Below are 72,089 nucleotides of genomic sequence, written 5' to 3' on the forward strand. Positions count from 1 at the left end.
TCTATACGCATGGGAAATCTGCTTCTAGGTAGGTCTTCTTTTCAAAGTCCCACTGCCCCATCTTATTTACCATTTGATGCTGCCAATGTAACATGCTTTTGTGAGATGGAGGCAGTGCTTTATTGTCTCCAATCAGAACATTAAAAATATATTACATGTAGGAGTATCAGAGGTCATTATCAAGACCTGTGGGTCACACCTGTAGTTTTCTTTGGATAGACTTTCATCATCAAGAAAGAGCCTTCTGGCCTGGTTTCTACTCAGTGTAAAACTACGTAGACTTTGGTGTGTATTTGTAAATGAAATGTTCAACTCCTGTTATAGAAGACTGGAAGCGGGAGTCAGTTGCTTCTTCATAGGTTTCTAAGCATACCTAAGATGTCCAGGTTACCCTTGCTGTATGGCTGGTGCTCTGGATAGACACATACTTGTTTATCAGCCCTGTCTGGATGTCTCAGATGCCGTGGAACAATTCCAATGGCACCACACACTTCTGCTTGGGCAAATGAACCACCAACTGACCCAATTCTGTCATTAAACTTCAGGCATTATTCAGACACATAGCCAGTAGCTGTCTCTTACGTGGTAGGATATACTGTTCTCTACATTGACCAGAGGCATCACTCAGCTGTTTTGAGCATTCAGTACTGAGATGCTCTCAGGCATCCTGACTTTGTCTGGCCTCCATCTGTTGCTCCAAGCAAGGTATGGTCTCCCGAAAACTTTTTCTTGAGTCTCCAGGTCCACACTGGCCCAGATATAGGCACTTTTGGTGGCAGCAAACCCCAGTGTTTGGGCAACTGAACTAATAACTGTATCTTCAGTGACTATAATGCAATTACTGGCTCACAAGTACTTATCTGTATTCGGATGTCTTACTCATGAACTGCAACTTTCCCTCATTCTCACAAGATACAAAATTTTTCAAACTGAGGCACATAGTCACCTGTAGATTGGTCCTGAAAGGTCTGCAAAAGATGTCTTAGCAAAATAGGTATATGTATGCCAGAAAGTTCAGCAGGTATATGAAATTTTGGAAGGGTTTGCATCAACACTATAGATTCAGCAGGACTCCGTGTGTTGAAGTGTTTACAAAACTTGAATTGAAATTTTAGACACTACAGTGTGTGGGTGTATATGCTGCTGCCTTTCCTTACCAGAGGATAGACAAACTTTTGTAAATAGAGGTTTTTTCAGAATGGAATTGTTTTGCAAGGCTTAATTAGTTATGAATGGTTATAAATGATAATGTAAGAAACGCCATACTGTTTAGACCAGTGGTCATTCTAGTCTAGTACTTCCTCTCTACCAGCAGCAGAGAAGATGGTTTACTGGGGAAGCATGTAAGCCTAGTCCTTTTAATATTCTGGGTAGTCCCTCTAGTATCTCTTTATGGACAAGTTTTCTACATGTTTGTCTATTCCTTTTGTGAACTTGTGTTAACTTATTTCAGTCTATACCAAAGTGGCTGAAAGCCATTTATCAACACACTATAGTCAGTAGTCAGCTGACACCTTAACAATCATGTGTGTTGATGTTATTTATACTAGTATTTAAAATTTATATTTCAGGTGTATCTTCTGACATCTAGAAGGTCATGAACTGAAGGTGTTAGGCACTATAAAAAGCTGGACTGTCCATAACCTATCTGCTGGGCAGGGGTTTGCTGTTTTTCATGTTCCAGGAAAAAACCCAACCATTTAAATGGAATTTTATCTTCATGATTTGGCCTAGTTTTTTTCCCACTGATAAAAGGAAAAAACATGAATGCTTTTACTTTAAAAATATTTGAGTGGAACCTTTGTTAATGTTGTGAAACAGCAGTAACTCTGAGTCACAAAGTACTTAGCTGAGATATTATACAATCACAATTTGTATCAAGTCCCTCCTGCTGTTTTAATTTTTGTCTGCACCCATTTTTCATGTTGACTTGACAGGGTCAGGATGTAGTCTTAGAAATGGAGCATTTATCTTGCAGTGATAAAGTTTATGCCTTTAATGTTACCTTTCAAATATAAGAGAAGTCTGACAAATTGTCTGGGTTGTTTCAGGGTTTATTTGCTGTAGTGCTTTCTGGTTATGAGCATTCCTCATTTATTTCATGCAGCTACTGACTTCGATTCATTAAAGCAATCTAGTTGTATACTTTTCAACAGGACCAGACACCTGCTAAGAGTTATGCACGTGCTCAGATGCCCTTCTGAATCAGTCTTTGCCTGGAGAGCTGTCAGGGGAAGATACAGGAGCTTCTAAAAATGACTTACGATATGATCATATCTAAGTCAGATCCCTATTTGTACTGAACTATTTTGATACATATGTACTACACTATACAAGGCAATTTGTCCTCCCTCTGGCTGTCTGCATCCTTGGTATTCGTTCATAAAGGCATATTCAAAGGAAAGTCCTCTCTACCCTTGTGGTTTTGAAGTTACTTCTACCTGCTATGTCTTTTGAGTTTTCCTTTCTTGTTCTATGAAGTCAAGGCTGGCAGAATTTCACAATATCCAGCCAATACCCATGTTAAGTTTTGGGAACAAAGTGGTGTGTTCTTCCTTTTTCTCATTTCAGCTTAACAAAATCTTCCCTTCTGCAAATTCTCAGCAAACGACAATTTGACATTTTCCAGATGATGCAGGGATAAGAACTGCGGATCCGTTCCTTCTTTTTAAGACAAAAAAACTCAAGTAAAGCCAGATGGGAATTTTGCCAACAGGAGCTGATCTCACACAGAGATGTCCAAGTGAAGTGGGCAGTGGGAAGAGGAATGCAACCATGCTGCCAGAGAGGCGACGGAAGGGGCTTGAAGAAGAGCCCATCCCCCTAGTCAAAGCTCAGAGGTGGTGAGCATGGTTTCACAAAGTCTGCATGGAGCAGAGTATCTGAAGGGCTTGCTCAGGTATCTTGCTGAACTGGTTTTTTTGTCAATGTCTTCAAAGGAAAAGCTGATGTTCAACAAAATGGTGCGGTGTTGAAACATAAATCTTCTAGTGAATTTTCCTCCTGCCTTCACATGTCCATGTGGATCCAGACACAACACTCATGGAGTGATAGATAACTCACAGATGAAGCTGATGTATCATTGTTAACTTGAACAAGGCCTTTTGTCTTCTTTTTATTGCAGAGGGTAAAGGATGTGGCCTTATCTTGGGCACACCATGACTCCTGTCAGTTGGTGTCACAGTTGGAATGTTATTTAAATCCAATTTCTTTTATCTGAAAGTATTTATGTGAGCAGATAAAGCATTATGCCTCTGTCCTAAAGTGCCCTGCTCCACTTCAGTGCTGCAGATAACACTGACTTGAGCTGGAGCTGCCACTCTGTGGACAGGAAATCAATTCTCTCCCCCATTCTCTGCTTGATCTTTCACAGTGGATAATGGGGATGTGTGTGTGATGCTACTGACAGACCTCAGGATGTAGTCCATTAGGAGGTTAAAGGGAATCTCATCTTCAAACTGTAGGACTCGGCCTTTTTTTTTTCCTGCTGTAGTTGTATTTATTTGAGGTGGGGAGGAAAGTGGGACAATTCAAATCTGTATTTACTGCTTTTCTCTGACTTGAAGCCTCAGTTTAGAAGCCAGTAGGTCTCCTCTCACTCTTCTCACCACTCATAAAGAGCTTACTCAAGCAGGGCTGTAAATGTAGCTGAGAGAATGTACTATTCAGCATGAGTGAAACTGTCAAGAACTGTCTTGAAGTGGAATATATGAGATTTATGGATTTGAATGCAAAAAACATTAACTGAAATGTAGTCAAGTGCTTTCTAGGACTGCTGATAGAGCCCTTTTTAGGACGAAGCAGAAGGAATGAAGGAGTGAAGCTGAACCTGGAAGAAGGGAAACGAGGGGAAAAGTGTTTTTAGCTTTGCTTTTGCTTCTCACTAACCTACTTTATTTTTTAACTGGCAATGAATTAAACTATTTTTCTCCAAACTGAGTCTATTTTTATATATGACAGTAGTTGGTAAATGATCTCCCTGTCCTTATCTGAAACCATGAGATTTTTAATCTTTAAATCTTCCCCTGCCCTACTGAGGAGGTGGAGTGAGAGAGCAGGTGGGTGGCACCTGGAAGTCAGCCTGCGTTAAACCACCACAGTCACCCATGCACTCCCTGAGGTTAGTGTTAGTAATCTCCATTAGCAGTTCTGAAAACTTAATTGAGATTTGTGGACTGGGAGATGGGAAGTTGAACGAAAAAGTCATATGCAAAAAAACTGGACACAGAAATTCTTATGGCTGCACCTAGTTTTTATGAATGTCCCTGATGTAGGAGGAAGAACATGTCTTGTGTAAGCTCTGGTAGAAACATAAAGAGGAAAAACGTGCATCCCTACATAGCTCTATTTCCTACACATGTAGGAAATTTTGGGGTTTTATTATAACTAATAATCAAAGAGAAACAATTAAAAATATTGCTGTATGTAATCACAGGCTTAAGAAATCTCTTTAAGAAATGGACACTGACTCACCTTTAATCATCAGACGATGTATGTAAGTGCCCTTTCAAGTCAGTGGAGAGAAAGAAATATTTTTGATGTTTGATAAATCTGATCTACAATTTGGAACAAATACAAGGAGGCAAATTTTACAGACTGTGTAATGAACCTGTGGAATATGCTGCCAGTGGAGCACATACAGTGTCTGCAAGCACAATAAAGGCTTAGATGGGTTCGTGGACAAAATGGATGTTAAGGGGAATGGTCAGGGTTGTATCTTCCATTGTTCCTAATCCATTGACCTTGCACACTGGTAGGGTACAAGGGTAGTGGCCTGCAGAAAGTATCCAGAGCTTTTCCTAGCAGCATCCTCTAGTGCTGCTAACAAAGCACTGGACTCAAAAGGCCACTTCTTGTGCTCCGATATTCCCTATGGCCCCAGGCATTACTCCTCGATCTCCACCTGGCTCTGGATACTGCTTCCTCTCCTTCTCACCCTGACAGGTCCAACTGCCCTGTACATGTCACACAGAAAATGTAGAGACAGAGACATGAGGACAGAAAGTTGAGAGTTGATGGACAGACCCTACTAAATTGTAGATACTGTGTAGTTTTTTGTCTTTTACTCCTAGGATACTCTTTGAGGTTACTCTGCTTGGGAAAACATGTAGATGTTGTTTATATGACAGTAATTGGTAAATTTCAGTTACAAAAGAATGATATTTTGTTGTACCGGTAACTGGGAAAGTGTTCCGTATCTAACAGCTTTGGGTATTGTACTCAGCTTTGAATATATTGTACTCAGCCTTGAATATTTCTTCCAAATAGATGATAAGCATAGCTCTTATTAGTAATATCGTGTAAAGAGCAAAGAGCATCCCCACTTAAGGGGGATGTGCACTGTTTCGTGTACAAAACTGGAATAACTAGAGCTGAACTAAAGAGGTCAGTTTGGCTGGAGTGGAAATAAATGTGAAATAACCCAGACCACAAAGACACTCACCATTCAAAGGTGCTGCAGTGCAGCTGAGTAACCCCTCTTGGTGCTGAAACACAAATTCTGTAGGAAGGACAGGCTAAAGGGATGGTATTTAATCCACCTACCTTGAAATATTGGCATTTTGGAGAGAGCCACCCAAGCTAGTTGCTTAGAGGCCCTTTTCTGTCAGTGGGAGAAAAAGGTGCTTCTGGGGTGTGATTTGTATAAGGTACTTCACGCTTTTCTGCTGGGTTCAGACTTATGGAGTTGCAGATGTCTGCATGTAGGCTGCCTACAGTGTGACCAGAAAAATGTCTACCCTGAGGACTGAAGCCAACAATGTGGGCTGGATATGGCAAAGAATTTCTGTCAAAAGTGGGGAGAGGCAAGAAGAAATGATCATGGAAAATGGCACCAAGGTTCCTTTCCATGTGTGGAAAATTTAATTTTTGAACTTGCCATTTGCATTTGCATTTCAAAATAAACATATATAGAAAAGGGTTAGTAAAAGGAGTGAAATAGCCTTAGGGGAAAACAATGCTCTGAGCAATTTGGACTGAGCAATACTTTTCATTTTGATCCAAAGCTCACTTTTCTAATTCCATTTCTCCTAGTAACGATAAAATAGTATTTGGGCTGAGCCACACTGAAGTGTGGATTGTGTGGGCTTAATAACCCCACTAAATGGAAACAAAAAGATCCCAATCTATTACTTGCCTTTAGACACTCATTTTCCTACTGCTGTGGGAAACAGTTATGATTACAATGGTAACATCTTTTCTGCTTTTGCCTCTCCTGTTATGCAGATTGCCGTGCTAGGGACCAGAGATCACCTACAAAACCCATCTACGTGCAATGTTCTTTATTCCTCCCTTTTGCCCTACTTGGTGTGTAGATGTTGTACTTGTCACTCAGGAGCCTGTGCAAGTGCATGACTCTGAAGGATAAAGGTGAAGCTCTGGAAGCATTTTTAAGAGAGCTGAGATCAGCTGGTGACAGCAATTTTTCCTTGGGTTTTCTGACTCTGCCCATGGCATTGAAATGGAGGTGTAGTGTAACAGCAGTCCTCAACATACTTTGAATCCTGCTGACTTTCAACACAAAAAGCAATATTTTTGTGGTATAAATAAAATTTTAAAAAGATCCATTTGTTGGAAATTAGTTTTGCCCTTGTCTTATGAGACTAAGCAGAAGAATCCTTCCTCTAGAATTTTTAGAGTAAACACAAACCCTAATAAGATGGGGTTTATCTGTGGAATGGAAATATTTTCCTACACAATTTTTTGAAGTTGTGTTTTCTAGAAAACAATGTTTTCATAAATTCCCCTTCCTGGGTTAAAAAAAAGTATTTTGGGTTATTTCCAAACCCAGAAATACATTGATTTAGGAATTCTGTTTTGTTGTCCTGTCAGATTTTGTAGCTGAAATGTGTAGGTTTTCATTTCTTTGTGAGCTGAGTGTCCCTACTGGGCTCTCTCTTTCCTCACCACTGCCTGCAAGGTTCATGGCATTGCCTCCCTGAATTGGAAGAGGGGATGAAGAGGGTCATTGTGAGTGATGGAGGCTGTTGGGCATGTAGGAAAATGTAGTATGAAAAGAAATTCGTAGGATGAGGATCAAGCTGCATCAAGGCTGCTCTTGTAAATAAAATATTCCATTCTTCACCAAAGTATTTGATTTTTTAATCACTACTTCAGAAGTACGCATTTTCCCCTTTTTTCCCTAGCTCCATTTCCAGGTTATTATTCCTGACAGGAGTTTCTGTTACATTTTAATAATGGAGAAAGCAGCATGGGTCTTCTGGGGCAGAGCAGGAGTCTGTGTAAAAGATTATCCATGTCATACCTCAACAGTGATTCTTTCTGCAATAATGAAGTGGTGAAATACCTTAATATTTCTGTGAAGTAATGCAAAATAACAACAGTTCTTAAAACCCCACAGGCCTTTTAAGGTTTATGCTGAACTCTGGTGAGTCAGTCATGGCAGCTTTATCTGCATCAGTCACTGATACCACTCGGAAACAATAAATACTTTGTAGGAAACAGGCCAGGTTTGTGATGGCCAGCTAGGATTCAACTTAACACAAAAATGTCCAAAGAGAATTTTGGTGCCTGATCTTAATTCCTTAGAAACATCAGATGTTTTGCATTGACATGGAATAAATTTTATGATTCAGATAATTCACTTTTTAAATCCAAGTCTCTTCATAAATAAGTTAAAAATATGAATTACCTGTTTTTAATTTATGTCCCATGCTGCAGAATTTTGTTAATTTAGGAATTCTTTGGGAGAGAGGGATAGTTTCCTTCAAGTTAATATTGTCTCTTTGCTTCAGGTTGAGGCATCAAGGATCAGCTCCCTAATTGTCAGTCCCAATTGTTCTAAATTTAATAAATGCCCTTAGCAAACACTATCATTCCTTCGCTGGAAAACCAGTGGTATTTGTGGATAACCCAGAGAGGTTTGCCAAGAACCTCTACATTTTACACTTTTCTAATTAAGAAAATTAAGGTGTGCTGTTTCTACATGACTGAAGTCAAGAGACCATTCAATACCTTATATACATAGTTTCCTGTTTCTCACTAGTCTGATGATTCTTATAGATGCTTTTGACTGTATTATTCCTTATCTACAGTTGTATTTTCAACACTTTATTACAATTTGACAGACCAAACAGCTGTTTAAGCATAGTATATATTTTTCTTGGTCTTTGTTCAGAGTTGCTTTAGCTCTTGTGAAACACTGATTTCCAGCTGGGAGCCAAAGCAGTTTGAAAAGTCTGCAGTAGACAGCTGAGGATACAGTTTAATTAGCCTACTTTGATCTTTTCTATGGTGGCTGATGATTTACTACAGCTTGCAGCGTGGTGAGGCAATTATATTCATGGTCATTGCAACAGCATCCTTTGAGCCAGAGTTATCGTAGAAGTAAGATTAATTATAGCGGGATTTTGTGGGGCCCAGAAGCCAAGATAAAGTAACGTTATATTCAGAAGACTGCAATAAAGAAGGACTTCATAATCAAAATATTGGGTGAAAGTTTGGCCTAGCTGAGGTTAATAGCAAATCTCTTTGTAACTCTAGAGAAGAATTCACTTGTAGGCTGTGCCAGACATAGAGTAACTTGGGCAATGTTATGGAAGATCTTAACTATGTCCTCTTGATTGGGCTGATGTCACTGTCAGTCCAGGATATGGTAGCAGCACTGTTCTTCATTGCCTTCAGAATTATATTCTTTCTCACAGAAACACAGAAGAAAATTTTGCAGAATATAGTTAAGTACATTGATAACTGGAGCATTTTTCTTTCTCTGACCCATGTTTTTTATTAATAACCTTCTAGGTTATTGTCACTGCTCAGACCAACTGCTGAACTGGGCATTAGAGGAGGACCTTCCCTGACAGCTGTTGTACTACCCCACCTGCCAGGGACCACCTCTCCGTGGTCTGGAGCAGCCTTACTGTCTCACAGGCATTTTGGTTCCATGAATCACAGCAACATTCAGATCACAGATGGCAGCAAGTTCAGGGGAAAACAACGTCAAACTGCAAGACATCACGCAAATTTCAGATGTGGAAGTGCTGAAAAAGTGTAAACTTACCCTCTAAAACCCAGCTTTAAGGAAACTACTGAAATTAATGGGCTAGATAAGACCATAAAGAGAACCACTACAGTGATTTTTCTCTGGATTTTTATATCTTTTTATATGTGTACATACATATATAAAACTAATATTATTTTTGAAAATAATCAAACACTATAGCTGCTGTGGGAAAGGAGAAATGAACAAGGGATGTTGGAAGTAAGAGCTGGCCAGCTGGCTGCTCTGCAGCTTACAGGAAGGTAAGAACTCACCTTTACCACCCAAGGGAAACCTGAGTATATGATTTAGTGCAACTCCTGGCTTTGGTTAATTTTTTGTTTCATCCAGCCTTTCTACAGGTTTCTCTACTAAAGCAAGTTGCTGGTGATTGCTGAGGTCGCTTTGGCGGCAGTGGCCTGGCCTGCTGTGCTGGTGTGGTCTCTGCCTCAGCATCGACAAACCTCAGTGTCCTGCAGCTTTTGCTGCAGTTGGACCTGGCTATTTCTGTCCCTGGCTCCCTAAGCTCTGCCAACAGTTCTCAGCAGAAGTGTTGGGCATGGGAGGGAGTTGCTCTCCCCCCTCCATGCCTGCTGCTTATCAGCTGTCAGCTGCCCAAGGTGAACCATTGCCTCTGACTTCTGAAAGGAGCTGGCCTCACTAAACACAGTTTTCCCAGGAGCTGCTGTGTTTTGTGCTTTCTCATCAGCATGCTACTCTGTCCTGTCTTAGTCACTGATAAGGGGTGGCTTAGGGAGGTTTAAGGCCAAAGATGCCGAAGATGAAAGGGCCATAAGGAATGAAATGCAGGAGTCTCACTGCCTCACTGCTCAGGGAGTGGGGTAGCAAGTTTTGCCCTCCCACCATCTGTGCTGGAACAGCTATATTGCAAATTTTTTTTTTTCACCCATGCATACTACTTCATTCAGAAAAAGTGAAAATCCTATAGCCTCTGCCTTTGACTGTTTTCAATTAAATGCCTGAGAGGAATCCTTTGTCTTCAACATTTCAGACCACATGAGCAGTCATGGGTTAAAACCTCCCCAGGTAGACAGGAGCTGCTAGAGCCTCCTCAGTCAGTGACCCTTGGATAATGAGGTCACTGGAAGATTTCAGAGCCATATGTTTGTCTCTGCCCAGGTGCTTCAAGGATGTGTAGATATGTGTCAAGGATATGTCAAAGCTCATGGATGCTTCTACAAAGCTCGAGACTTCCCAAAGCAACTCACTAACTGGACATCACCCTTCCATGAGTCTGAGCTGGGCTCAACCTGGCAGTTCAGACCAGGCTTCTGAAATTTTTTTATTTAAAATTCGTATCTTTCCTGATTAGTGTTAAATGTAAATATTACTGTACTCCTGCTATGGTTCTTGTCAGCTAAATGATATAATTTTTTAAATTACTGTTATTTTTATTTTCTTGAGGCTTTTGCTAACTTCTAATGTCTGTGGCCAACAGTTATCTTTTCTCCTATCAGCTGTTGATACAAATGAGTTGCTGTCTCAGTACAAGTTATACTTCGTTACTTTGTGCGTTTGCCTTCTTGTTCTCTTTGGCTGTTACTTTCGTCAAACTGTAAAACAACAGGAGCCTTCTGTGCATAAGGATTGGCATTTCTCTTTTAAGGGTATTAAATACAATTCAAATGAATCCTGTGATGGGGGCTCAGTGCACTCTGCAAATGCTGCATCAGACTCACCTAAATGTCTCTTTCACTTAGGGCTATGTTTTTTACCCAAAACCTGACACCTACTGCTTATAACACAGCTCTGGAAATCAGGCCCATAGTGGTTCAGGTCTTAGAGAGGACTCAAGCCCTTAACTGCTCCCCAAAGAGTGGATGGGGCAGGGGGAGGAATTCACGCCTTACCCTAAACTTAATGCCTCCTATCAGTTAACTTCAGGCAGCTCTCTACAGTGCTAAGTGTTCAGGCTTTCAAAGGCGCCCTCTTACATGCCTGGATATCCCTCAGCCATAGAGGGGGCTGTCTAACTGCTCAGCATTGGGTTTGGGTGTCACTCTGGGGTTGTCCTCTGGCAGCGTGGAGTTGCCCAGGATGGAGGGTGGTGGCACAAGAAAACTTGCCCATCCTGGACACAGGACCCCTTGCAGAAGTGGCACATAACTGAATTTGAAGTCCTCCCCCTTTACAAACAGAAAAGCTGAGAGAGGTTTAGCAGGATGGAACTGCAGTTTTGCAATGATGTTAGAGAGAATTTTGCTAGGCTTGCCTGGAGGTGGGATATGGACTATCATCATCTCTGTAAACACCCTCTGCTCCTGCCCTGCTCCAGTGACAGCTCTCATTTTTCATGCTCCTTGGAGACAGGGTGGCTCTCAGTGTCCTCCACATACTGCTTGAAAGCCAGAGATCTCCCTCCTTCTGCTCTATCACTTTTGCAACCGGTAACTTTTAACAAGAGCCTTACAGATCCCTATCTTCTGAACCTACTGCCAAATATTAGTTGGAGACTGAAACTTCTCATGCAGGTCCCAGTGAGCAAACATGGTCTTGCAACATAATGATAATAATTATTCTTTGAATTAGACTTTGGACTCTGCAGCTTTGCTCATTGCTTTGCCTCTTTGCTGTCTGAGTGCCTGAAATAACCAAACCAGAGACTGTCTGCAAGGGAGTACTACACCTTATTTTAATAACCACAACTTTTTTTTCCCAGATAAAACCTCTGAAGAGCCTCCTGGTTTTGACTATTTTATAGATCTATTGAATTGTAAAAGAACAAATAAAAAACATTCATAGGAAGCTGTCGTGAGAATGGGTAACTATTACGTGCCTGTAAGGTGAAAAATTCTGGCTACTGTGTGCACATGGAAGGTGTAGGAAAAGAGAGCCTGGAGTTTTGTCCAAGAGAAGGAACTGCAACAGGGCCAGGTGGTTTTACTTGCTGCTTGGGTAACTCTGCAAAGGGAAGAAAATTGTTCTTTCTGGCCCCTGCTTGATGATTTGAATTAGTCTGAGTTTTTCATGCACCAAACCCTATTGGAGTGGGCACAGCTGTAAACACAGGAGGGATGGGGAGAGAGGTACTTCATAAGATGTTTTCAATCAGGTATATCTGGCTTTATGGGGTGAATGTGCCATCCATCAGGATAGTGCTGCCAGTAGTTTATTTTATGGGGTTCAGTGCTGAAGCAGAACTACCTCTAACCAGTATTTTGTCGGTACCTGAAAGCCATAGGCTCTACATTTCTCTTCACAGAGAATTACTGTTATAACTGAAGCATAAGCAACCTTTTGGGTACAGCATCCTGAAATCTCCCCGAGCAGGTATATCTTACAGAAAATTTGCTAAATCACCTACATCTTTGTAGATCCAGCATGCAGTCACCGTTATGCCAGATCTTTGCATCTTCTTCTTCCACATATGATTTGAGAGTTAGCTACAGGCTCTCTGTTTATCCCAGAGGATTTTTTTAGATCTTAGGTTATTTATTTTTTTTTTAAAGTCTTCAGTGTAAGTTATTGTAGTTTCCAAAGAGGAAAAGGCTATGTAATTACACTGTCTGCCTCTGTAATTCCTGAAGCTACGAGTTGATTTGATCCAGATAAAGTCTGGAGAGGTCAGTCATGGCCTTTTCAGCTTGGCAGCACTCGGGTAGCAAACTGTCAGGTATGAAGTGGGGGGTGTCAGAGCACTGGCAGCAGATGCTGCTTCTACCTGAAGAGTTGTTGCAGAAGAAAAGGACATGGAGCTGAGATTTAGGGTGGAAGTACAGTCAGTAAGCCCTTTAGAACATCAGTGAATACGAGTAGGTGAAATTAAGTACTTTAAGGCCATTTTTACTCCAAATAGGTGCAGAAATATCAGAAGGATGTGATGATGGAAAGATAGGGAGAGCAACTAATTCTTCTCTCTTTACTTTCTCTTTTCCTTGTATTATGTGCTACCTTCTCTTCTATAATAGGATAAATATTTTCCTGCATCTAGTACAGAAATTCTCATTTTTCCAAGAAGATATTATAAAACCAACATCATCTAATGACTTGTGCAGCCTGGGCCACTTCAAACAACAAACACTTGTCGGTTTAGTGGAGGTGCTGAGGCTGCAACAATCAGTGAATGAATTCCAGCAATGTTTTGGATGGATTCCTACTTCCAGTTGGCATTCACTCTCCTGTCTAATTCTCTGCTTGAACTCTGTTGTATAGGAATAAGGCATCAAGCTGTTACTGATTTTTAAAGCTGGTTCCCTTTGGCACCAGTTGCGCTTCAGCTGACTCCTGCAAACAAACAAAACGTTTTTCAAAGTTTTGTGGAAGTTTGGAGGGAGTCTCCCATTCTTCACTGCCTGCAGTTTGAAAATAAAAACACTGCTGTATTTTCCTCTACCTGAACACGCATAGACTTTGCCACTTCTGAGCTGACAGTGGTTTCCTACACACGATCCTATGTGCGAGTTGCCTTTGAAACTGTTTTTCCCTGTTATTGGATAGTATCCCAGTTCTGAAACAATCAGAAAGATTTGAATTGTCAGATTGATTTATTTCTTTGTTGAGATACAAATGAAATGCAACAGGCACAAACCAAGAGTTTCCACAATCAGGAGATTTATATTAGGCTCTGACATTTTTATTTAGGCTAATAAATAAATTGATATGAAAAAATGCTGAATGGCTCCCAGCAGCTGTGTTTAGGGTTGGTGGTTTTGAGTGCTCAGTTCCTAAGAAAAAGAGATAGTTTTGCCTACTGCACAGATCTGAAAGAAGATATGTGTGTGCTAAGTGTCTATATTTAAAATCCTGGCCAGAATATTGTTTTATTTCACACAGTCTAATAGGTAGAACCTCCATCTGGGAGATTCTATGCCAGTGTCATCAGTCTGATACTAGGCTCATGCTAAAATCATGGCATAGAATTGATTAATTCCAGCTCTGTTCCAACAAGAAAACTGGGAGATTGCTGTGACTTTCAGAGCTCCAGGTTTCTGCTCGGTTTTCCATATCTTCTTCTTTCAACTGCCCAAGTGTTGTATATTTTGCTGTAACTATCATCATAGCAACTTTTTATCAGGATGAAACCCCCACAATCTGTCTACAGTACAAACTAGAAACCTGTTTTACCCCACTCAGCAGACAATCCTAATCTACCCAAAATTTTATGAGCTGCCACAATTGCTTCACGGACAGAGCTAATGGAGGGTTTGGTGTAGCCAGAAAGTGTTGTGCCACAGTGCAAATGGGATGCATGTGGTAAAGTTTTTAAAATCATATAAAATTTTTTAATAAGATTTTTTTAGAAAATGTTTGATAGAAGAAAGCTAGAGCATTGATTCAGAAAAGCTGAGATTGTAAGATGCCAAAACAATTTGCTGTGCCATGATATTTCCATAGAAGACTTCCAAAACCTATGATCCAACCAGTAACATGTGATTTTCTCCTGCCTGAAGGCAGAAACTACTGATTCTGGGTCCAGCTTTTCTTCCTGATTTCCGATAACTCCTGCAGTGGTGCTGGCCGAACGGTCAAGGGCTGAGGAGCTGTTTTAATGGGGATCACAGGCATGATGCTGAGCCAATACAGGGATTCTCAAGAAGTGGTATGTCAGATGGAAATATTCACATCCTGAAGGAGAAGCTACTGCAAATATGTGGTGGTTCTGGAAGAGGAGGACTGTCTAGAGAGACTGTGGATTTTCCATCTTCTGGAGACATTCAGAACTTGACCGGAAGGTCTCTGAATCCAAATTTGGTGGGTAACCCTGCTTTTGAGTCAGGTCTTGAACTAAATGGTCTCCAGATGTCCCTTCCAACACAATTTATTATATTAATCTCCTTTTATTTTGTGTGTGTGTGTGTGTATGTGTGTAATTTCCTGGATTGTCTAAGTTGCAGCCCTGTCACTTTGGTCATTAGTAAACTGCCACCACAAAACCACCTATAGAAAGTCTCAAAAAGTATTTCTCCATATGGGTTTTGGATAAAAAGATCTTAAAATGGGAAGGGGAAGATTGTAAAAGGTTTTGTAAGTAGTCAGTTTGACAGTTAGGAGGAGGAGAAAAGGTGACTGAAGGGGATAGACTTTGAGAGTTATGTCACCATGGTTATTCTCTCAACTTTTCCCTATCACATCTCTTCTGTAGTCACATTTATACACAGCACACATGATGTAATCCAACCATGACCTTGGGAGAATGTATGAGCTCAGTGCTTTGCTAATCATATTTTCTCTGGCATTGGTAAGAGTGTGGCATTCCTACAGCTGATGTCTCCACTGCACCTCCAGGCACCAAAACGAAAGATCTCAGTGCTTCAGGTCACTAGGGCTCTTTGTTGCACAAACAAATAAGAGTTTAATGAGCTTTTCCTGGGCAGAAAAGAGTAGCTGGCTCTATTTGTCTGGAAATGTTGACAGCTAAGTTTGTTGGAAAGTCAGAGTGACTGTTGAGAGTGTCTTTTCCTGTTTACTGTTTTCCTTGAGATTCATAGGTTATAAGGTTGGAAAGGACAATAGTGTTAATCCAGACCAATGTCCAATGTAACACACATTGCAGGACTTCCATGAATTCATTCGCATTTGAAACTACCTTTTGGGAAAGATAAATCCTGATGGAAATGTTCCCAGAAAAAAAAGTAGTAAAATCTGTATTTAGTTTTTCAATAGCTATTTGTCTTTCTGGTGAAAAATCTGTGTCTTTATTTTCTAACTTGTCTAGTAAACTTTAAGCTATCAGAACATTGTTAAACATATGAGGAGGTTTCCACTATCTGCTGCTGTTCCCCATGGAGGTTGTTACTAACAAAATTAAATTGTCACTTTGATGAACTGACCAGCTGAAGATCTATCCTGCATGATCCCAGGACCCCTTCAAAATTGCACCTTGCAGGGCTAGAAGTCAGTCTATGTTACATTTTCTGTCTTTGGGTATATTATACGGTGCAAGTCTCCTGCATTAGTCAGAGGATATTCACTCTGCACCGAAGTATTGTCCTACCCATCTTTTTTTTTCAAACTTACATGCTCAGTACACGTTTTTTTAAGAGGTTTTCCTTGATTTCTTAAGATGCTTGTAACCAGCAGAGCTTACAGAAATGGGAACATGCTGTGGCTGCTCTTATCCCTGCTGGATTTGGCAGTGAGAGCAGCTGTGGCCTGTATGGAAGGACGAGTGGGCTAACAGGAGTGAACCCAGTCACTAATGTCATAGCTGCTTTCGAAAGTGAAAGTAAGTCCTGCCAAACTGCTTAAACATCCAGGCCTCGATGTAGCTCTACTCAGACATCATGATCGTCCTGAAAAATATCCATTGTTCTGAGGCATCTGGAAGTCCAAAGTCTTTGGGAATCACTGTTGGAGCTCATGGTACTCATATAAAGTTGGCTGGGAACAAGGAGCTGTGTGAGCTTTCTGACTTATTCTGTTCTGTGTTAGGACATGAAAATTGTCTGAAGGTTATTTTCTTCAATGCTTCATCCAATTTTCCAGATTTATTCTTTGAGCTGTTATCCCAGTAGTAAGAATAATACATTTACAACTATTTTAATTTTTTTCCCAGAGGAATCAGAGTAGCTGTACTTTATTCTTTCTATGGAGTTCCTTTAGCTTTGCCTTTAGGTCTTGCTTAAATTTTCTTCTAGGCTTGGAGAAGATGAAGGCTGCTTATCTGTGCTCTACAGAGAAACACAAGGAATGAGGAAAAATCAGGTAGGCTGAGGAGTTGTTACTTCTTGGCCAGAGAAACATCTGCTTTGGGGTGCAAACAGCAGGCCTTGTGGGTTGTTGGGGTTCACTCCTGCCTGAGCTGTCTGAGCATATCTGTGTGAGAGGTAGGAGGGGGCTGAGCAGCAAAGATCTTGGAGGCACAGGCAGCTTCTGGAGAAATGGGCACACTTCAAAATGGTGCTTATAATTTCTGGATTATCTGTAGGGGCATGGAAATAGTGACATTTAAATAAGAAAAGAAATCTTTCCTACAGAGGAAGATATAGGACCTAATGAAAAAGTAAAGTGTAGTTGCTTGGGAGATCTCTCAGAGTTCTTTATAGTGGTGTCTCCCACTCCCTGTTCATTTTTAATTTGTGTTTTTCAGTAAACATAAGACATGATTAAAAAACCACAGCCAGATGGTGAAATCAGCATTGCGAAGAGGTGTCAAGTGAAGAGAAATGAAAGAAGGAGGGAAGATTCTGTGTTCATTTATCCAGGGAATATAACTGAGATTATTGCTGTATCTTTAAAAATATGATGTAATTCTCGAAAGTTTTCCTAATTTTTTTTTTAATTTCTCATTTGCTCAGCTGCAGCTATAGGGGAATTGAAAGATGAAACCATTGTTCTGATCAGAAGTGCTCTGGTAACTTTGTAATCGGGCTGCTTTGTTGAGAGTTTTGTAAAAATACAGTGGCAGGTCATGTATTAGAGAAGGGTTTCTTGTTTTGAGAAGTTGGCATGTTATAGAAATTGCATTTCTCTATGAGTTTTGGCTTGTGTTCCATAGTGACAATATTTTTTCTGATTGTCTCAGTAAAAAACCAGTGTTTTATATTTGCTTTGTTACAGAATTAAAATACTGTCTTAGTATTTCCTTAGATGATGTCATGGAATGGAAAAATTATGAGAAAGGCTGGCATAGGGTCATTTCAAATCAAATCCGTGTTTCCTGATCTGATTCTGTTCATGTACCTGTGAGTGTTGTGTGTGTGTTGAACATTATAGAACTATTTAATGTTATTAAGTTTCATAGGCACAGGAAAGGCTACAGGGAGAGGAAGTGAAACAACTGCAGAGACAATACAAAAGATATATAGACAACATAGGAAAAAAAGAAGGGTTAAGGGAAGCATATACCAGAGGAAATACTAAGTTGGAGCGAAAAACAAATGAAGAAGAAACCCTGCCCTTGGAAGGAGCTTGACTTTAGGGCTCCTGAATATCAATTATGATTAAGAGGGATCTTTAGTTACCCTTACCCCAAAACAGTAACTGGTAATTTTTCAGTGGGAATCTAATAGGTAAAATGGATGTTGCTATTAAATCTGATCTTCTGGATATTGGATGACCGGAAGCCAAGACCCTTTTATAGGATATCCTTCATTTGGCTCTTCATGATCACAAAGTAGATTTCCAGGTTCAGTTAAAGTGTTTTATCCAATCTAGTCCTCCTCTTCCTTGGCTCAAAGGGAGTGTGTTGTCACAGAGGAGAGAAAAAATAGTCCTGCAAAGGAAGAAGGAAAGTCCACAAGGAAAGGGAAAGTTATGGGGATGGGAAAGTCTCACTGCAAAAAATGAGTGACTTTGTTTGGAGATTCAGAGGTGTGTACGTGCCTGCAGTTAACCTATGTCATATAGATGGAAGTTCATGTGGAGCTCATCCTGTGGAGACAAGAAAAAACCCCAACCAACCAACCAACCTACTGAGAAGAAGGGGAACAAATAACACAACCAGGCTGTGCTGGAGAGGAGCAAAGGTGGCATACTCAGCTGGCTGAGGAGCTTTAAGCAATGGTACCTCTTCACCAAAATTTTGTCAAGTCCCAGGGAAGGAAAGAAAACGCATAGCAATGTAATGAGACCTTTAGAGGTCTCAGTTATAGGGCTTTTCTGATACTGAGATAGATTTTTCCGAAGGTGGGAGTCTATCTGGTTATCAGAGACATGACCTCCCTTTACTAATGAGTGTGGAATCATTATAAAAATCTATTTAGATTAGGAAACACTTATGTAGTTTCAGTATCTCTTCCTGAGAAGAATACAGAAACAGAAGGCAGGTCTTCAGGTGGAGAACATTATGCCATTGATAAAGAAATTGACTGCAAATAGATGACATTAACATTGAAAACACAATATATCGAGCATTTGATGAAGTTTTTGCTAATAAGATATTTACAGTAGAATAGTATTCTTTGCTGGGTATTAAGGGGAAAAAAAAAGTGCTCAGCAGAAATAGAAATAAAGGTAAGGATAGAATAATATACGATTAGTTCAGATCACAGTCATTTGGTCAAATAACTTCTTGGGATAGGGATGCTGTATTGGATCTTAAGGATGAGAGAAGAGCATCAGGGATACCAATGGGTATGGGTAGATACTGCAACAGTGTTAAGGAGACACAGATTACTGGGGATTGTGTTAAGCTTTATGAAATACCCTGAATTGTCTGGAGTAGGCTGAAGGACAAGTGGTACTGATGACAGCAGCACCCAGTTATTCCAGGGTTTGAGTGGCCACAAATTTCTCTGTTGAAGTGACAGAATTCTGTATTCCAGACATGAGGAAAATCTTACAGAGAAACTCTCCAGGTTCAGTAAGATAACTTACAGCCTTAAGAAGGGGATTAGAGGAAAGAGAGATTTCAAAGAGTGGAAAAAGGGTCATCAGCAGTCATAGAGGTCAAAATGGGGGGAAATGAAGTGCAAATTGCTAAATGCCTGATTGAGACACACCAGCAAAGGACATTAAAACAATTGACAGAAAGTTCTTGAGTCACCCAGGAAGAGAAACGAGTCTGCTATCCAGTAAGAATTTTACAAGGGTTAAGGATAACAAAATGTGACACAAAAATTAAATGATTACTTGGATTTAATTATCTGTAGCAACTTTGGCACTGATGGTGAAGTAAAGTCATAACGGTCAATGGGAAAGAAAAGAGAAATTTTACTACTAATAAGCTACAGCTCTCATAATACTGAGGATGGGAGAAAATGAAGCATGAATTTGGCAAAGGTGTATAGCAGCTCTGTAAATGGATAGGCTCCTATCTAAAATCGAAGAAATGCAGTCCTGAACAGAAACCTGTCCTGAACTCCAGGTTTCTTAGTGAGCTGAGAGGCATGTCCAATGTTGCGGGGTGTGATGTTATCTTTGAGAAGAGCTGGGTGCTCTGGCAGACTAGTTACAGAAGAGGTGACATTCATCTACTTAACTAGACAAAATTGAAACCTCTGTCTTTGCAAACTAATTGAAACTTCTGCTAATAAGCTGGGAATTTGTTATGTGTGTGGGTTCATATATCAATCACGGGATGCTCATGTACAGCTAATCTGCTAAATAAAAAAAAAAATAAAGGAAACTTGTTCTAAAAGGCATCTAAAGGCAGTAGAGGATATATTTTCAACCGATTTTATACACACAGAATTGGAACAGAAGATTCTGGAGAGATCTTTAGGTGGGATGCTACTCTCACTTCTGGCCATAGACAACCAGAGCTGAGTTGTAGAGGAGGACTGGTAAAGGTAATTGAGAAAACTAAAAGAAATTGTCCTACTTAGTCTAAAACACTGAAATCTTAGGAGAGGACAATAGCTAAGAGAAAGGGAAAATACACTTAAACAGCTCTGTTAAAGGCATGCAAATAGGGGTTGTGAATATGATGAACAGCTTTTTCCTAGAAAATAGGAATGTATTCCTAATGCAAAGAGGTGCTGAACTTTTAAAAATCATTAAAAACCTGAATGACTTTTAAGATGGAGCTGGCAGTTTCTGAAATGGTTTATACAATGCTGTTACCTGCACCACCAAAGGATTGGATAAAGATCTGTTTGTCAGTTGAAAATACCAACATAATAAAATATGGGAACATCTTTTAAACATTTGTTATTTTTTTATATCTCTGAAATCTGCCAAATCAGTCAGACTAAAAATGAATACAATTAATTCCTGTTTTTTTTTTCCTTAAGTTTTAGGCATTTCTGAAGGCAAAGTCAACAGTTATGGCTAATTTAGTTGAAAAGTGTGTATTTCATAACTGAAACTGTGATGCAAGGAAAAAATAATGGACAACATTTCCTTTATCCAAAAATGAAAAACAAAATAATCTGCAATGCTGCTGGCCATCATTACCAGTGATAAGTCTCTACTCATGCCTAATTATGCATTGGCGTTAAATGTCATCTTGTACACACCCTGCCAATATAAGATTACTCTTCAGTCGACAGAGTGCCCTCACCACAAGGGTACATGAGTGCTACATACCCATTGCAGCATTGTTTACTAGCTTCTCCTCCTTGCAGAAAAAAGCCTGGTGGGATAAATTTGGGTACTGAATCTGAACCTTGTCTGATGTAAAAAAGACACATCTACTCACGATTTTAGGTGAAAAGCAAAATTTATGAAGGAAGTATCAATGTGTCTCCAGAAGCAGAATTCTTTAGGCAACTGAAATGTTGCTCTTCAGATTTGCTATCTACTTAAACCATAACATATTACATCTTCTAAACACTTTGTTTAGCCTTAACAAGTGGGACATGCCCTATTTGTATTTTTCCCTTTCTGACTATGCTTAGTGCACATTTTGTGTTCATAATGTCTACATTTCTCTAAAACCAGGAAAAAAAAAAAGAAAGAATTTTCCCTTCTTTGACTCCTGGAATGTGATTTGCTCATAGCTTTTTTTTCTCTCCAAAAGGTTTAACATGGATTCCTCCCTTTTGAATTGATAAAGCACAGCTGGTTATACTGTCAAACTGCAAATATCAATGCATGCTGGCTAATCTTTAAACTGAAAAAGGAAGAAATTCAGAGAAATGTGTATTTCAAAATGTAAAGTATACCTGGAAATTCTCTTTATGTTCTTGGTTCAGAACTTCAGCTTTTACATTTTTGTTCATTCCTATCTCCAGGATCATAAACAGATTCTTTCTGCATGCAGGAGATAGAAATACATATGCTTACTATTTTCATTAATACCTTGTCTCCTTTTGGGACTATGCTCTCGTGTCTGCTGTTCCTTTCACGTTGTCATATGCTTTCTGCTATGCATTTTTCCCACATCCAAAGAACTTGTGTAACCTTTCCTATTGCTGCTCTTAATCTCTCCTATTCTCTCTTCTGTCAGCCATCCTGGCTCTGATCTTTCTTTAAGGTAAAATTTCTTTTCCCTCAACCAAAATCACACTTTACCTGGCTCCTCTTTAGTAATTCTGTATTTTTAGATCATGTGCTGTTGGCCAGTTTTGTTTCCAGGACACTGGTCTTCCTAATGTCTGTCTTCTACTCCTGCTTCAAGGAAGTGAAGCTGCTCTTTTTGTCCTCAGTTTGTATAATTTCTTCATTCTTTTTTCTTCTACTTTTTTTTTTCCTAATTCTGCCTTGAGAAGTTCCCAGTATTCTCTTCTGTGGCAACTTCAGAGATTTAAGAGGTAGCTGTCTCTTCTAAGGTAAGTGAGATGAATCCACCCTGGTTGTGAACAACCAAGAGAAAATTTTTTCACATCATTATGTTCCTTCCTCTCTTGCACAGGATTGCTATAACTCAGGTCATAAGAATTCTGTTCTTTAAAAGTATATTAATCAATCTATCCCAGAAACCCTCAAAAAAGCCTCTATGATCCACAGCAGCTCTTGGTTACAACTCAGATGTAATTTTTGGGCTGTCCAAATTATAAAATAAGCTCAGTGATCACAGATGACCATCACATCCCTCACCAGACTGTATTCCAAGAAGAAAGTTTCCTGACTTTGCTTTTCTTGTATATAAAAGCAAACATGAATTTTAAAAATCAACAAAACATTCAAAACTATAAAATTATTATAAAGTTAATTATAAAACTAGGTCACCTGCTTTTTCATTCTTCTTTGCTTTAGCTCAGTGATACAAGCTTCTTTCCTGACCTTTTTATCCTAATAATCTGCCTGCTACTTTTCAAAAACTCCCCCTGGAATAGGAGTTTCCACAAAAAATTATTTTGAATTTAGACACTTCACTCTCTTCCCTTTTGCTGCAAGTTAGGTTTTGCTGCATCTTTCAGATAAATTTTTTCTTATTTTTATCTCCCAGATGAATTTGCAGCAATGGTTCTTTGTTAGGAAAGATTATTTTGCCTCTGCCCATTTTTTTTGCAGACAATTGTAACAGAAAGGCTAAGATTGGTGTGGATGGAGAATGCCTGGGTGTACTTCCCCTCAGCTGACAGGACCTCCCAGAATGGCCAGTGTTAACGGCATCCAGATTAGTACTTCATCAAGACCCCATCAAATCCACCTGCAGTTTCATGACCTGCTTGTAAAATCCAGCTTGTAGAAAGGACATCAGCACTATGCAGTTCTGGGTTGTTATGTTTAGTGATCGCTTCCTTTGCTTTCTAGACCTGATGAGATAGTTCTGGGAGCAGTTCCAAAATGAAGGCTTTGTTGGGGTTCAGTGAGAAAGGCTCTGTGTTTCACAATGTGGTTTTGTTCCTTTACAAAAATTTAAGAAACTCACTGTAACAACCCCAAATCATGCTGCACACAGTATGATTTTCAGAGCTCCCTCTGGGAAGACCTCTGCATCATTTTGCTGTGGCAACCAGATAATACTGAACAACCCATGCAGTGAGTGTTTCTACAAACTGTTGACACACCTCACAACAATAGATATATCTGCCTGCTTGTGAAAACTGCATAAAGCCAGGAGAAGCTTAAAGCAACGCAGGGTAATTAGTCCTCCCTGTAACATACTCAGGTGAAGAAGTTATAAGTGAATTCGCAGTAAAAAGTCTGCCTTTTAAAAAAAAGTGTAGCTTTTGCAAAATCTTGTTTCAACACAGTTTTCTCAGGATAATTAATAAACCTTACAAATAATTGTAAGGAAAATTTAGGGGAGACTCAGGTGGGTGGTTTTTTCATGCTTACAGGCTAAAATGAGACCTGGTTGACATTGAGCTGTCCAGAAATATGAGTGATCTTACTTGTCTCTCCTTCGCTAGGAACAGGTGAGCTCACTCGGAGCTGGCAAGAGCCAGATGTCCACCAGAGGCAAACACTGGGTAACTGTTTAAAGAATTTGGCCAACACCACTTAGAAAAAAAGGGTGAACAAGAAACTCTAGAGCATCTTCTGTACTCCTTGGAGAAGATTTAACTCATGCCATTGATGACATCATTTCCAGGCAGCAGCAAGTCTGAAATCAGTATAACCTTCACTTTATCTCACCACAGGTGGTGGTCTCAAATGACTTTTGTGTGAGATAACCAAAGGCTCTGGGAAGGACGCAGGTGGGATGTTACACAGTAAAGTATGGATAATATAGATTGAAAACTGCCTGCAAATAGCCCAGAGACAGCAGCAACTGGATGCAGTATTCTGAATCTAGTGCATTTCTTATTGTCACTTAGAGGAAATCATGCTGCTTCTCTTTGCGGTTGATCTCATAATGTATTTTGTGCCATCTAGGCCATTTTGTACCTGTCTATCTTCAATACTGACAAAACCAAAAGAGAAGAAATGATTGCTACTGGTCTCCTTTGGAAGATCTAGTTTGGCTGGGACAAAGTGATATTCAAACTTTTTTTTTATCTTGCATATTTTCTTGCAGAGTCCTACAGACATTTGTCCTGGCTGACACTTTCCTATGAAAAACAACCAGAAAGTACTGGGCCACCGCTTGGGCAGAGCTGGGACATACTGGGACGCATCTGGGAAGACTATTTTCTACACTGTATTGTCAGCCTGGCACTGGATGACTGATGTCAAATTATTTAATTGAAAAAGAGAAACGTAGTTTTTCATACCAGTATCAACCATCAAGAGGGTAAATTTTCTGCTTGTCATTTTGTACCGAGTGAGCCAATAAAAACATCAGCTTTATATTGTCCTTGTGGTGCCCTCCTCTTCAGCGAACAGCAGAGCAATGTCCAAACACAAGTCAATGGTGTGAGGAAAAAGGAAAGTTGATTTGAGAGTAATGGGCTGTGATTCTTTTTTCTGGCAGGTTTCAATTCCTGGGAAGATTAAAAATAATTGTATCTCTACTACAGGACTGTAGAATAATTTAATGGAATTACAAACCAATTTTTTAAAGTAGGCCTTTCTACAGAAGGTTTAACAAGTCCATGATATTTCTATTATTTTATTCTTATCACATGGTGAAATATTTTTCTGTCAGAGTGGAAATAAGATCTTCCCTTTACCATTTTGGTACTAACTCTCAGTTGGGGTCAGTTCAAAAGGCAGGGCAAACAAAAGCACAGTGCTACCTCTGGGAGGTCCCTCATCTGAGAGATATCTGAGGGACTATGAATCAAGTGAGCAGATTTACAGAACAAATCAAATTATTTCTCTCAGGAAAATTTGTGTCATAATCATTAAAGTCCCTTTTACACAGTGGAAGATCAGGTAGGATTCTGAGAACTGTACATTCTGTCATTTCTTTTTAACACTAATTTCGATTTATGTTAGAAGAACTTTTCTTTGCACAGCTGATCTCAAATGTCAACAAAGTCTTCCCTGCTAGCAGCTCTGTGCTGCCATAAATCACGTGGTTATTGCACTTCAGGGATGTTTGAAGCTCAGTGCCCAGGAAGACACATTTATATCTGAAAAAAGCCCACCATGGAGTCTGTCTCCCTACGTATCAAGTAACCATTCCATCACTTAATCGTTTATTATAACAATAATCACCATGAAAATTTCCCAAAGGGAGGCTTCAATTTTTCACTTCTGAAGCCACAGAAATTGGATCTGATTTTAGTATTCATTTCTTCTCATGAACTGCATCCTTGTGCTCACAGATGGGCATGAATGAAAATGAAATGAATGAGTGCTTACAGAAAAGCAGACTGTAGTAACATATTGGAAGAGGGAAGGAAATTAAAACAGAGAAAACTCTCGGTGACTTCTGGTGGCCTGAGAAAGCACTGTGGCATCAAGACCTGAATGCATTTCAGTTGTACCTAGGTTATTTATCTGAAGAAAAATAATGCAGAAAATATTTTCTTAGTTTTAATATTTCATAGCTGTGAGCTTCTACTGTTGTACAGACATGTGCATTGCAATGCTGACCAATAAGGATAACCTGGACTGAGCTGCAACATGCAGGTCACAAGCTAATGTGATGCCATTTGCTACTCCAGGTATTATTTTACAATGAGGTGAAGCCTGTGCACCTTGTGAGTGCCCAGCATGGAATGGAGGGTGCCTGGGGACCCACAAGATTGGGCTCAGAATTGTAGTACCTCATGATGGTCCTTTGCCCCTCCACAGCTGTTGCCTTTGGAAGTTCTGGTCCATGTGAACTTAGGGGATGCTCAGCCAACTGACTGCAGAAGGGTAAGAGTTCCTCCCTCCCTGGTCCTCTATGTCAGTGAAGTCACTTGCAGGGTCCAACAGTCCTGTGGGAAGTGGTCTTGCCCCTGGGAAATTTCTCTTTTTCATGTGGAAGGTAAGCCGCCAGACTCTTAAATGAGTTGTTTGGATTTTTTGCCAATTCTTTTATGATACCTGGATATTAATATAATCTTTTTAGCATCTACAGTGTGTGAAGGCCACCCTACTGCCATAGCATGTGGTCAGTGTCCCTTGTCATTGCAGAGAAAGACAAATGTCCTGAGTTTGATCTTCTTGCTTTGGCAACTGATGTCTTCTATGACTAACTGCCTTTTAGGAATTTGATTTTTGGAAGATTGTTTGTGTGAGCAGAACAAGGAACAAAGGGTCATCCTTCTGACTCGTTTGTTCTCACCTGAATGGTGGCTGTGGGAGAGATACAGTGCTGATTCCTGATACTGTCCAGTGTGTTTCAGTTCTCAGGGGTTCACATGCTGTCAGTTCTCACTGGCACCAGATTTGTGCACAGTTATTTAAATTTCAAAATACTGGGCTTCAGTAGGAGCACATTTTAACAATTTGTTTGACATTACAAGGATATTTTTCTCCCTTTCCTTTGCTTCCCTTGTGTGTTGTCTGATTCCTAAGACATCCTCAAAACCCCCCACCTTACCTGCTCACGGAGAGCTCATTTTCTCAGAATTTAAAGCCACTGAAAAACAGTCATGCACTGTAATTTTATTTTTGTGTTTTGTGCAGTAGAGACTGAAACGCTTGGCTTTCCCCCCAGAAGTTTATTATTCCATTATAAAAGTGAAGTTGAGTGAACAGAGCTATTAGTTCAAAATGAGGGGCAAAGATTTCAACAATGAAATAAGAAAATTGCTTAACTGGAGGGAGATACAGCCAGTTCTCCTGTGGAAGCCAGCTGGAAACCAGTTCTGCTCTATAATGGAGTGATGGATCTCCAACAGAGTCCTGGTGCCTCCTGCCTATGACCTCCTGCAAGAGGTTTGACTGCTGCAAGGCTGTGTATGGTGGTTTGAGCCTAATGGCTTTGAGCCATATGTAGCTGTTGCTGTGTAGCTTATGGGGCCAGGAGGATTGGCTCTTCTCAGTCTCTGTGTTGCCAACTCCCTCCTCTGTTTGAAATGTAAAAGATGTTTCCTAACTTTAGTCAAAGCTTCCAAGACAATCTCAGTGGATGCAACTTAATGTAGTGACAAGAGCATCAATTTTCACCGTGCTCTTATCTTTAAAATTCTTCAATTCTGGGCTTAAGGGAGCTAGTAATTTCGACTAAAATGCATAGCATCACATTACTGAAACCTCTTTTTTGCTCTGCCTGAACCAAGAGGTGCAGAGAGAATGAAGCTAAGGGAAAACAGGGTCTATCTGTTTCCAGCTGGAAAAATGGATTGTTAGATGGGGGAAAAATAGCAAGGACCACCAGGCTCACGGGATGTTAATCAATTGTTCAAAGTCCATTTGGTGAATAAGACATGAAGCACCTCAGGGGGCTCACACAAGAAACTTGGGGATTCACACTGACTCCAACACTGGTTCTATTTTCAGCTCTGCATGAGAAGATGGAGTGGGGTTTTAGAAAGTATGAAGATAGCGCTTAATTAGAAGAAGGGATTGATTTGACAAATGGAAAAGATTCAAAAGGAATCTGAAAGATGGTGGGCTTTGGCTTGACAGAAATCTTACCTTGTTCAATGGAGTGGTGCAAAGCTCTGCACATGGAGCAGGATGACCCCCTGCACCAGCTGACCTGACTGGTTGAAAATCCATCCTGCAAGAAACAACCCAGGGCTGTGATGGACACCATGTTGAATACACCAGTCAAAAATGCATTTATACAGGAAACAAGGCAAGCTGCCCACTGAGATCTGTCAGAGGTAGTGTGACCGGCAGATCAAGGGCAATCTATGCTCTCATTTGTTTAGCACTGAACGTAGGGCTTGTGAGTTCAAGAGGCATGTGGATGAACTGGAGAGGCTCCAGAGCAGAGCTCCTGAGGTGGTTAGAGGCCCTGGGGAGAGGCTGGGACTGAGAACTGAGAACTGAGCTTGTTTGCTCTGCTGAAGAGGTGGCTTCAGAGTGATCAGCCAGCAGGTCACAGCTGCTCACTGAGGAGTTACAGGGATGACAGAGCCAAACTGCCCTCTGACACTGCAGAAAGAACAATGACGAGCAGTGCCCAACACTGCCTTTGGAGCAGTTCACATTGGTTATGAATAAAAACTCCTTCACCAGGAAAGCAGTGTGGCAGTGGAGCAGGACCCGAGGAGCCACCATCCTTGGAGATTTTGAAGCTGCAGCACACTTGACCTAGCGTTAACCATAGCTGTGTTTTGGCAGGAAAGCTCCTTCTCAGGAGATGGGTTTTGATCTTGCGCTTTTTGATCTTGCCAGTAGTAAGGCCCTGTCAACTGAAGGACTGGAGGGTTTTTCTGCTTCACCTCTTAGCCTAGCTGAAGTTTTTGCTGTTGCTTTTCCTCATGTCTAAAATGACTGTAAAATTATTTTATTGTGGTTGGATAAGTGATATGCCCAATTTTAAACTTTGCAAATCATGGCAAAGGATTGTCAGGTTGGGAGACTAAGGCATACTAAAGTGCTAACGGCTTTTGAAGCAGTGAGGAGAGGCAGGGGGAAGGTGTGAGAGGCAATGAGGTGAAGGGGGTGAGACATGGCCAGGGGAAGGGATTAAGCAGTATATAGATGAAGCATAGCTATAAAGAGGTGGGGTGTGCATGAGACATAAATAGGAAAACCATTACTCTGAAACAATTCTGTGAGAAAAATGGAAAGGTTTAAGGTGTGTTAAAGGCTTTCCAGCCTCAAACTAGTATTTATGGCCAATTGGGAAGAAGGACTTTTATTCTTTTGCATATCAGTTCTTAGTAATTTTAGACTTTTCTCTGAATTTGCTGTAACTATTCATATGTAATGGCACGTTGCAGAGTTTCACAGGGATCTTGTGAAATACAGTATTACTGGATTATGCACATTGCAAGCCAGTGTTTAATGCTGGGTTGAGGAACTTAACCCAGAAATTTGTTAGTGGTTATTGAACACAAGCCTCGTTGAGGTTTCTGAGAGTGCTGTGGCACTCCTGTGGAAGAGCAGACATGCTCTACTGGCTTTGCAAGCTGTCAGATGGGAAGAGACAGAAGGGCTGAGACTGTCTGGGAAAGGCACCAGCACAGCACCAAGCCCGGGGTTGGGGCTGTGCTGCTCCGAGAGGGCTGAGAACTTGGCGTGGGCTGCGGCTGTGGCTATTGTGCACTATGAATGGCTGCTTCATGCCAACCAGTCTGTGATGGCTATTTTTAATCCCAAATTCTAGCATGTGGGTTTTAGAACAGCGCTTGTCTCAAATGTGAAAGAAACCACAGAGCAAGGGACTAAAGGGCTGTTTTGAAAAAGGTCCGGAAGGGGAGCCACACAGACTGGAAAGCTGCCCCAGTAAAACCCAGCTTTAAAAAAAAAAAAAAAAAAAAGAGATACATCTCCTGAAGAAAAGGAAATAATCCTTTTTAAGGCTGCCAGATAGAGTCAGGGATTCAAGGCTGGGTCAGATGCTTGGGTTGATCCTAATTATGTATACCATTGTGACATTTTAATTCTAAACTTGTTAACCCAAGATTGCCTTGACCTTGATGAATAAGGAATACAGCTCAAAGAGTAATTAATATGACATTAAGAATAGCTAACCAGCACTATGTTCTTTCAGAGCTGAAGGACAAAGCTGTAACCTGTGCACAACTTATGAGTAAGAGACATTCTGGAGTTAGGTGTATAAATGACTGTGGTCCTGACAAAGTCACATTTTGGAAGGGGATCTTTCACTCAGTCCTGCTGGCTGAGCTTTCTGAAGCAGGCTGCAGACACCTCCCCCTCATTAGAATTTGTTAAATGCTAATGACTCCTTTACATCCTTGTAGAAGTCTTTGTCAAATTCCAACTGTGACTGAAAATACCTGGATTGCAGCAAGATAAGGCTGAACAGAGAAGTCTGTTGGTAACATCCAGTGCTGCTCAATTACGAATTAGCAGCTCCTCTCCAAATTGATGGACATAAACCTCAAAGCTATGGGTTTGGTTTTTTCTCAGATATTTATGAACCTTATTCCTTTCAGAAATGGTGTTCACAAAAAGTGAGATCTTCTCTTTTTTTTTTTTGAATTAATGAATCATTTGTCTGAAAATTTATATTCACTTATGGAAGAAGCTTGGTTGAGGCATATCTGGCACATATATGTTAGTCAGGAATATCTTGAACTGCTGCAGAACTTTCCTATTTACAATAAGGGAAGCTTTGGCCTCAAGCACTTACTAACAGCTTTAAAAAAGGTTATAAATAACAATTACTTGGATAACTCAGTCAGACCTGACTGTGCTCATGAGCCTTTAATGTTCCTTTTTTCTTAGTTCTGTGGGATTTTTTTGTATGTGACATTGCAAAAGAAGGTAAAATTTTCCTATGTTTAATAATGTGTAAACATTACTGATTGGAAGAGCATTTTGTCATTAAGATAAAGAATTTTCCCCTTTCCTCCAGGCCTGGGGTAATCTTTACCTCCAACAGGTTTAGAACTGATTTTTTACCTAAAACCAGTTGGTGATGTTATCCCAGTATTTTGATACTCAGAGTTAAAATATTACCACATTTTACATTAAGAGGAAAAGAAGGAATCAATCTAGTTTTTTTTCTTGTTCTAGAGAGCACTGTGGCAAATGAGATTGCTTCAAGAAGAGGTGAAGATTAGAGTTACAAAAGAAAGCTCTTTCCTCCTTCCTGAATGGGAAGGTCTCTTGAAGAAAAACTGAAGTAAAGCAAGCATGATTGAAAGTGTGTAGAAGCCACAGAACTCCTTCCATTGCCTTCACTGGGTTTTGATTTAGGCTCACAGAGTGTCCATTATATTTTTATTACCCTTTCTGGACATATAAAATGTTACTTTTATTGTTTAAGAAAAAGAAATTATGAATGACTTTAGCATTCACTGGAGTGAGTCATTGACTTGAGCCAAGTGTAACATGACTCTGGGGTTCAAAGCAAATCCCCACAGCCCTGTCCTCCACTCCACTTTATGAAGACCCCTGAGCAACTGCTGTGCCAGACCTGGTTTGCAAGCAGGGACCTGCAGAAGGAGCAGAATTGCTCATTGCTTTGTGTTCACACTGGAGTATGATGTGTAGGAGACAGCATGTTCCCAAAATAATTTCTGTTAGTGGCACACAAAGCCTTTTCTCTGGTGACCTCTGCAATCATGAATGCATCTTACATCAAACATGTAAGAATCAGGAATGAAATCAGTAGTGAAATGCTTTCCAGCCAAGTGGTTGCTGCCAGATGAAGGTATGAATGTGGGATTGTCCCCTGAACTGGATTTTCTGGAGTTAGACTATTGAACCCCGAATCAGAGTCTGTGTTATGGGTCTTGTCACATGCATTGTCAGTTGGTACTCTTGGTCCTCACCACATCATCTGTTGATTCCTGCTCCTTGATAGAGACCTTCTGCACATTCTCTGGGCACAGCAAAACTAATGTGGCTGACATGAAGGAGTCATTCAGAGTTGTACCTTCTTTCAAAAGGTAAGAAGAGGTGCAGAGATCAAACCTCCCAAATGTCTGCTTTCCCATGGCAGTGAACATGTTTGATGTGCTGCACTTCAGGGCAGGGCAACAATATGGGGAGATCTGAGAACTGTGGGATCTCTACCCACCATGAAAAGCTATTGATTGCCCTTTACCTTCCATGGAAGGCACAGTCAGATCTATAAATTACCACACTGCTCTCGGGTTTAGCAGATTTTCCCCTTGCCCCAGTAAAGGAATGCCACAGCCAGGATTTGATGGAAAGCCAATACACACCTTGTAAAAAGCCCTGTTCTGTTCATGAAGCTCCATAAAACTACCTTTGGTGACAGCTGGGACAGGAATGACCTGACTAAATACCCTACCAAAAAAACTCCCAGCTCACTGCAGATGGGTTTTGTCTTTGAGTGTGACCATCACCAAAAGCAGAAGTGCTGAACATCTTGGTAAAGAAAATCTTACAGAGAAACTGAAGTTAATGGACAAATCTGGCCATGGATGCACAGGTCCTAATGAGTAGAAACTGCCACAGGGACTTGTAGGGCAAAGTAGACTCATTACTGTTACTGAGTCTTTCTTTCTTGAAGCGGTAGAGCTTTCTTAAAGTTCTCAGGGCCTTCTCATACAGTTCTACATCTCCACAACTTGGTATTCTGAGGATATTTAGTGTTTTACTGGTGCTCAGCCATCCTTTTACTTGGGACCTATTCTTATTCACTTTATTTTTTGGTCAATAATTCTAGATAGTCTCAGGAAGGGGTTAATGGTTATTTCTGGCTTGTGGAGTAAATGTGAGGTTATTTTCTAGAAATAAACATCCTCTTGAAAAGTATTAATTTCCTTTGAAAAGGATAGAGAAATAAAGGAAAGCCACCATGCTGTGTGCATAACTAATTCTGGACATGATGTGTTATCATTGTAGTTTACTGTCCCACCTCATCCTGTGCCATGTTTGAGTGTAAGTTTCTCACAATAGTTCTTCACTGTGTGTCCACCCTGTCCTTGTCTAAAACAGTCCCTCTCTTAATCAACCTCATACTCCTGCTCATATGTAAAGAAACAGTAACTAGATAAGACATCGTTTACAAGATGATTACGTCCTGTAGCCAAATACACAAAAATGCACTCTAAAACCACACATTTTATTTTTGTCATGGTAGAAGTACATTGCAAGATGGTATACAGCAGAGTAAACATTGCTGTGGGGGCTGTTGTCCCCCCTTCTGATCAGCAGCTCCTGTTGGGATTTCTGTAATTATGATCGCATCTTGGAATCATCTCCTTCATTATTACACCCACTCCTACATGTGCCCAGGAGGCTGTTGGGCTGGAGTGCACTGGGGGCTTGTGGCAGCCTCAGGCTTTGATCCAACCTGTAGAGTCTCACTGTCAGCCCAGCTTTGGTTTTTCTGGGCAGGTTGGCTAAGCTGTTGCGAGAGTGATTTATGATCACGGAGAGACCTGCAGTGTCACGAAATGATATCAAATCCTGATGGATACTCGTGCATGAGGTCCCCCAAATAAGTGCCTCTTACCTATCACCCTTACACAAATATGTCTTTACATTGACATTTATGATTGCAGTCTTGAAGTGCTGCCTGACCACTGAGCCTATTTTGGGATAATAAACATATAGTTCCAAAGCTTGATTGTTGCAACAGTGGAAGTAAATCAAACATTATCTTCTCATTTTGTTTGTCTGGTGGACAGTGGCTGGGAGAATTAAGATAGTGTCCCTAAAAATTGTATTTTTGTATTGAGAAATGCTTTTTCTTTTACTCCCTCACTTTAGTTTTTTACAGTTACTCCAGTGTTTTTTGAGCTTTTCTAAAGAGCTGGTTGAGTTGTGGGTTTGTTGGTTTTTTTATTGTTTCCTCCATATTTTGGAGTTTTAGATATTTATCGTATTTACAAGTGTCTCAGCCTGGTGCATATGTTCAGTTGACTCTGCATGGTGCTATGCCAACCCATCGACATGCTTTTTGAACATACAGGTTCAGGCTTCTGCCGTGCTTCTTTTAAAAACCTTTGCCATTCTCATCCCAAGTCTGTTCACCATCTGGGGCCAGTGTTTGTAGGGTGGAGGAGACAGAGCATGGTGGAAGGCAGCATGGCTTTACATGTGGATAGAGTTGTGAAATAATGAGCACATGGATTATGTGAACACAGACAAAGACCCTTTAATAGTCCCGTCATACTTCATTTGGACACATTGAACTGGAGCTCTGAATGAACATACTAGGGGCTTGCAGGTAGCTTTGCCTTGAGTCCTCTGCAAGAGGCACTCTGTAATTGCCCAGCCCCGAAAGCAGGATTTTGCATGGTGTGATCAAAGCGGTCTCCTAATCATGCTTTTCCCAACACTTTGACTGAAAATAACAAACCTATTCAACCTGTGAGGAGTGAATGCATGAGAGATTTTCACCTGCTTATGCAGGCTTGGAAAAAAGCACTTGATTGTACTCATTATGGTTCAAAGCTGGCTTAAAGTTTTGTCCTTTGTTTGGGTGGTGGAGGTGCCTCATCCTGCCTTTTGATGGCTTTCGTATCCAGCTCTTCCCATTATTTCACTAAGACATACGAGCTTGGTTGCCCCCCCTTTTATCTGTGCTAAATATAAATGGAAAAACAAACTGAACACAGCAAAGTAAATAAAGAACAGGAAGTGTAAGACAGACCTCTTGAGACTTTCAGTATTCCCACATGTTTTACGTTATAAACCAGCAGGCAAGCACTGGCCTGCCACACAGGTGGAAATGTGTGTGTGGAGGCCACTGAACACAGAATATTTACCCTGTATCAAATGACAGGAAGGGGTGAGTGAAATAGTATTATGCTGAACTGCTGTGAAAGTCTGTGAGGTTTCCAATACTGTCCGAATTTCTGTAGGGTGGGCTGGTGTTTTCATAGTTTCTTCCAGTATAAAAACATAGAGGCAGTGACTCAATCTACTAAGAAAAAGATGCTCTTTACATTGCTGGTAAATAGAAGACCTTGTGAGCTTTTATTTCTAAGTAAGAATCTTGGGGTAACACTATGGAGCCAGTTATTAAAATTAATATTATATTATGATGAATAGCTCCCTTCTTCAACTGCAATGACAGGCAATATCTGATACTAGACCAACTGATGCAACTGGACAAGGTAAACAGGGTGCTCTTCATTTTCATCACAGGACCATCCAAAGTGTGTCAGTAGCTGGCTATTAAATTTTTAAAGGCTGTCTACTAAAGCCAAACAAAGCCCATGGGAAGTTGTCTACTTAAGCTGGGAGCAGTGGAAGGTTGTCAAAGGCTGAATAAAGATGCAGGTGTTGAAAAGATGCAAGGGAAGAGGCAGTGGGGGGTATTTAATGGTATCACTGTAAGTTTTAGTAATTTCCCAGAGTATGACCTGCTATCAGTGAGATGTGAAGGTCTTCAGCATTTGGCAGGTTTAGGCCATTAGTGAAGATTTCTGTGTTTTCACACAGGCAATATACGATGATGACCTGATGCTGGAATATTTTTATAAGAGGAGGTCTGGACAGAGGACAGTGTGCCAGAGTAGAGGTAGCAGTATTCCTATGTTCTTAAAAGGAATGCTAAGACACACGATATTTCACAGGCTTTACCAGATGTCACTAGCTGCTTTTATCAGTTCCAGTGAATTAATGGAGGATATTTGGTTTCCACAAGTTAATGTCCACAAATAAAAAGCTCAGTCTTTGTCAAACCCAGAATCTTACACGACACTTGCAAGTTTACTCAGGTTTACTACCTGCAATGAAGGGCTGTAAGTAAAGTCTGCAAGTTAAGAGTAAGCCCATGGTAATTGACTTTCTGACAGTGGGAGATGTTTACCCTACCTCTGTGGGTGGCTGTCACCATCATACTTATAAACCCTGCAGTAAGGTCTTTCTGGAGCCTTCTCTTCTCCAGGCTGAACAGCCCCAACTCTCTCAGCCTTTCCTGCTAGGAGAGATGTTCTATCCCTTCAATCATCTTCAACAATGACCTGCCTTTATGGGTTCTCCCAGCAGCCAATGGCGAGAAGAGGTAGGTCCACTTTGTACATCATCACTTCGGCATTGAGCCAGCCAGGAAGATGTGTAACTCTCCAATACAAGAGCAGACAAATGCCACCTTCAGTGGCTTGCCCAGCTTAAGTTGCAGGAGAGCCGAGAACTGACCTGAGTCCTTTCAGGAACAAAGCCAGAGCCTCCAGTATCTGTCCTCTGCTGTGTTAGCCATCCTTTCTGTACATCAGTCACAATATAAAGTGCCAGTAACAGGTTCCTGTGAACCTAATCAAGTTCTGCCACAGATTTGAACTCCCAGAATGTAGCAGGAAGCAAAATCTACGTCCTTGGACTCATAGAATCATAGAATCATAGAATCATCTGGGTTGGAAGGGACCTTTGAGATCATCAAGTCCAACCCTTAATCCATTACTGCCATGGTTACTAGACCATGGCACTAAGTGCCACATCCAGTCTCATCTCAAAAACCTCCAGGGACGGTGAATCCACCGCTTCCCTGGGCAGCCCATTCCAATACCTGATTATGCTCTCTGTAAAGAATTTCTTCCTAAAATCAAACCTAAACCTCCCCTGGCAGAGCTGAAGACCATGCCCCATTGTCTTACTGATAGCTGCCTGGAAGAAGAGTCCAGTCTGCACACACAGCTTGGGAGAAGGGGAAGGACACATCACTACACAAATAACCAATCATTACACTAGCAGTGGATAAAAAAATTATCATCTTAGATATCTTGGTGTTGGTATAAAATTGCTTCAGATAAGAAAACTGAAATTTTATGTGCCACTTTGTATCTGGCTCATTCTCCAGATCAGCAGTGGGAAGATGAAGGGAGTGTTTTGGGAAATGTTGTAAGGATTTGCTCTTTTGTTTATCATTGCTCTTCTTTCTCTGCAGTGTATTTTTTCCCTGTTCTTTCAGCAACTATGTGTGATACAGACCTTTCAAATTACATTAACTATAGATTGCTGAGATCAAAGCTGGATGAAGTATTAGCAAGATGACTACTTACCATGGGTAGCTGCCAATGCTTCTGTTAGTATGTTCCTGAGGAGTTCACATAGAGCACTAATTTCCACATTATCTGGATTATCTGTGAAGAGAATCTGTTGCCTTGCTCTTATGGTAATTGCAAAAGGGATGGAATTATGCCACTTTTCTATGAAATCCAGGGAAAGGTCTGAATACTTTGAATGGTTGTTCTCTCCTTTTCATAGCTTTGATGTTTCGGTTGTGTTTGTCTTTCTTTTATGGGAAAATTTCTATACTTTACTGCAAAGTTGCTTGCTTTGACATCTATGTCAGGGGTGGGAACCTGAGCAGAAAAGGTAAGCTCATTCTTTGTACTCTGGAGTGTCTGAGGGCTGCTCTCCATTTCATTCTGCAGGCAGTCAGGGGTCCTTGGGCTCGAGAGTGACTTTGCGTCCAGATAGGACTGGCACAGAAGCAGTGGGGATGTTGCTGAGAGTGGGGGTTCCCGTTCCCCTGCTGCCCCCCATATATGGCTGCATTCACACTCCTTCTTGGTATGTGCAAGGGCACGGTACCAGAAGGTGGCACTCCAGGTTCTCTAACATATGTCCAGGGCCGTGTTAATCCCTCAGCATACCCCAAAGGTGTCAGCTGCTCCTTGTGTTGGTGCAGACACATCTGGGTGGGCTGAGTGCTGAGAGCTGCTTATCTGCAGAGGCAGGGAGCACTGCCCTGGCTTGTTCCCTGTACTAGGAAGCAAAGCACATCTCATCTGTGTGCCTCTCCTAAGCTGGGGTTTGAGCTCTCTGTGGGACCATCCTTTCTGCCTGCTCACATGCTCTCCAGAAGAGTTTTGGTTGGTGCCTCTAGCATTGTCCAAGAAATGCCCAGGAAAGGGTGGAGGCAGCACCTTGGCTGGACACTCTCCTTACACAGGCCTTAGGGATGAGGCTCACTTCTTTTGGAAGGGAGAGAGTTTCCCATTGCAGGAGCAAGTCATGCTGTGATGCTTGTCCTCTGAGCCAATGAACCGGCCTTGCTCTTTTTAAATTCAGTGTTACAGAGGGAACTGATAAAACTGCTGATCTTGCTTGTGTGCTGGAGAGAGTGGCTCTGGCAGGTTGGTCTTGCTCTAATAGGCAGAAGAGCACAGAGATTTTGAAAGTAATTACAAAGCAGGCTGCAGACTCAAAAGAATTAGTGGGCTATTAAAGATTTGAACTTAATAACAAGCTTGACTACTTCCCTACCAAAACACTGTTCCCATCCTCATGCCTAATTAGTGCTGCCACCTTTACACTCAAGGGCAATGGCCCCTGTCTTTCCTTCCCATGCTCTTCCTGGCAGTGTATTCTCAGCTAACACAGACATCTCAGTATTTGATCATCCTGCAACCTGCCAGCACATGGAATGACTGGCCAGTTGGTATAAACTGTCCCTCAGCTGTCCATCTGGCAAGTCAGTGCAAGAATCTCCTCCATAGCTCAGAGAGCTTTGCTGCTTGAGGTTACAGGGGGTCCCTAAGTTTCTTAATCTGTATGGTTATTTGCTGGATCATCGGACTGACTGTGTAAGAGAAAAGAATATTTTTACAGCTGGAGTTCAGCAGTTCCCAGTTATGCATGCTTCTTGGGAACCAGGAGTTGTACCTATTCAGCAATTTGTTGTCAAGGAATTTTTCAACTGCTCTGATGCTTACAAGGTGCACATAGAGCTCATATAAATATTTTCATAATTTCCTGGTAGGGGTATGATGCAGATATTTCATTGTCAAAAAGTCTTTAACAACAGCCCTGATAACAGCTTAAATTATAATTTAACCCACACCCTCCCATGTGCCAAAGATGAGTGACTGAACCTAGCTTACCAGGATCTGATTAAATGAGGTATCTCTGATGAATCTCTACATGTTTCCCTGGAAAGCAATTTTAATTTTGTTATATTACAGTAGGCGGTGCCTTATGAAGTAAAGGAAAATATGTGTCCAGTAGGACATCATAAATTCCATGACAGACTTTAAATTTTCTTGGATGAAATGTTTAAAGTGGAGTAGACTGATCTCCTAAAAACACATTGGCCTTTCCTGAGCTTGGGAGAAGCTACTTTGTCTCCTCCATTCAAAAGTGTATGAAATCCCCTCTGCAGAGGAAGCCTGATGGTAGACGGAAGCAATATAGGTGTTGGCTGAGTTTCAAACCCAAGGAAAACCAATACCATCTGAAAGCCAGTATTATAAATAATTAGTCAGGATCATTTTTGATAAGTCGATTGTGCCCCATAAAAGAGTGATTGTGGAACCCACCATAGCCCCAGCATCTTGGACATAATCCAGTTTTTACAGTGGAGCAAGATTAAGTTAAATCACTTTCCCAAATAACCATAATTTGTTTGATTTGCTTTCATGAGGGGTTTTGGTTATGTCAGTAGTTGTCAGACGCAGACTGACGCTTGTGACGTCTCGTGCCTTTCAACTTGAGAAAGTTGTATAAATTTTGCTGCCCTCCAGCTTGACGGAGAAACAGTCTTTTGAAAATGAATGAAATCCTTTAGCCCTCAGCCCTGAAATGTGATGCTTGGGTCAACCTTCAGTGTTGCAGGAAGTCTATATGGTGATGTTTTATGCTGTAAACCTACCTTCTTTATATTAAAGGCATACTGAGAGTGGTGCTTAAATAAAGAATGACTGAGAGCCTTTATGTGCAGCTGCTTTCTGAATTGCTGAAGGAAATTTTTATAAAAGACACTTACGTTTATATACATACATCACCTAGTGGTACTCAGAAACACAAAAGTTGATTTTTGGTGCTAAAATGCGAGGAAGGCTTGGTTTTGAGAACTACAAGTTGAATCTACTCGTCAAATCTTGTTCTTGACATACATTTCAGTGGATGTGCATTTTCTCTGCAAAAATTGCCACAGTTCAAGGATTTTTCTTATTAAGCATGAATACTGTGGCATGCCAGGAAGATTGTGACCACAATAAAAATAAAAAAGAAAGCAAAATAAAATCTCATATGAAAAGTTGATATCTCAACAGCAACAACAAAATACAGCCCCCATATCATAATAAAAAGAACCCAGAATAAAACAAACACAGTCTTCCAAATAAGAAACCTATTGCTTCAGGAGAACATTGTTTTGTAGCAAATTAATATAAGCTGGGAGATTTTGTTAAGAATAATTTTCAGTGAAGGAGCATTTTCTAGTGGAAAATAATTTTTATTTATTTTTCAGCAGCTGACAGTTGATCCAGGCCTCTGATCCCACCTGGGTCTTCTTGGCACTACTGAAATCCAACTAATCCCTTGTGATACTAGCAATGTACAGGGCATATGCTCTAAAAGTTCTGATTAATCAAAGAGTCCAAAATTGTATGGCTTAAGCAAAACCAATACATTTTTCCTTGTAGCCCCCTTCCTTCAGAATTGTTTTTTATAAAGAAAAGAAAAAGATAAAGAAAAAGAAAAAGGAAAAGAAAAAGAAAAAGGAAAAGAAAAAGGAAAAGAAAAAGAAAGAGAAAAAGAAAAAGAAAAAGAAAAAGAAAAAGAAAAAGAAAAAGAAAAAAAAAGGAAAAGAAAAAGGAGGACCTAAGAAGTGTGCCTGCAGAGAAGCACTGGAGATTTCAAAATCAGTAAATTTTTGTCTTGAGGCTCCTGAAATGTGGGAGTTCGAAGTAAAGTTTTATTCCATATGCTGTCCGGGGACTGTACATGGATGACTGCAACACATTCGTTTTGCCTTTATTATTCTCACACTGTAACCTGACTTTGGTCCAGGAAGAGGAAATCCATGGCCTTAATTGAAGCCAATCAGTGAAAGGTCATGGGGTAATACTTAACAGACAGGGATGGAGGAAAGGAAAAACAGGGGAAAGGTAAGGTCTCCACTTGCTTCAAAGACTCGGTTGGATCCTGGAGACAGAGCACACCTGGAAGGAGAATGAGCTTGGACCCCAAATATACACATCAACTGTGAGTCATAAAATTAAATGGAGTTTGTTTATATTATTTGCTTCCTGTTTCTCCAGTGACCTGTGCAGCAGTAAGCCCTGTGTGGGGAGGTATGGGTGCCTACTGCAAACGTTCAGGTGTTTATTACCATGGTGTGACTTCACTGAGAGGAGCCTCAGTGTTTCCATTAAGGACCAGATGTGGGGTTTTGCTGTTTCAGGCAGTCCAAAGGCTGGATTTAAATGAAATATTGACAGACAGTTTTCCAGAGTGTGATTATTTGCTTCTGGAGTTGTTTTGTTGTTGTTTTTGTTTTCACTGAGATCCGGTAATATCTCAACAATACTAAGCAGAGTATAGTTACCTCTCTAGTTTATTACAGTGCTACAGCACCCCCGAAGTCAGAAAGCATTTTGTGAAATCTAAGCAATATTTCCTTGTGTTTTTGAAGTCCACTGTCCCTTCCCTTAGCTACAGTGTTCACAGAAAAGAAATTGGTTTATTGTTTACTTTTTAGAGCTGGTCTAGGTGTAAGCTGGTCATGGTCATGAGTTTTTCTTGTCTAAGATGAACATCATCATGATCCTTTCTGGTTTAAGATGGACATGGTCATGGTCTCTAAGGTAGTCATGATCTAAGGTTGCTCTCTGAGTTGTCCAGCATTAACTTTTTCAAGTTCCAGGTTTATTTAAAAGCATCCAAGTCAATTAGGTACTTGCTTAGGTTAGCAAGTAGTATATGCTTAGATTAGCACAAATTCACAGGCTGAAATAGTTAAGCCAGATTTCTCATAAAGTACTGGGCTGTTTACTGTGTGTTAGGCATTTCTAAAACTCGCACCATCTTTTTATGATCTGAAGTGAACTTCCAGTCACCTCCTGATCTGTGTGTGCCTAATGGAGGTATTGCATCTGCCCAGGCCAAGAGAATATGAAAGTTCCTGACTAGCCCTTATCCAGAGCCATGCTTTACTTCAGGATTTCCCTTACCAAGGCCTGCACAGAGCAATGCAGGCATGTTTCATGACAGACAAAAGATGAAAGACATTTTTTTTTTTGAACATGTTTTGCTGTTGCAGATATCTGTGATTCAAATCCTTGTACCTGACCAGGTTGTTGTTTTTGTGGTGTGAAACAAAAGCTAAGTCTTCATCCTGGCTTAGCTATGAACACCCAGTTATAAACAGTGTTGGGAGCAGAATTTCTGCCTTTGTGCAGACAGACACATTTACAGAGAAAGTCCAGGACAATGGTGTGTCTTCAAAAATAGGTCTTGCTTGAGACTTATTTACACCTGTGTAAAGAAGCATTTGCTTTAAAATAGCAAACATTTAGTGATTCTATGAGGTTTAGAAAGCTATTTTTAAATGGTTGTGAGGGATAAACAAAAGGAAATGTGCTATAGCAGGAATAACTAACTTCATTCTAGGTCCAAGGCCACATCATCAATACAGCAAAGTTCTTGTCTTTTCCCCACAACTGGAAAAGAATTTCATATTCAGCAGTTCACCTCATGTAATGCAGTCCCTGTGGCCTCCTTAGCTAAACTGCACAGCAGGATTAGGAGTACAATGTGTGGGTAGAACTAGGAGTTCATCCAAAATTAAAAGAAAGATTGAGGGACATTTTTTTGGTTTAGACACCTATGGAAAACGATTTTTCTTTTCCATAATATGATAATATGATAAAAAGGAGACTGCTATGACTCCCCTTGATTTTTGAAAATTCGAGTATTTTGGCAAAGTTACAGTTATTTGCAGGCACAGAAAGGTAAATCTATAATTGTTACTGCTCCTATTACTACTGTACTTGATATCATTGCTGTGTCCTATTTTCTCTGTGCTAACAGTAAGTTTAATTGAATTAGAGGATTTATCCTGTATGTGAGGGCTCACTGGATTGATTGTGCCTGAGATCTTGTTCAATGTTTGGCATCTGTATCAGGCATTTTAAGCACAAATGTATCTTTGAGAATGAATCTCTAAACTTTAGTTCCTGATTTGTGAAATTAAGATAATAGCTATTCTCCCTCTTCTAGAAGACACTGAAAAAACTTGGTATAAATTTGCATGTGCCCTTGCTACTTATCAAAGTAAACTGAAATCATGCTTATTTAGGATAAAAACCAGTGTTTGATCTGCTCTTGTTCCTGCTGTTGCCCTACCTTTGCACTAGCAGAGACTTAGCGGAGAAGTCTTGAATCACACTTGTGTAGGTAAATACAAAATTTAAACCATACTATCTTCCCTTTTGATGAATTTTTAGTGACTTCCAATGAAATTCTCAATTACCATGTGAAACCTATGTAAAAAGTTGGGGAAGAGGTCCATCAGAGGTAGTTTTTGCTTCTTTGGTTTCAGATGACTTGGATTTTTTGTTCTTAGACGTTACTTGTAGATATTCCTCTAGGTTCCCCAAGTTTCACACTAATATTTAAACTCCTAGACTATCCTTCCTTGTGTTCAATTGATATTAATGTATGTATCTTTGAAAAACAACTTCTGATTTTCAATATTTAATTAACTGACTACCCTTTTATTTCTTTGTGTGACTGCATTACATGTTGATGTTTCTATGTTCAGAGTAGAAACTAAAAATTATCCCTATGGCCTTTTGTTGCAAGTTTTCTGCTAATCATAATGTTGTTGCCACAGATGGTGAAAAATTAAGATGGTCAGTAAATTTAATTTCAAAGCCAGGTATCACTGGAACAAAATAGAGTGGAAAATCCTACACTGCTAGGAATACTCACCTGCAAAATACCAGTATTCTAATAGGAACAAATCCGCAATCCTGCATCCATATTACAGTGTATCTATGCCTTAGACACCCCTTTAAGTTGTGCAGTGGATGGATGGGTTCACAGGGCTTTAGTGAAGAAGTGTATAAAAGTGGAAAAACTCAAAATAACCGAAACATGAAGTAATGACAACAGTAGCCTCCAGGGATCTGTTAAGTGGGGAGAGTGCTTACCACAGAAAATTTGTATGGACATTTGCTTTTCTGGTATTGGCTGGGCCTTATGGTTGTCATTTTGAATATTTATTAGAACAATACCACATGTTGATTGCCTACAGCCTTTGAATTAATTCCCACCCAACGGAGTGAGATAGAGCCCTGAGTCTTTTCAAGACTTATGTATCATAATTTAACTTAGCACTGGCATGATTATAGGACACTACATTTTAATGATAAATTGTCTAGCTGTGAGACCCTCATATACCCACAAAGTGATTCACAGCAGGAAAAGAAGAATAAACTGGTTGTTGAGAGTAGAGTCTGCTAACGCAATGCAGAGCACAAGCTGGAAATCACAGAGTAATGTTTTAGCAAACCTGCTCAAACCGGAGCAAGTAGGGATCTGTTTGAGCTGCAAATGGGGAATGGGAGGAAGCAGCAATGTGTGTTTGCAGTCCAGAAAGCCAGCTGTATCCTGGGCTGCATCAAAAGATTTGTGGCCATCAATCACTGTCAAAGGAAGTGATTCTCCTATTTTGTTCATGCGATACCCCACCTGGAATACCATATCCAGCTCTGGCACCCCCAACACAAGAAAGACATGGACCTGTTGGTATGAGTCCAGAGGAGGGCTACTAAGTTGATTACAGGGCTGGAACACTTCTCCTGTGAAGACAGGCTGAGAGAGTTGGAGTTGTTCAGCCTAGAGAAGAAAAGGCTCTGGAGACACCTTATGGCACATTCCAGTACCTAAATGGGGCTACAAGAGAGCTGGAGAGGGACTTTTCACAAGGACATGTAGTGACAGGACAAGGGGAAATGGCTTTAAACTGGAAGACAGAAGGCTCAGATTAGATATTAGGAAGAAATTCTTTACTGTGAGGGTGGTGAGGCACTGGAACAGGTTGCCGAGAGAGGTTGTGGACTCCCCATCCCTGGAGGTGTTCAAGGCCAGGTTGGATGGGGCTCTGAACAACCTGGTCTAGTGGAAGGTGTCCCTGCCCATAGCAGTTCCATTTAGTTCTAGGTGGAACTAGATGATCTTTAGGGTCCCTGCCAACTCAAACCATTTTATAATTCTATGATTATATGATCACTAATACAATATAATAGAATCACAGAATATGCTGAGTTGGAAGGGACCCACACAGATCATCAAGTCCAACTCCTGTCCCTATGCAGGACACCCCAAGAATCACATCATGTGCCTGAGAGCATCATCTAAATACCTCTTGAAATCTGTCAGGCTTGATGCTGTTACCACTTCCCTGGGGAGCCTGTTCCAATGCTCAACCACCCTCTAGGTGAAAATCTTTTTCTTGATATCCAACTTAAATCTCCCCCAGCTCAATTTAATGCCATTTTCTCAGGTCCTGTCACTGGTTTTGAGAGTGAAGAGATTGGTACCTGCCCCTCCGCCTCCTCTCATGAGGATTTTGAAGACTGCAATGAGGTCTCCCCTCAGTCTCATCTTCTCCAGGCTGAACAGACTAAGTGACCTCAGCTGCTCTTCATAAGACTTCTCCTCTAGACCCTTCACCATCCTTGTGGCCCTCCTTTGGATGCTCTTTAATAGCTTAGTGTCTTTTTTTATATCATGATGCCGAAAACTGACACAGTATTCAACGTGAGGCTGCCCCAGTGCAGAGCAGAGCGGGACAATCCGTTGGCCGGCTGGCAATGCTTTGCCTGATGCCCCCTGGACACAGTTGGCCCTCCCGGTTGCCAGGACACTGCTGACTCATATTCAACTTGCCATTGACCAGGACCAATTTGCAGGCAAGATGTGAAACACTGAATTAGTCTTCCTTGCTTTGAAGGCAGCAGAAATATCGATCTCCGTCAACAGATATATCCTGTTGATGGGCCCAAAGTCCAAAACAGTTGCACAGTTTGGACTATATATCTGTAGTTGTGGTTCCTACATGATGTCTGCCATAAACGGTCAGTTTTGGAGAGTCCAGAATGGTAGGCTGCTAATAGAATTGTTGTGCGTGCTTCTTCACTTTTATGAACAGATATCTAGCACCTGACAGTGGTCTGAGGACAGTTCTTTGTCATGAATTCATCATCTTGGATGTCTACAGTAGCCTACCTGGCCCTCATGGCCTGCTTTTGACTATCTAATGAAATGTCTTTTTTAATGCCCCAGCTAGCACCCTTAATCAACCTATAATAAGTCAAGCAAGACTGACAATAGTTTCCAGTGATTCCTATGTCATGACTTTCCTTCTGAAGGTGCCTCTTTCCTGTAAGTACAGAGAATTAAAGAATGTCTTGGGTTGGAAGGCACCACAAAGATCATCCAGTTCCAAACCCCCTGCCATAGGAAGGGACACCTTTCGCTAGACCAGGTTGATCAGAGTGCCATCCAACCTGGCTTTGAAAACTTCCAGGGATGGGGCATCCGCAACTTCTCTGGGTGACCTGTTACAGTGTCCCTGTTACACTAGGGGTGAAGGCATTTCTTCAGAATATCTGATTTAAACCTACTCTCAGTTTGAAGCCATTCCCTCTTCTCCTGTCACTCCATGCCCTGTTTCTTGTAGGCTCCCTTCAGCTACTGGAAGGCTGCAATTAGGTCGCCCCAAAACCTTCTCTTTTCCAGGCTGACATAAACACTACAGTTACACTCCTAACGTTCATTAAAGGAAATATGGCCTCCATGGTACATGAATAAGCATGAAAGTGGCTTCAAAAGGCTCCTGCTGTGTTACTATATTGTGTTGGCTTTGTAATCTGCCATGTCTCTGCAACATAGAAGTTTCTACCCTTGGTAGATGGTCATTACCAAGCTTTCATGTTCTCACAAAGCTTGTCACATGTTTGAAGCTTATAATCTGTTTTTTATTTTAAAATTGTTTCTTCTCTCAGAAAATAAATTTCCCCATATTCTTTCCTTTTCTGTAAAGTTCATTAGAGACACTGCTGGGGACTGTGCTCATCAGGTGGAGTTATCATCTTTCTTTGTCAAGCCAGAATAATTATGTATTGGATTTTAACACTGGTAGACAACTCAGCCCCACACAGCTGTTGCTCACTCTTCCCTCACTGGACTGGGGGAGAGAATTGAAAGGGTAATAGTGAAAAAATTCATGGGTTGAGATAAAGAAGTTAATAGGTAAAGCAAAAGCTGCACATACAAGTAAGCAATGCAAAGTAAAACAAGGAATTCATTCACCGCTTCCCACCAGCAGACAGATGTTTCGCCATTTCTAGGAAAGCAGGTTGTCATCACATGCAATGGTTACTTGGGAAGACAAACACCATGCCTTTAAATATTGCTTCTTTCTCCCCTCTTCCCCCAGGTTTATGTGTTGACTGTGGCTCCATATGGCGTGGAATATCCCTTTGGTCAGCTGGGGTCAGATGTCTCCTCCCAGCTCCTTGTGCAGCCCCAGCCTCCTCTCTGTCAGGGAAGTGTGAGAAGCAGAAAAGGCCTTGGTTCTGTCTAGGCACTGCTCAGCAATAACAAAAACATTGCTGTGTCATCAACAATGTTTTCAACACAAATCTAAAACATAGCACTATATGAGCTACTATAATGAGAATTATTATTCCAGCCTCAACCAGTTCACCAGCAAAGGGGAGTGCGCTGCTTGGGTGCCAAAGTTGGCTTGTGATGTGCTAATAGTTGTGAGGCTTTAGTGACCTAGCATGGTATCTAAGCTAATAAGCTAATGATGTGTGGACACTGTAGTAAGGGAAGTGAGGGGTTTCCCAGAGCTCACCACTCTAAGTGGCACAAAAGGGGGAGCATCTTGGGGTAGAAGCAGAGTGTCATCTCTGTGCTGTATGTTGATATCCAGGGCGGGCAAGTGCTTGAAACTGGCCTCCAAAATCAGAGGTGACAACAGTCATTGGAGAAGCTATGTGTTTCTCTGGAGGGACCATCTGGGAGATGGATTATATATCTCTGCCTCACCGAAGTTTGACATAAAGCACCCCTTCAGACCACTTACTCCATTGAGAAGAATCATTGTATGCAGTATATTGACAAGTTTCTTGTCTAATCTCGTCCTTAATATTTAGGGAAATTTTTCTAACTGGTCTCAGGAGGATATTTAACAACCTTACACATGTTATTGCATGATTTTTTTTTGAGATTCAGTTCTAATTTTTGTTGACTTAGGTTTTACCCTGTTGCACCTTGCTATATCAGTTGAATGGTTTTAAGCAACATTTTTTTCTTCTTCGAGGCTTCAGCCTTGGTAATGTTTCACATCATTAATAGTAAGAAAACTATGCAGATGTAATTTATGGGGCACATACACAGCAGAGCTCACTACACAAAGGCACACCAGTTCAGAGTGGAGCCACGGGCCTTTGTTTCCAGATGATGACTTCATTGGCTTTGGATCAGACCCATGGGGAACCACAGTTAAAATAATCACTTAAATAACCAGAGTTAATGTATAATTCTTTCAAATCCCAACAGTTTTTAGAAGCTAGCTTACTACTGTCTTGGCTGTTTTATTCATTGCTAGTTGCTTTTTCTCCATTTGGAGATGATCTGATTTTCTGACGATCTCATTTTAAAAAGGCTCATTGCAATTAATCAATGTTGTTGGGCTGGTTTTCTGGAGTGCTCATTACATTTCAGCTATGCTGAGCTCCTTTCTGTAATGCTGTCTAAATGCATTCCAGATTTAACTTTCTGTCTCTTTTGCAGGCTCTGTTACACTTCACACACTAGGCCAGATGAGGTAAGTTCTGTAATGCCATTGTGGTAGTGTTGCCATGGAGGCCAACACCAGATGAGTATTGGACTTCTATCTTTTCCATACTGGACAGATCATCTGCGTGGTCCATGTGGAGAGGAAGTCTCTTCTCCTCTTGGTCCTCCACTGGTGTTGAAAACTAGTAATACAGTAATAATTTGCACCTGGGAGCACATAGACACTCTACCCTGCCGTGTACAAGGCACCATATAGAAAGAGAAGAAAATTGACATTGTACCAAATAACTTAAAATCTAAGGTAATGGTCAATTTTAGACAAACAAAAACAGTAGCAAATGGAAATTCAGAGACAGAACTTGTCAGCCTGACTTGCAACGACCTTTCCACATCACCTGACCTGGCTGTTGTCAAGATACTTTGTGGGAAGTCACCATTCTTCTCTTAGAAAAACCCAGACATTCTTCTTGACTTACATCTGTAGTCCTTCTGGATGAAGAGAGAACTCAAACTCCTGATCCAAGATATGCAGCATGGCTACGTATTCATCACTGTTTAAACGAGCAAGTCAAGAGTTTCATGACACAGTTTCCTCAAAGGGAAGGAGCTGTGGCTAGCACAACATCTGGCGATGCTGACGTAATTTACTATTTAATTCACATCATCTGTTGCCAGTCAGAGACTCTCAGAAATGCAACAATGTAAGATGCAATTATTCTAAACTCTGGTCACAAAATTTCACACCGAAGCTTTGGGAAAAGTAATTTTTTCTGCTGTGCACATGTGACGCATCATCCTTCTGGCTCAAATTGAATGCCAATGTTATATCATTTGGCTGAACATCATACCATAATCCCTAACAGACATCTGAACTGTGGTTTTTTCAGCCTGTGAGATAAATGCAAAAAGGTGAAAGTATTTCCACTGACTTTAGCTGGCTTGTGTTAAACACTCATGGGATACAGAATCCTTTCTGCCAGTTGTTGTTTTCCTGCTTCCACTGACCTGCTGATTTGTATACATGTGGTGTCATGAATTTGTTCTTCCACCATATTTAGGGAGTGGGGAGGAACCACTGCCTTGGTAAGGAACTGATACAGCATATTGTGATGAGTTTCTGAAGGATTTTGTGTTCCCTTCATTATGAAAACCTGGGTTTTTAAGATTATATGGCGTTAAGAAAGACTTCAAAGCTGTGATCTCATAAGTGGTGTGATAGTACTGAGAGCAGGCTCAATGAGACAAATTACATGAAGGAAACATGATGTCCATGTGAAGGAATGGTCTGCGAATAGAGGTAGGGAGGTGCTGAATCCTAACCCTCAGCTCAACCTCATGCCCAACACTGAACACTGCTTATTTTTAATGAGAATTCTTTAATCTTTAATGAAGGTTACCTCACAAATACCCAATATTTTTGAGGACAAGGTGTTACACTGTCTCTCTTTGAAAGTGAAAGCCTTTAATTCTTGTCAAAGCTTCATTCTTCTTGGTGCTCAGTTTGGAGTAATAAATCTTGTTTTTCCAGGAAAGACTAGATAAAGGGTATCTAGACTGAGGGTTTCTAGCTTATTTTTTCTTGAAAATCTGTAGTGGTTAATATAATAAAAGGCTGTGGGTGTTGCGTAGTTTCAACCACAGAAAGAACAGCTTTTGCATTAGAGTATGTTTTTCAAATCCTGCTATGGCAGACCTTTCAAATAACTGATGGCCTTGCAATTGTCATTTTCTAAAGAGAGCAGATAAAGTACATCTGAAGAGAGGAAGAGAAATATTACCTAGACTGGAGATCAAAGGACACTTCCACTGGGACCAAATCCAGTTAATGCTTTATTTACTTTAATAACCTCCAAGGAAGGGTACCTATCCATTTCAGTCTCACAATCATTTATGAAAGCTACCAAGGAGGAAATTACAGACCCGAAAAGTCGGCTGCAGGAATTCATCTTGTGCCTACTCAAATAATGGCTTGCTGATTACTGGAGCTTCCATTTCTGAAACAGAAAAGAAAATCTGCTCTTTGAAAGCCACATGGAGGCATGTGAGATACAGAGGATCACTCATGGGTTCAGCACTGATTTAGCAGGCTCTTTAAATGGGTATAATCTATTTCCTCCTCCTTGACAGCTTCTCAGTGCATGTCTGACTGCAGCATCTGACTGTCCCAGCTGTGGCTGTGCTAGTGAGACACTGTACGATGCACACGTGGAGTGTGACATAACATGTAATGTGCAGGGAGTGTACAGGCTCTCAAGGGCACAAAAGATGCCAGTGCAGCAACTGAATCTGCCTAGTCCTTCTGTAAACAAGCTATTAATCCCAAATACCCTTCCAGAAACTAGCTAGTGCGTTTTTATGGTGTGCTCTCTGAAGAGCAAGTGATGTAATCATTCAGATCCATTTTTGATGCAGGTTACAAGTAAAATGTAGATAGAAGTGCAGTTCTTACCCTTTGGCTACACCTATGCTACTAAAGACAATGAGTCAGGTGTGTTCTCTGACGTGGGTACATCCTCGCAACATGACTCGTAAGTGTATGGTTAAACTCCTTTAGATGAGGCGAGTCAAAGATGCATATTGAGATGAATCCTCCATTGTGGCCAGCACTACTGTTTGGAGTTGACTGTAAGGGTGACCATGAGATAGCACTCAAACCCGTGTCCTCTCTCATCTAAGTTTACTAATGCAGCTGTAGTCATAAGGCCAGGATAGGTTTTACCCACTAGTGTTGAAAAACTTTGACTGTGCGGACTCCATCCTCCCCTCTCCTTGCTTATTCTTGGCTTTTCCTGGCCTTCTGCACTGTTGCTGCTGTTGACAATTAGGACTCTCTGGTGATGACTTCTGTCCACATCTGTACCACAAGGAGAGCATGCTGCCAGCATGACAGCATAGAGCGAACACTTTTCATCTGAAGATACAGTGGAGAGGCTTCATGGACCATAGGAGGCCAGTGGGATGTAGTGAGTGTTGCACCACCTGTTGTTGCTCAGGTGGTGTGGAGGATCTGGACCTGGCAGAAACTGAGATCCTGTTTGGGTACCAGCTTCTCCTCACTTCTGATAGTGGCAGTAACAAATATCTTTTGGACTTCTAGCATAAGTGACCAGATATTTCACTGAAATTGTGTTTATCCTTCCTGTCCTTGGAACTATCAAGGTACAGAAGAAGGGAGAGTTCTGAAACGGCAGATTTTAAAGTGATTTCTCAGGAAGTGCACAAAGTCCATGCTGAAGGTTGAACTCAGGTCTCGAGCTGTTCATTGAAGCCAAAGGAATCTTATTAAGGACTCAGTGACCAGAACAATTGAAATCAAATATTTGGTTAAATGAGGACTTTTGATGTTTTCTCTTTTCCTTTCCTAGTCATAAAAAGGTAAGTATATAAAAATACTTCCATCGGTAATCTTCTTCAATAAGTGGCGTTAGTTAAAATCATACAGCTGTGTGCAGAAGAGAAATAGGGTAAAAGGTATTATATATACATATAGAGAGACAATGAGTGAAGTTACACAAAAAGCATATGTGGGAATAGGCAAAAATGAGGGTTTTTACGTGTTTTAACTTTATTGTGTGGTCACAGCTGGAACATGTGCACAAGAACTGTCACTCTTTTATCAACAGCTGATACTTCACTGCATTCTCACACATTAACAAAATGCTGGCATGCAGGAGATTTGATGAGGAAGACCTGCTGTTCCTGCCACTGTAATTAATCATGCTCTTTATGGCTGGATATTAGAGAGAATCCAGTAATACTTAAGGATACATGGGTTACGGGAAGTGAAATATTTGCTATTTTTACTCCTCCCCGTGAAGAAGAAATTGCCAAGTATCCCACTTAAAAGACTTTGAGTGGGTTAATTTTCTTATTCCAAGCTAAAGGGTCTCATTCTGAGGTCAGGAAACGATAATAGGACATCCTTCACTTCAAGTGTTATTGTCTATTGTTTTGGGTGCTAGTAACAGAAAAAAAAATTATCCCTTTCTCAGAAATTCATGCTAAGGCTGAACTTTTAAATTTAAAAAGCAGCAAACAACAAGATCCTAGTGGAAAGTAGAAAAGACTTTAGGATGGAACTTGGGAGAGCTATATTTTATTCTTGACTCTTGGGAAAATTACTACAACTTCTGACTTGTTTTTCCTTTCTCACTCCTTATTCTGCCTGTCTTGTTTGTGGGAGCATCTTTGCTGTGTGTTTGCTGTCTGGAAGTTTGCTGGGTTTGCTATTATACTACTTGCAGCAGCTCTTTCTGTAGCTATACCTGTAGCCAACCACCTGGGATGTATCTGGGAGTGAAGGCTTTTCCAAGTTCTGGTCAGCTGCTGACAGTTTTTTGTTCCATGGTTTTTTATTCAGAGTCTGATAACTGTAAGTCTGTTTGGAACAGCATTTTTGTTCTGTGGCACTGGCTTCAAATGTTGGCACTTGGAGTGTGTATCCAGTCATGAGTAAAAATTTACCCTGATTATTTCAGGTGGGAAAATGTTTTTGCTTTCTTGCAGTATCTGGAATACACAGTAACAGTGATCAGGGTGGAGTCAAGAGTACATTACCTAGGAAACAATGTTTTTCGCTTTTCTTCCAGATGAATTCCCAGTTTTCAAACACCACAGAGCTTAGCCAATTGCATGGTTGTGGGGGAATTCAAGGTGTGACATTGAAGTCTGTCACTTACATTATTGATAGAGCTTAACATAAAACCTGTGCTAAAATGCTTTAGGTCTAGTCTGTGGGAAATGGAGACTCCCCTTGCATTTGTCTTTTGGTATCTCTGGCACCAGATAAAGAACAACCCAACCACATGCAGCTTCAAGTTTCCCCTGATGACTGGACCATAGCAGTCAATGAACATGATGAAGATGAGAAGAATGGGCTTTCCTAGGAACCAGCTAAGAGAATAAGGAACAATACAAATAAAAATATTGCTCAGTCCATTGAAAATGGAGATATTTTGCCATTATTTTTGTAAAACTAAGTTCTAGACTGCCATTTTATTTGTGTCCCTGCTTTCTGTGCTTTTGTTAATCCCTTCCATTAGTTAGCTCCCACCAACTTCTGCATGAGAGCTCGAGGAGCTGTTTAGTTTGAATGTTGATTCCAGATCATCTAATTCCCTTCTGGCTTGCTCACGACATCCGATGTTCTGCCTCCACTTCTCCTTCCAGCCACTGGTTTCTCATCTTACTTTTTGCTTGTACTCCTTCCAACTTCCAGGGAATTTCTTACCTTTTCCCATCCTTCTCAGGCTCCTGCCAGTCCATTGCCATGGTCTGACAGCCTTTTCTGTGTGCATGGCAGGAGGAGCTAGCAGAGCATGATGATGCCCAAACAATGACCTGATTTGGAAGGGAGAGCTTTTTTCTAATTTTGCTGTTGCTCTGATGCTACAACAGACAATTTGGACAAAAGTGGCAGAGTTAAAGTGACGGCACTGAGCTACTGGTGCCTGCTCAGAACCCAGGAAGGGGAGTTTGTAGGGCAGAAAACCTCTGGTTGACAGTGGTCTGGATGTGGTAAACAGAAAAGTGGACAGCAAAGTTAGATCTCATTTCAATGCAATCCCAGGAATGAAGTTGGCGTGCATAGTATTTGAAGTACTTTCCCTTACTCCTATGGCTAACCAGGAACAGTGGTTTGTTTATTTAAGTGGCTCTTAAGAAATCTACTTAGGAAAAAGTATAGAGTAGGAGTTCATCTGCTGGCAGAGATTCTTCTGATACTACCACTAATCACAGTGTTGCTTGTGGTGAGTAGAAACTTCTTGTTTCCCACGGGTTATTATCTGTCTCTGTCAGTAGTGCTCTGTGGTGTGTGGCGGGCTGGTTTATGTGTGTGGGATGATGGCAGTGCTGGCTGTTCATTAGCTCCCCTCACTTTCTTTGATCATAAAGGATGATGCAATGTGATGAACTCCTCTAAGGTTGATTCAGCACCACTTAACATTGATTCAGCACCAGTTCTTCACTTTCTCAACATGCTCGCAGGCAGTGCAGTTTTGAGTCTCTGGGACATAAATATCTCAGTTGTATTATGATCAATGAGTTAATACATTGGGACAGGTTTATCCATCTAACTTTGTATTTTAATGTGTTTACAGATCTGTCACAATCATGATTTCAAGAAAAAATACTCGAGTCTTACATTTGGAGAACAGTGTAGCTGCATGACTTGCATTGGCACTATGCAACATTGCTCAAAAGCCACTTTCAAGTCTCTTAACCTGCAACCTAAACCTGGCATTAAGAAATTAGAAAAGGTTCAGAAAATGTTGCATAAGCCTCTGAGACTGGGAAAAACTTACTAACAGTGCTCTTTGAAGCAGTATCTTCTGTTGCACTGGGCTAGATGACCCTTTGGTCTGCCTCCACAGGAAATATCCTAAATTCTTAAAGAAGATTGCTGAAGAAGATTGGGAAGGGAAATTTGGGATGATCAGTAGAGAGGGTGACTGAGAGGGAGCTCACATGGCCCAGCTTTGGCAAATGTCCTGAAGAGCAGTGCTTGTCAAGCCTTGGAGTGTACACAGTGTGTGTATAGGCCAAGTACACAAATCTGTGAAGGTTGTTGCCCAAGTATGTTAAATCTAAAAAAGATGAATGACAGCTGGATTAAATAGTAGCTGGGCAATTACAAAGAGTTTCATTTTTTCTGAACAAAGAAGGCATCAACTTGAGTATAAATATAGAAGAATAAACATTTATGATGTGGGGAAAGAACCTGAAGAGGAAACTGCTGTAGCAGCAGTGATACACAGACACCACCATGGGTTACCGTGTTGGTGTTGACTTGATGTCCGAGCCAGACTCAGCACCCTGCTTTGTTCTTTATTTGGCAGGAAGGCAGAAGATAAGCTCCCTAACATCTTCAACAGCAGCATCTGAAAGATTAGGCATCTAGTTTACAACAAAACATTCTGTAAGCAAAACCCTCAAACATGTTCCCTTGGGAATGTGGGTGGGAAAGATCCCTTTTCCAGCAGTAAGTCTCACTTAGATCAGTTTTAGGATGGGATGAACAGTCCTCTGAGAGTGTAAAAATCTCCCTGCTGGGATAGATGACTCTTTTTTAAACTAATGGTAATGGTAGTGCAAAGCCTCAGGTTCCCCTCTTGCTCCTCTCCCCCCTACAATCTGCTTTTTCTCCATTTGAGGGCTTACCCAGCGCAGCCAGGCAGCCACAGACTCACCAACTCTGCTCGCTGAAGATTTTCGCAAACAGCCTCTCTCTGGGTAGTGGCTTTAAAAACACATCCCCATTTTATACAAAAAGGCATGATTGTAGATGGAACCTCACAGTTCAAAACCACTTTTCCTTTCTCTACTTTATCTGTACTATAAGCACACGAGACAGTTTAATTTAGCTGAAAGTATAGCAGAAATTTTCACCTTTACCAGTTACACCTATACTATACTATACTTTTAATTGAACTGCAGCAAATTGTTCAGTATCTGTTTTGGATACTTCTGATTCTGTTTGCTATATATTTCTGATACATATCTAGGTAAGACATGATGGTACTTAGTAGTAGAATGTAATGACGTGCATGATTTTAGGGGATAGAAAAATATACATGTTACAGTATGTTTTTGTATGTATGCAGGGAAGGAAAATGGAAGATTAAACTCCAGAGACCTTTAATCATTGAGTATATGGAGACCATATGGAACTGATTGTTGGCATATTACACAGTAAAACACACACACAAAAAAAGTCAACCCTACAAGTAATGTTTTTCAGGCAAATTATTTAGCTATAAAATTATTGTTTCAAGAAACAATGTTTGAAGCAAAATAGTTTATACCAGGAATTTATTTAAAATCTTGCTCTCACCATAGATTTGTAGCTAGGGGATCTTGTTTAGAAATTTTTTTTTTCCACCTGAAGAACTACTACTATGTTAGTGCAGTGGGTTTCCCAGCAGAGAAGTGGGTTAAAATTTCACATTAATACATCCATAACTCCTTTTTCAGTTCCAGTGTAGCTATTCTAGAGTGCTTTGATTTTTGAGCATTAATATAAACCATCTTTAACCTCAGTACGTGTTCCAAACACAGATGCCCATGTGTATTGTTTGTTTATATTTGTTCTTTTAAAAATATACTTGATATATTTAATTCAATAAACAAAAAAAATTTCAACCTCTAGAATAATTCCTCTGACAAGATGTGCAGGAACACACACATCCTCATTGCACATCAGGGAAAGACAATGACTTAAGCCATTTAGTTACCTCTTACCATTTCATCACAGTGACACATGGGGACACCATTTAATGAAGTTCTTACATATAATTTCTATGATGAAGAGAATGAGATATTCAACAGAAGCATAATGAAAAACAGCTGGAAGGGGGGGGGAAGGGAGACAAGCATAGTTTAAATTCTTATCTTGTCCATGTACTTACTCTGTTCTTGGATATACCAAATATATCAGAATTATCACTGCCACAGCAGGTATTCACTTAGTGTAGTGACTTTCGTGATATGCAGGTAGTCTAACAAAGAACAGGTCCAGTTAAAGGGGCAGAAGTGGTCATAAAGGCAAAGGACTTCTGTTGGCTAAAATTCTACTTGTGACAGAAATGTGCAGAAAGAAATAGCAACCCAAGAGAGCCAGATCTCCCTTATCTTGTTCCCTGTGTTCTGGCAAAGCCTCAAAGGTGATAACAATGAATACCATCAGCTGTAAGCTCTGATTTATACCAGAATAATACAGCTGTGATGGAGGGACATGGGAAAACAGTGAATCTCTACCAATATGTGTTAGAGGAGCTATATGTTTTATCACTCTACCTCTGTTGGATAAACATATTGGATAAAAGAGAATTAAGAATATGTGCCACTTCTTGCTTTGACCCTGATATTATTTTATTGACACTCTTATAATCAGTGGGTTTCATTGGATGTTATTTATGAGGCAGCATTTTCATATTATAGTTTTGGTAATAGCACTGACATACAATATTTCTGGTAGTGGGTGTTTGTTGTCTTGTTTAGCTTAATCTTAATGGATAAATATAACAGTCAGGATTTTATGGTTATGTGTTTCAATGGGATGCTGAGAAAGAAAATTAAATATTTGCACAAATCCTGCAAGCATATTTGACTCAATGATGGATATAACTCCAAGTATTCATATGACAACATAAGCTTTAGTTCAGTTCTAAGTCAAGAGGAGTTCTGTGTTATGCAACTAAGATGGACCCAAAATATTGTCTCTAATAATGATTGCTACTGACATTTTGATATCTAGCACTCATTGACATTAAGTAGAGGAGAAGGTAATAAATCTCAGTTCTGTTGTCAGAGTTTTCAAAAGATGATGGTGCTGCCACCTAGGATTTTGGAGTAGGTACCTCTACAATTTTTTCAGGCTTAAAAGGAATAGGTGCTAAGATGCTGGAAATTTAAGCTGTTATTGAAACATAAAGCAGGCAGCCCTTCTCATGCATATCTTGTTTTCTCTAAAGCCAGCTCACAAACGGTGCTCACACATGGCTTTAGACAAATCTACAGGGAGAAGTGAGCTGTTGTTCCATGAAAACTTGGCTAGGTGACAAAAATAATATGCTCGCTGCCTTAGAGGTCCTTGTCAGACTGAGTTTTTGCCACCACAATCTACAGGCGCTTTTCTCCACACATGTTATTTGATAGTGAAATCACTGCAATGCCTCCTGTAACATATATCAATCTTCTGTCAAAGGGAGCCCAAGACAATGAATAAAAAGAGCTCCTATGAGGACTGGAGCTAACTGGCTAGTGTTAGGACATATCAACTTTTACTTATATTTGGCTTGGAAATAATTTGCCAGTAAGCCTGGTTATATACAACCTCCTTCAATGTCTGTATTGTACAAGTATTTTTGCTTGCAGATATTCACACTGGAAGCTGGTTTGAAAGATATTTTGTCTGTTCTTCCTGGTACAGTATATAATCTGGCAAATTGTTCTATTTCTGATTCACAAGGGGTTTGTCAATTTTTGTGCAGCTAAGAGGAACTAAAGGAACTTTAAGGATTCAATAAAAATATTGTTTGTTTCAATACTCAGACCTTGCAAATTATGGACAAGATTTGCTTTATTTTGAATTCATAAATCAAAATTGTTATAGTTCTCCAGCCAGGAAGTCCCTTGCTGCACAAAGGAGTGATGGGAAGGAGGGGTACAAATCTCTTCAGTAATTTTGAGAGCATATACGATGAAAGGCTGTGTAAGCTATACATGATCTCCCTGCTCTCAGTGTTCCACACATCGGGTGGAAGCAGGTGAGTCCTGCAGCTCAAAGTGAACAAATGGAAAGGAGCAGCTGATATTCAACCTTTAATAACAAACCCAGATCCCTTCAAAGGGCAAATTTGTGCCTCTCATAAGTACCACAGAGCTTCCAGCACTTTATGGCTGTTGAGTCTTTAAAATAAGGCTTAAACCACTTTCAATAGCAGGGCCACCTTCACAGGGTTCTCCTTCTGCTCCCAAGAGGCACTGCTGACCCCATCTGTTTTCTGCTCAGATGTAAGGGTCTCTCCTGAATTAACCATGTTTTCTGCTGATAACTGGAAAACCTTTCTATTTTCCTTTCAAACAGAAGAAAATTTAAACTTTTTGTATCCCTTAAAGAGGAAGAACCCACACCAGAACCCTTTTTTTCCTCAAAAAAGATTGTTGTTTTATTATTGAAACACTGAAATGTTCAGATATTTTCAGAGAAAAATTTTCATATAATTCAGATTTCTGTTAAAAAAAAAAGGAGTTGACTTAGCTGCCACTGTGGACCAGCAGAAATCTTCAAATCTGTCTCACTCCTGTCTTTACACTGGAACAGTGCTTTCCAGCGTATATTTACTGCTTAGTGTACCCAAAGAGATTAGCAGATTTACAAAGCTAGCAGTAAGCATCTTAAATTGGTTCTTAACAGACTTACCATTAGATTCTTTGAAAGCTCGATTCACACATTTACCCATCCTGATGTACAATATGGCAGCAAAATACAGCAGCAAAAAACTGCACCTTAGAAGTTGTTACAGCCCAGGACTTATTTAAATGTAGCTGTCATTCTGGCCACAGAAACCTCTACTTGATTGCGTGTTAAACATGGTCCATGGTCTTTCAGCCCTCTGAACTGCAAAGAACATCTTGAATGTTTGTGTCAAGCACCTATAAAATTAAGGTCACTGTGTAGCAGATAGGACTCAGGAATCAGGACACGTACTTGACATGGCACAGGGCTTCTAGGAGGTGCTCACAGTGACATTTAGGGAGAAGCTAACATTACCCAAAGGGTCTCTTTTTCTGGAAAGTAACAGGATCTTGGCTATAGCCCTGACTCAAAATTTCACTTTTCACTATCCTCTGGGTTAGTAAAATCAAACAACAACAAAAACAAAGAAAAAAACTCCTCTGCCAACTATCTGAAATAAAAGGACTCAGTGAAAGGGCAAAAGATACAAACAGAATAAGTGGTACATTACATGAAAATCTTCAAAACAGACAGTCTTGCAAGTAAGAAAGATCCCAGAGAGCTCTTGTCTTTGGTGGTCTGAGCTGAGGATCCTTCCTGTTGCTCTCTTTCCAGGACTCTGCCAGGGCAGCTCCGCTCTGTCCAAAGACACTGCTCAGATCCAACAAGATCAAACAGTTGAGGAGCTGCAGTGGGGTGCATTATGGAGAACATGTCAGTCTATGGGGAGGCAGGGTTGCTTTCTTTTCCACTGACTCGTTGCCACAAGAAAAGAAAGAATCTATTCCACTATTTTATTCCACATAGATCTACTCAGCTGTAGCTACTCAGATTTTAGGGGTGTGTTTAAATATATATATGTATATACATATATATATATATCTTCAGCACAGCTTGTATGCTGCATATATACTAAAACTGTCCTTCTAATCAAACTATAATACTATCATAACGTGGTAAGAATGACTGCTTTGGCTTCCCCTCAAAACTTAATTTGTGCCTTCAAGAAGCAAAGTTTCATGGTGGAACTGTGGTTGCCAAAATACCAATAAAGCCATTTACTTCTTTATCCTGTGACACCACAGAGCTTTGTTCCTACAAGTGTCAGTATGTCTTAAAACCACTGCATTCTTTACATACTACTGGTTGGCAAATCTGTATTTAGAACACAGTGAGGTCAAGAGTTGTTTCTTCAGATATGTGATTAATGTTAGGCCTCACAGTGCCAACATACATACCTAAGGAGAACAAGTCTTATGCGGAATAGGTGAAGGAGCTGAGTTTGCTTAGCCTGGAGAAAAGAAGGCTCAGGGGAGAGCTTATTGCTTTCTACAGCTAACTGAAAAGAGGTTGTAGCAAGGTTTAGATTGGATATTAGGAAAGATTTCATCACTGAAAGGGTGGTCAGGCACTGGAAGAAACTGCCCAGTGATGTTGTCCCTGTCCCTGGAGGTATTTAAAAGATGCGTCAATGTGGCACTTAGGGACATAGTTTAATGGTGGACTTGACAGTGTTGGGTATCAACACTGATAGTGGGACTTAAAGATCTTAAGGGTTTTTTCTAACCTATAAAATTCTATGATTCTAAATAAGAATGTCATTCAAGAAAGACACGGCAAGGTCAGGTCTGGCTTGTTGTAGTACAGACTCTTTTTCTGGTGCTAAAATCTGCATTTAAAAGCTTTACTTCACATACTTATTTTGAAAAGCTTGTCCTGTCCATTCTATAATGCCCTTTTACATATAGTATGACTGCCTTCAGGGACCTGCTGTGGTCTGAAAAGGGGGGGGACCGTGGCACTGCACGAGTCCAGGACAAAAAGGTGGGATGCAGGTAGAATGCTTTATTCACGCATGCACCCGGTCTTTTATCAGCTCGGGAGGGGAAAAGGTAGAACATAGGGCGGAGCATGAGACAGACAAGCGGGGGGACAAACCAGGATAGGGACGCGGGCAAAAGAGGGAGGAACGTGGGAAGAACCGGGGAGGGAAGGGGTGAATGGAGGCTGTCCCGTCTGCAGCTTTTCCAGCCAATCGGCAGAGAAACAGAGGAGCAGGGAGGTGGACAGGCCGGGACGTGCCCGGGAAATATAAATTCTGGGGAAGCATACAGTGTGTATATACATAATAATTGTAAATTCTGTATCATAAAGTCCTTTCAATCACTGTGCATCCTTTTCCACTTCTGAGATTTTCCCCATTCTGATTCCTGGTCCTTCACAGGGACCTGCCTGTTTCACTGTACATTGTTTTTGTGTCCACAACATTCATTTAAAAACACAACAACAGATGATGAATAACTCCTGAGTATTTCAGATGATGTGACCTTCAGCACTAGGAATGAATGAAAGGCTGAATCAACAAGCCTTGAAGAGTCACTGGAATTAATTTGTTCTATAATATATATCCTGCTATGTGTGTATGTATGAATGAAAGGGGGTAGGAGGGCCTGAAGTCCTTCGTGGTCTTTGGTTGTGCCCCAAAGCCTTTGTCAGGTATTCTTTGCTTCACAGACTGAAACGCCAGTGAGAAACCTTTTTGGGGTGGGGCTGTAAAGATTTTTCTAGCTTCTTTTTTTTCTTTCATTCAATTAGCAGGTTTTATTCCATGAAGAGTAGAACAATTTCAGGAGATGAGAATAAATGTAGCATGTGGGAGCCATTCTGGGGTGCAAGAGTGGAGACCCCCTTAGGCAGTACAAGGAAGATTTTTCTCATTTAGTGTTTTGCCATTGATTGATACCAGCAAACTGGTATGTACAGGGTACTGAGGTTGCAGCCCATGCTGAGGCTGTAGCCCATATTTTTTTAGGGCTAGTCTTGGATGTTTGATGTCCTAAATATCCTTTAAAAATCCCTACTACTGCTGGATGTACAACTGGGAAAGTAATGACCAGTTTGTAGATGTAGAAATAATTCAGGCATAACAGGCAAGCCAAGATGCTCAGTGCTGTCAAAAGAGAGATGCTTTCAGTGTTGGAAACCTCAGTGCCTAGAAACTGAAGATGTATGTAGGAAGAGAGGACTGCTGAGTGAGGTTTTTGATGTATCTGACAGGACTAAACATCTAACCTTATGTTGAGGCCATTGGAGAGAAACAGATGCTTGTGGTCTAAACACAAATGCTGCTCTCCAGAAGTGCATTTTCTTTCCATAGGCTACCAAGGGAATGCAGATGATGAGTCAGGTGTGACACCCGCACAGTCAATAGTTACATCTGATGATGGACCTTCTGCTTTCTTTCCTTTTTTGCACTACAAAATTGAAGTGAAGATTCTGTACCTCACTGTGAGGGATCACACCGGATTTTTCCTTTCTACATTGCTTGATGAATTTATTGTTTTCTTCAGTTTCTCTCTTTTTTGTCCTTAAAATCTGTTTCTTTACTGGAAGGAAATATCAGTGCTCATGCACTTAGGGTAGCAGGTTCTCTAGAAATACCCACAGAAGAACAGATCAAACATTTTCACCAACCTTTTGGAAAACTGCCAGCACAAAAGACAGCCACGAGCCACCTTGATATTACTTTTCATAGGTCAGTGCTGCTGAGAATTCTTGAGGTTTTTGGACTTTTTCACTCTCATTTACAAAGAAGTGTTAACTTGCACTCTCAGAGGAACAGAGCCAGATCCCTTAATCTAAAAAAGAAGTGTCCTAACTGCACTAGTACATGGGAAATTTAACAACAGATCCTCCTACTTGCTGAAAACTGGCTGGCACCAAAGTACGTTCTAGAGATCACCTCCAGAAAGTGCTGAAGTAAGAAGAGTGGGGCAAACGTGGTGGCACAAAAGTACTTCAGGGTGAAACTAAAAAACCCCAAAGCTCATTTAACCACTTTCATCCAGCTTAGTTAGTTATAATACTGCTGCTATTGATCCAGGCTATGCAAATGTTTTTGAAGCCAGTGTTGTTACTCCCAACCACTTTAATAGAAAGCACTGAGCTCATGGAGTCAGGGAATTGAATGTCTAACCCACCTTTAAGTTCCTCAGAGCTCCAAGTCACTCATGAATCACATTGCTAATATTTCAGAAACCACACAGGACAAGCTGTTTTCAGTTTCCCTTCACCTTCAAGTGAATAATGAAAATTAATACTAAAAGAATTAGAATCTAGCTATTTCCCTGATCTGTGTGAAGATCCTGGCAAACTACAGTGTCTCAGGGCAAGTTTCAGAGTTTACTCTATTGAAACAGGAGCCCATATCAGGAGACTTCATGAATATTTGAAGGCTATATCTGCAGATTTTTTTTTTACCTGCTTGCTGGCTCATTCGTTGCTTGGTGAGGCTGAGTACAGCTCCCTAAAGTGGTGCTGATTTACGTCCAGAAGGAATCTGCTTCGACACATCACACTTGTTCAATAGACTGGGCAGGTGGGTCAATGGCACTTTATAAGGCTGTTGAAAGCTCAGGGAAAAGCACATGGTATGCAAAGGCATCAGATCTCACCAGCTGAGCTGACTTTGCCTGGGGCTGTAATTGGGAGGGAGACACGCAGGAAACGTTCTGTGCTCCAAGACATGATATGGCTGTGAAGCAGTAATTGACCCAAGGTGTGTTCAGCACTGCCCGCAAGGCGCTGCTCAGGGTAATTCCGAATTAAAAGGCGTGATCAAAGTAGTCACAGCTCAGGTTAAATAAAAAGGAAATAACTGCTAAGAACCTTTCTGACAATACAGCAGTTATGTGCTTGCACAGTTGTTGAATGGAGAAATAGTGTGTAAGAAAGAATTGTACTATAGTGATGACATAATTTGCCACTTAAGGTGACAATATCTCAGCAAAAATGATACAAAACCAGCTCCATATTTTTGGTGGGAGTTCAGCTGCAATCTTGCTGAGTCCTTAATTTCCTTTGATTTTGGCAAAATAAATTGATGAGGTTCTGCTCCACTGCAGAGGGCTGGGCTGCAAAATTGAGAGAGTAATTTAGAAGGCCTGTATTGATATGCTTGGCTTCAGTAATATTTATGTGAAATAAAAATTTGCAAAAGAGGTTACAGGAGCTAAATGGCTGCCTTCTAATGAACTTGAGTAGTACCTGGGGCCAGTGGTCCTTAGACTGTTTTCATAACCTCAGTGTCAGCATTTCACAGAGGATGAAATCCAGGATTCTTTGCCTTCCTGCTTGGGCAGCACTTAAAAATCAGTGTAGGACTAGCTGTTCTTATAAGAGAAACTGAAACAATGATATTATGTGGATAAGTATAATACAGAAAGAATGACAAGAAAAGCACAGAATGTCACAGTTGAATATTGTGAAGCACTAGCTCAACACGCTAAATGAAGAGGAAAAGATTTAAAAGCCAAGTACTTCAAAAAAATAAGAAAAAAGACTCCCTTTACAAAGAAAAGCTATCAAAGAAATGAGTCATCTAGGGACCAGGAAGAGTTTGGGAAACAGATGTTCTTACATTTAGGACAGATGTTTTATGATAACAGTGCTTTGATAGCAGTTGCAACAAAAAACTACTCTAATTGAAAAATGTTGTGGTATTTCACAAGGGGAAAGAAGACAAAAAACCCCAAGTAAGTTTCAAACAGGCATAGGAAGACAGATTTTCACACTATTGTATTGTAGTGATTATGTCTCCAAAAGCACAAAGAACAGTGAAAGTCCTTTTCAGTGGAAAGAAAAAGTAAGCAATGGTAAACTAGGAAAATGAGTTAGGCTCCCAGAAAAGCCTTCCAAAGAGTTAGGTGAGAGCTGAGAAGGTAGGCTGAGACTTAATAAGGTAGTGATAGTAATTATTGACCGTGTTGACAAGAGATTAAATGAGAGGCACTTGTTACCCATAAAGTAGCTGTAATGGGTATGAGGATAAGGAAAGAGTGTTGCCCCAAGTGAGGCAGGCAGCATCACTTTTGTCCCAGACATTTGAAGTCAGTGGAGAGGCTGTAGGCTTTGAATCTGGCTCAGCTGCTTTAAAGTTTGGGTAGATGTTTGTGAATGTGATAGAGGAGAGGGAAATATCATCTTTGATTAATCTTTGCTTGTTCTTGCTACCTGTTTACAAGGCAGATTTAACACTCATTAAAATCAAAGTGTGTGTGTGTGTAGGGGGTGATCTTTTTCTCTCCTTTTAGGTCCTAGAAATCTAATGATACAAAAAAGTGAGACCTTTAACTGGCCCCAGTTTAAATGGGAAAGCATATATAGCCCCTGGCGAAAACTGGCATTTTAACAAGTGGATCCCTAGCTAACCTATAAAGTCAAACAGGAGATTGGTTTCTTTGCAGACAGTGTATCTTGGAGAAGAGTTTTTGTTATAGGAAAGAAGGACAAATAGGTTGTCAGATTCTGTTACTAGGTCAACATCTCTCTTCAATCAGGCAGAGAGATTTCACTGTTTGGGTGCAACAGAAAATGAAGGCTCACAAGATTTTAAAGTAATTTTATATAAAATTTTGGGGTTTCTTCCATATGATAGAATATATAATTTCATTTACTACAGGCTATCATGTTAGAACTAGCTGAATAAAGACAGAGTTTGCTTTGTTTTTCTGGAAACAAAAGCAATAGCCATGAATACAGCAGTGCAAACAACTTTTAAAGCTTCCTTTGCAGGCGCTTATTTTTTCAGTGCCCATTCTTGTAACCAGAGACCCTGTTCACACAGTCTAGGGACAATTTAAACTTAAGTGGCAAGCCTCAGATAGGGATTACTTATCTTTATTGAGGTCAGGAAGAAGAGCTATTTCTTTTGTGCTTGTCTGTCAATTACCAGACAAAATGCTTGGAACTGTCAATTCCAGGCATTTCATTTTTCTGAGGAAAATAGAGTCTTTAGCAATACCTTTTGGCAATAGCCAACAGCAACCCCTCCTAAAATGGGAAATCCCCTGTTACTCTTCTCCCTCAAAGCCTGCCATGGCAAAACTGACCTAGACTGAACCTCAGTCATAGGGTGTAACTGGGTAGAAGCTACTCACTAGTTATTCTGCATAGTTGGTGCTGAGGTCTGAAGGATCTCTTACTTCTGGAGTGAAGTAACACACTTTCCTTATCCTCATACCTCTTACAGTTATTTTATAGGTAAGAAGTGCCTATCATTTGATCTTTTCGCAACATGGTTGATAGTTACTATCACTACCCTATTAAGTCTCAGTTTATTTTCTCACCTCTCACCTAACCCTTTATATCTGACGTTTTTCCTATTGTTTATTTTAGTTCTGTCTTCCATGACATCGACTTTTTTCCAACCTGGAGGCTAGTGGAGATTTGCCACTGCAAGTTTTCTTCAAGTTTGAGTAGGTGTGAATACAAAGGAACTGAATGGGCAGAGATCAGCTTTGCTCCGTAGACATAATGATCAAGACCAACAGATTCGAACTGCCAAAGGTTTTAAGGTAGGTATAGTAATTCACTGCTAGAATAGTCCAGCAGCAGATCACACCTACTGTGGGGTAATCATGGGCTTTTTAATGAACTTTAAGAGACTCCAAGCATTTACATTGCTTGACTTTGACAACTGAGTCTGTTTTCCAGGAAGCAGCCCTCCAGATTTACATTTAACACAAGGCAAAATATGGCATCTTAATTTTACAGTCCAATTTCATTGGATGAGCCATAAAAATATTGAGGAAAAACTAATGTATTATTCCACAAGATATGAAGAAATTTCCTACTGAATGAAATACCCTTCCTCATTGAAGCATTAGATTAAATTACATATCAGAAGAGCTTCATATACCATGGCTGTTACAAAGTGATGGCTCATTAAACAGAGAAAAGGAACAAGAGGCTATTGTAGAACAGAGACATTACAGACATTAAAACCTGGAGTCTGAAGACATAGTCTTTTCTGTAGAAAATCTGTCCCCTCTGCAAACAGTTTAAAGACTTTTGTTTTATTTTGTTTTAATGTAGCTTTTTCTAATAATTTCCAGGAACTCTCTGGAATTTTTTTGGAAGTGATTAATGTTATACAATTCCTGTTGGTGACTTATTTTTGTATACTTTTAGATCAGAATATAGTGAGATTGTAGGAAGAAAGTTATTTGTTCAAACTTGTCAGCACTTGGCTTTAAATGAATTACATCCCCTCACCTAGAATGATTTTCTCTTGGTAAAATAGAAGATTTTGTGGAAGATTAAGGCCAATTCATGGTTTGCTACAACAAACATACATCTCCTAATTGATTCACATTTGGTACACAAATGTACCAGTTAGCAAACAGTAACTGAAAATAAAAGAAAGAGTTGAAGTATTCTACATTTTGCAACATGTTGAGGTCTTCAGAACATGACTTACATTAGTCTAATAGTCAAGAACCTATTTTTTGATTCTGGAGAATGCTTTTGCATTTGACTTCTTATTTGAAAAATAAAAATAAATATAAAAATAATAGTGCTGGTTGGGGCTGAGAAACAGTTTACCCAAGAAAGAAATCCCTTAAACAAAGAAGCAATATGTGGAGATATATGCTAATGTTCGAAGCAAGTGCTGGTCTTGTTTGTAGTGGTGAGAATCCAGAGTCATCTTTTGGGTCATGCAGAAATAAGATGAAAACTTGGCTTAAATACGAAAACGTTGTCATGCCTCTGGGCTACTAACTCACATAGGTTCTGATCTGGGTCCATGTGAACAGGCGGGGTAATATTCTGCACCACTGAAGTCAATGGCAAAATTCCCACAAATAACTTGAGTCAGGATTTCTTTTCAAAAGTCTAGTAAGAGTCCACTAAGTGGAAATTCTTCCCAAAGGAAAGACTCTACATTTCTATGTGTTTATCTCTCTGATCTTGTTTGTTTGGCTTTCTCAGCAGTAGGATTACTACTATATAAATAAGAAGTATTCACGGACTTCTTTGAAGGAACTTTGCTAAGGTTGCCAGCAGGGGTTCAGGTACTGCTAAAGGTGTTGGTGACTTGTAAGAAGGCACAGGCTTGGGAACTGAAACACCCCAGTTCTCTTGCAAACTACTATCAAGACATTGTTTGGTATCATTACTTTGCCTCCATTGTTCCACAGCTGGATTTGAAAACTAGCATAATTTAATGTATTTTGTTTTATCCTGTTATTATTAAACACTGCTAACCCCCCCATAATTTAAACAAAATATTCGTATTTGTATTTGAAGAATTCTTTTGACTGTGGCAATGTTTCCCTTGACTCAAGGCTGATGAAAAACTAAGTCATTTCATGAATAAGAAACAAGCTGGGGGAGGTTTCTGTGTTTAGTTGAGGAAGAAGAGCATTTATAAAAAAATAAACTAACTTTTCCTCTGCCTATCAGGGAGAATGGGACAGATTTTTCAGTAATAAATCCAAGGTAGGTATCCACCAGAGGGGCTGCATAACAAAGTGGTGTAATAAACAATTTCTGACAGAGGTCAGTAAGGTTACCAGTAGTTTGTGTGACGAGAATTTGGATAACAAGATTTAATTTTTACAGGATAAACTAGATATTGGCTGAGAAGAGGTAATCATGTGCACAGGATTAGAAGAAAATGGAAAATCAATAAGATCAGCAAAGAGCTTACTTTGGAAAAGAAATAGGGATCCTATGGTGTAGAAAGAAAAGCTGTGGAGGTGCAACGGACCATGAAATAAAGACTGAGGATATTCCAAACCAGTAGGTTGTAGAGGGAAGAAGTAAATCTAAGGTTATGTCAATGACTGAATTAAAGTAAATATTATATTAGTACTAATGTAGAATGACAGAAAGGTCGTATCATATTATTCTGTTGAAAGACCTTTGGAAGCTAGCAGGTAGAACAGATGTCCTTAATTCAGGATAAATGTAAGAAACAAGTACACTCTTAAGGGAATTAGATAGCTGCAATGATGGGAAACATCATCCAAAACTAAGGTATGCAAGACTAATAAGTAATCCAAGCTGGCTGGAGGGTTTTCACTCTGAATTGAATTCAAACGTAGAACACAAGCTATTGCTTCCATGGATTGATGAAGATGTGAGTAGACAAGCCAAAAATACAAAGATGCTGACGAAAAATTATCTGAAAGCCAAAGACATAAATAGGTTGAAAACTGTGATTATAACCACGAGAAAAAGCATAGCACAAGTTTTCCTGGTGGTAGCTGAAAAATGCTTGGATCCAGGAATAAAGAAACATAATATCTTCTTCACAGATAGGTGGCATACCAAAAGTCATGCTGGCCCGCATTGTTCACGCTCTCTTATATATAACCTCTCTTATATAAACCACCTGAAGAGTCCCACAAACTGCCAAATACCAGGGTCCCAAGTGGTAACAGCAGGTGAGATGGAAAAACTGAAGGTAACAATGGCAAAAGAGCTCCATGGATATGTGTACGCATGATCGAAAGGACAGCTGTCAGTTCCCTGGTCTCATGAAGATGAGGAATAGTTTGAAGCAGAAAAATCTTCTGTTGTCACATCTGGCCTCTGAATACTCCCTGTACTGGAGCAGCTCAGAGCCAGAGGAAGTTTCTGCATCAGTGTTGTCGTGTTTAGGGAAACCCCTACCAGCCCGAGCTTTCTGTTTCTGTTGTTAAAAACTGAGCTGCACGAGGCTGAGGGCCCAGACACTGGTACCTCTTGATTTTGTTCTTCTCTGTGGTTTTTACATGCAAGAAGTAAATCAAAATCAACCCCCAAAACAGAAAGATTTTGGCTGAAACCACAGACCTTCCAGCACAGCAGGATATTCATTAGTCCACTTCTCTGCTTAAATGTTCAGCAAACAAGGCTAATTAGACGTTCAAATACTGTATTCATCTTAAAAGGACATGACTGTTTTCTATTAGAGGTTTTCTACTTTCAGGATGCTTACACTGTCAAATGGATTAGCTTCCCCGTCTCTCCATACATGTGTTAGCTCTTTTCTTGTTTGGAGTGAACTAACCACTTTCTTCTAGGATAAAGCCCAAATTTGGTTTTGGAGTAGCTCTTTTGAAAAATTTGTCTCCACAAGATGTACGACAAGATGGCTCAGATTTGCTCCATTGCCCATGAACACTGTGTAGTCTTTCAGTGCTATCCCAGCAGGTCCCATACTCCATATTTTTATGTCCTGTTCCAAATGTGTTTCCTGGGCTTCGTCTCAAAGATACTTCTCAGCTTAGCTCTAATAATTTCAGGCACCTGGAACTGGCTCCCCACAGTGCTGCACTAGCAGAACCATCTCAGGGCCTGATGTGGAGACCTTGGCTGCAGGTAGACACATTTTTGGTGAAAATTTCCTGCTGGAAGATTCCAATTCTTGACATTGACACCATATTCCTCCTTGGTAGGAGGAATTGACTCCTCTGGAATTGCACCAGGGTTGTGACAAAACAGACCACACTCAGCATCTTGCTGATCTGTAAAATGAATGGAAAGTGTCTTCCCCTAAATTAGAAAAGAAATATGATCTAAAGAACACACTGTTTTCCTAGACCCTGAACAACCTTGGTGCTCTGGGTGATTAGGTCAGTGAACTTTTACAAACCAAGCTTATACAAAATCCTGGGCTAGTTTGTGAAACTGGAGATTTGCAAACACTCCAGTGCACTCAGGGGTGTACTTGCCACACAGTTGTTTTTAGTTTCCCTATTCAGAGGATTATGGTTCTATAATGAAGAGTTGAGCAGCTTATATAACCTTTAAGACTGGTTATAGGTTGATGTACTTCAAAAATCAGGAGTCACCAGGTACAGAGGATGGCCACAGAAAGCCACACTTCAATTTATGTATTAGTTCTTTGTTCATCTTACTGAAAAACATGGATAATTTCTGCTGAAAGTGTTCAGACATGTGCATGAATTTACTAAGGGTCTTGTTTTAATTATACATACTCAAATGTCCACAATTTCAATTCAACTCCCAGACAAAAACTTTTTCCCCAAGGCTGTGGGTGCACTGCACGATAACATAAAGTGGTATTGCTTTCCTGATCATGTGAGGCTGTGCTGATATAAATTGGTTAAAATTTAGCATTTTAAGCAGTAGACTTTGTGTCTTTGTTGTGCAACTTCAAAACTACCATAAATAAACTGCCTACCAGTACCATGGGAATGCTGTTAGCTGCATGCTTGAGATTTTGGCGAGTACTTCTTGAAAAATACTGTTAGACAAGTTACTAGAAAGCTAGCAATTAAGATAGTATTACAGAAAAGCCTACAAAGAAGTGAATACAGTGAAAGGGAAAAGCCTACAAAGAAGTGAATACAGTGAAAGGGAAACCACAGTAAAATTGGGAGTATGTGACTGCAATTGAATAAATAGGAAGAGAATCATGTTTAAAATGTTTTGTTTATAATCATAAAGGTTTTGTGTAATTTCATCATGTCAAGAACATACACTCAGTCTATCAAAAACAACAGCTTAAATTCAGTTTGTAGGATAAACACAAAATGGCAGTGTAAGTGAGCCAGCAAGACCTTTTACATGTTGAAGATCTGCAGTAGTAGATCACACACAAAATCTACAAATCTAAATGTAGTCCGTCAAAAAGAGTATCCAGCGCTTCTTCTGTGACTCTTACTCATGAAATAACTAAAATTTGAAAGAGATGCAGATGATTGGTATCACTACATGTGCTATTTTAGAGAGCAGCAACTTGAGATGATTTAATTTCCTGGCTCTTTCAGTGGTCTTCACTGAAGTCTTCTTCTTCCACAGATATTTTTTTCCCCTACCATTTTGCTTCCATGAGTGTGGCCCTTCAAATTTGGCAAAATCAAACTTGCAGCTCTGCCACAGCTATTTTGTAAGCAGCAGCAACACTCTTTTCCAGCTGGTAAAAATGTGTTGTGTATTGCCTAAGGGTGAGAAAATAGCATCCTCTCACACTGTATCCTTTTTCTTTCAGCCGTGTTAAATCCATTTTCACCTTCCCAAGAGGATTTATTCTTGAGTTTCAGTACAGGAGGATATGGTATTCCCTCTGCCTTCCTTCAATGTTTGTTTATTGTTGCTGAGACAGGCCATTTTTATATTTAATACTGATTAGTAAAATCCTCTTAAAGAACCTAGTTATTT

This window comes from Corapipo altera, unplaced genomic scaffold, assembly GCF_003945725.1.
Source record: "Corapipo altera isolate COAL_440 unplaced genomic scaffold, ASM394572v1 51, whole genome shotgun sequence".
Lineage (NCBI taxonomy): Eukaryota > Metazoa > Chordata > Aves > Passeriformes > Pipridae > Corapipo > Corapipo altera.